General features: G+C 37.0%; 1 protein-coding gene across 1 annotated transcript; it reads right to left on the bottom strand.

Annotated features, from left to right (window-relative positions):
* Positions 1–19062: 19062 nt before the first annotated feature.
* On the bottom strand, positions 19063–29676 carry arrdc3a (arrestin domain containing 3a). The gene is made up of 8 exons (XM_056458382.1): positions 29185–29676; positions 27006–27087; positions 26765–26912; positions 26571–26673; positions 26045–26301; positions 24567–24729; positions 23727–23869; positions 19063–21208 (listed from the first exon to the last, which is right to left on the bottom strand). The coding sequence occupies exons 1-8, from the start codon at positions 29462–29464 to the stop codon at positions 21140–21142; spliced, it is 1245 nt and encodes a 414-aa protein (XP_056314357.1). The 5' UTR covers positions 29465–29676; the 3' UTR covers positions 19063–21139.
* Between the last annotated feature and the right edge of the window lie 36218 nt (positions 29677–65894).

Raw genomic sequence — 65894 nt, 5'->3', positions numbered from 1 at the left:
TGCTCTAGAATAAACTAGTTTGGACGAATACATTCATGCTACAAGTGCAACGCAGTGGGGCAGTAGGTAGTTCTGTCGCCTCACAGCAAGAAGGTCGCTGGTTTGAGCCTCGGCTGGGTCAGTTGGTGTTTCTGTGTGTAGTTTGCATGTTCTTCCTGCGTTCGTGTGGGTTTCCTCCAGATGCTCTGGTTTCCCCCACAGTACAAAGACATGCGATGCAGGTGAATTGGGTAGGCTAAATTGTCCATAGTGTATGTGTGTGTGAATAAATGTGTATGTGTTTCCCAGTGATGGGTTGGTAGTTTATTTTGCTGTGGCGACCCCTTTTTAATAAAGGTACTAAGCCGAAAAGAAAAAGTATGAATAAATGGATGTGCTACAAGAGTTTAGGGCATTATACAATAAAAGGCCCAAAATTAAAAAGTGAATTGACTAAGATTCTAATTGGTAATAATAATACTGTAGAGTCTTGAGGCATCATTTCCTTAAGAGATTGATGACATAATTGTATTTATTTTATTATTTTTGTTTTGTTTTATTTATTGAGCGAACTATGCAACATAACAATATTAACTATTTGAACCATATTTTTAACTAAACATTTCTCCTAAAATTTGGTATTCAATGGATTTTATTGGAGTGGAATTTATTGCAATGGAGTTTTGACCAAAATTAACCTGTCCCATCAAGAATTTAAGCACTGGTATTGTAAATGATCTTCATGGAGCACGTCATTCCTATTAAATGCACAAACTGCCTCATTTTCCCAAATGCTTTGGTGCAAAAAAGAAAAAAAACAACAACTTGAAAATCATGAAAGGTGTGGTGTGTCATTTCTGTGCCACTATCATCACTAAATGGAAAAGCAAAAATAACATATTTCACACTGTTTACAAAAGCAGCTGCAGCAGCACATAGTATGCTTTCACAGTGACATCTCTGATTATTTTTATAACAACCATACAATGTTTATTGAAGTTCCAGAAAGAATTATTACAAACTTGATCATGATAATTTAAATCTGAGACAGAATCTTTTTTTCAGCAAAGAGCCATTTCTGATATTTTTGGCAAAGAGCCATTTTTAAAGAGCCATTGGGGTATATATATACACCTCAATATATAATACTACTATAAATCATACATGTTTGAACAAAACCTTTATTTATGTTCAGGCACAACTCAAAAATAAACAAATAGGAAGCATCACATGTTGAGCAAGTGCATGAATGAATAAAGGACAATTTATTTAAATTCTGGTAAATAAACTCTAATGTTTTTCTGAAAAGCAACATAATTTAAAATAAACAAACATTTTACTATTATAAAAAATTACACAGTTACTTCAAATATTTCTAAATAAAGTATGCAGCAATAATTTTAGCTAGTTTTAAAGAACATATATTATTTTTATATTTATTCTGGCTGGTTTTGAAAAACAAAAATTATATTTGCTATTATTGAGAAAATAAAGGCGAAATAACTTATATTTCTATGGTAACCATGCGCACACGTCTGCACACGTCTGGTAATTAGTGACAGGATTCAATTTTATCCACAGCACCGCACACGTGCATTGGTCGAAACGTCCTTTTATTTTTTTACGTTTTTATTCATTTTGCTGTAAAAAATAAAATTTTTTAAACTGTAAAATATTAATGAAGGGAGACAACTTGGGGGCCACGTATTTTTGGTCAAAGAGCCACGTTCCCTGCAACTGATTTAAGTGATGAGGTAGAACACAACATATTTAATTTAAGTTTTGATTATGGTTTATCTGTTATGTGAATGTGTTTATAGTTCTGAAATACTTACTGTAAAGATGCTTTATAAATTTGCACATTACCTACACTGTAAACATGGCAAAAAGTAGGTGCTTCTACTAGTAGTTCTAGAAACTGCATTGTAAAAAATCCTCCAGAGCAAAAGCCATCAAAAACACAGCTTTAATCAATCCGTCTTCTATCTTGCAATTGTTGATTATGTTGAACAACATGTTGGTCTGGCTTGGTAACCAGTTCCTATAACTAACCAGAGTGCATTTTGACAACAAAACAACATTCAAGAGTTCATACTTAGCTGATGATTGATAATAAAGCATGTTTGGCATGCTGTCCCGGGAGAGAGCCCTGAGCTCAGTATATACTTGAGCCCAAGGCTCCCTCCTGTTTGGAGGGCGAGAGGAGAGTTTGGGCTCAGGTGGGTCTCGAGAACTCCCCTGCTGTGAACTCCTGAGATATATCTGACTAATAGTTGCCTTAGGATGCTATTTGAAGTAGTCAATTTACCTATGGTGCATGTCTTTGAACGGTGGGAGGAAACAGGAGAACCCGGGGAAAACTCGCGTGGAACAAGGGGAGGACATGGAAACTTCGCACAGAAACGCCGACCGGTCCGCAGAGGGCCAAACCAGCAGCGTTCTTGCTGTGAGGCAACAGTGCTACCCACTGGGCCACTGTACCACTCTATCGGAAAAGGGGAGGAGTAGGGGTGGAAGGGGGGATTCTTCAAAACGAAGATGACTGGAGCACAAAGCTCTGGTAATTTATAGTGTGTCAGTGTTCATCCGATTGGTGCAATACGCGGAGTTATTGCGTTACCAGCTGTGTTCAATCATAAGCACGTGATCCTCTCAAAATGAGTTTAGAAATAAACCACACCTAAAAAATGTTTAAAAAATTATTCAATTTGATGTCAGAACCTTAATGTCCATATGACCACACATTGATGGCATTCTGACCACCAAAATAAAACACAAGAAGCATTTTAGTCTTGCATCTGAAAACTTTAACCACAAATTACAGTTATACTGGATTTTGTATCTATACAATGCCTGTAAAGATGCACTTGAAGTGATTATTAATTTATACTTTTATAAGTGTTTTTATGTTTTATGTCCTAATGTTTATTTGTTGTTGTTACTGTGTGAGTTCCTTTGTGTGGCACTGTTGTGAGATGAGGACTCTTGACTGCAAACCAAATCTACCTTCGGGTATAAATAAAGTAACCTAACCGAACCTAACCTAACCTAAACTATCTTGATTTAAAAACAACACTGTAAATAATTGCTGTAAAATCTACAGTATTACTGTCAATGTTGGTTGCCAGTAATACTGTAAAATGTACCAGTGCACTGTAAATTCAAAATTACAATTGAGCTGACGTTTTACAATTACAGTTGTAATTGTTCATTTACAGTGTGCTTATAAATTTCACAGCATTACTGGCATTTTTACAGTATTACTGGCAAAATTTACAAGCACACTGTAAATTTTACAGCATTTTTTTTACAGTGAACATTAAATTGACATCTAACAGAACAGTCCTGTAATCCAGGGGTGTCAAACACAGTTCCTGGAGGGCTGCAGCTCTGCACATTTTAGTTCTAACCCTGCTTCAACACACTTAACCAAGGTCACACTGGACTTTTCTCCCCATAGACTTCCATTCATATGCACGCAAATGTGTCAAACCGGAAACGCAAGCTCTTGCGACAAGTTCGCTGCGTTGAAAAGTTCAAGCTTGGTGAACTCTGACCCTCGAAATCGCATGACATGATTGTGTGAGACCAATCAAAAATCAAAACATGATCTCTCTGTACATAAATGTAAAATATGGACCAATCGCTAACTTGTTTAAATGTCTAATCATTTTTAATCCCGCCCCTTTTCGCAGCGCCGTACTACAGAATTTTGCGTGCACAAACTCTAGTGTGACCGCAGCCCTACCTGTAAGTATCAAACAAGCCTGAAGTACTAAATTAGTTTGATTAGGTGTGTTTAAAGCTAAACCATGCAGAGCTGTGGCCCTCCTGTGCTGTAGTAAATTTTTTATGTTTTTTTTTCTATACCAATGTTAAATGTCAATTTGATATCACTTGGACATTAAGGTTGTCAACTGACATCATTTGCATTTTTGATGTGTTTTTTAACAGACTTTTTGATGTCACTAGTACAGCGCAAAAGCTGCTAGATAATCCCATCCCAAATTTATACAGTAGGTTGAGCCAGCATTGCTATTTGGTGGCCTAAATACCAAATGTTTGATTTGATGGCATGAAATGACTTTTATGGGGCCAGGAATATCCAGCGAGGCGGACAAAAGGAACTGGGTTAGTGGTTCACGTGAGTCACTTCCTCCTAGCAGCACTGACCTCACATTCGCCTTTCTCTGCACTGCCACGGCAGCAAATCAACACCGCTTATCACATACATTCAGAATAAAACATACTGTGCATTTTAACTTTCAACGCTGACATACAAAGGCAGTTTAATGGACTTGTAAATGAGACGGAGGCAGTAAAATGTGAGTGTTTGTGCTTGTGTTCAGACGGTAGTTCTCCAATCTGTCGACTCCTGCACCTGCTGTTTTGCAGCTCAGAGGCGCAGGAGGGGTCAAGGCTCACCATGACTCAGGAACAGAGGAGAAACGGAGGGTATGTGAGTCAGCCTGTTGCCTAAAAAGGAAACCGGCTGGTGCTAGAAGGAGTAGGGCAGAAAATATCACTCCCTTCACCTGCAGAGGGAGAGGGAACTCTACATCTACTAATAAAAGATTGGCCCAGGCCCTATTTGGTGTGGTGTATTCTTAGAGATTGATTAAAATGTTACATAACATGCTCAAGATTTGTTTCATAATGGAGAAGATATATTCAGTTGCATTAACTGTTGATACATTAGGTCAGTGTAAAAGTTTATTTATGCAGTTTTTAAAGATTTATGCATCACTGGGTTGATAAAATGCAAGAACAATGACTGTTTCCAAACTGTTTCCTATCTGCCACTGGTCAGACAAAACATGTCATTTCTTAAAGGGATAGTTCACCTACAAATGAAAATTCTGCCATTGTTCACTAACACTTTACTTGTTCCAAACCTGACTTTTTTCTGTTAAACACAAAATAAGACAGTCCAACACAATCTCACAGAAATTCATAGCTTTTTGATTTAGTTTCTAATTCATATGAATTCTTACGATCTCATTCCAATTGGCTTATCCCCATTGACAATTGGGTTTAGGGGTGGGGATTGGTGCCACGCCTCCTTTTGAAAATCGTACATTTTTGTACGACTGAATTCATTTGAATTTGTCACTAAACTGACAAAATGTAAAATAGTTGTTTCCTCAAAACATAAAGCAGGAAAACTGTAACTATTTACTTGCATAATGTTTGTTTTTTCCTGTCTAATTCAATGGTTACACGTTATCAGTTTTCTTCATTATAAGGATACAAGTTAAAATACATATTTGGAACCACCTTTTGCATAAAAGATACAAGCTATTAAGACACATTGATATTTTTATACTAATTAAAGTACTGTATTTGTTCATTTATTTACTCAATTAGTTTATTTTCATTCATTATATTTTTATTATTAAACTAATGATTTATTAGTCATTAATTCATTTTTTCCCTTCGGCTTAGTCCCTTGTTTGTCAGAATTTGCTACAGCGGAATGAACCGCCAAATATTCCGGCATATTCCGGCAGTGCTAACCACTGAGCTACCATGTCGTGGTTCTTGGTTATAAATCTACAGATTTTTTCAATTATTTGATTTTATTATTAATATAATGGATTATTATTATCATTATGAAGCATTTAGAATCATTTATTATCGTAATTATTTATTATAAACAATTAGTGTATTTTATAATTATTATACCATTTTTATTAACAATTATTTTATTTGGTATTATTTAGATTAAATATTACAATTATTAAGCATAATTAAAAAATATACATTTATACACTTATTTTGATCAAATTTGGTTCAAGATGTATTATTACGTTTTTTTAATACACTTTCTAAAAAAAAAAAATTATAACTTTATTATTGCGGCATAGTGGAGCAGTGGGTAGCGCTGTTGCCTCACAGCAAGATGGTCGCTGGTTCAAGCCTCGGCTGGGTCCGTTGGCATTTCTGTGTGGTTTGCATGTTCTCCCCATGTTCGCGTGAGTTTCCTCTGGGTGCTGGGTGCTGGTTTCCCCCACAAGTCCAAAGACATGCGCTATAGGTGAATTGGTTAAGCTAAATTGTCCATAATGTATGTGTGTGTGAATGAGAGTGTATGGGTGTTTCCCAGTGATGGGTTGCAGCTGGAAGGGCATCTGCTGTGTAAAACATATGCTGGATAAGTTGGTGGGTCATTCCGCTGTCGCGCCTCCTGATTAATAAAGGGACTAAGTCGAAAAGAAAACAAATAAATGAATGAATTTTATTAATTAAACAACTTTATGCTTTCCCTCAACATTCCCATGGGCCACAAACAGTACCTTGTAGCCTCGAACCCCTGTTTAAAATCTCTTTGCAAATTACATTTTATATAAAATTTCTTTCAGTTATGTATACAAAACTTCAATAGTTCTAGATATATTTATATCTACAGGTCAAGAGATGTTACTCTCCACTAAAGCTGCAATGCGTTCTTCTACCAGCTCCACATGCACAAACCTCTGCAGTCGCACACTCGATATAGTGTCGTATTAATCATCCACTGACATAACAGCTGTATATGTGGCACAGTGTGAATTGTCATCCCTTAGTACAGCGCAGTCACAGTCTTCATATGATGAATAATTCACAGCACATGGCCACCCCTGAGCTCTCAATACTGACACTCTGCTGGAGCTCAAATACGAATCTTCAGTGTCACTGAGGGAATAGCTGAGAATAAAGACTGTAGGTGCTGAATGCATTTAAGTAGTAAAGCATAGTTTAAAGTACCACAGCTGTCTGCACATAACAAAATGAACATCACAAAACTATTTTTATTAAGCAGAATTCTCAAAAAGATGCATTAACCTGCTTAAGTTCATAGATGCCATTTTCCTTTTATGAGTAATTTTCTATATGTGATCCATGCTTAATTTCTCAATGACATGCAAGCAAACAACCAAATAAAAGATTTAAAAAAAGGAAAAAAGTAATTGATTTATTTCCTGTCACATGAGGCCTTCAACTTCCTACCCCTAATTCCAGGATGCAAAATGGATGCAAACTCTCCCAAATAAAAGGCAAATTTCATGTTACAATTTTTTTTTCTCTCACAAATGTACAGTATATGCAGAGTTTAGATGCAAAAACCTCTAAAAGCCATCTGATATTTTCTTCTAAAATTAGCATTTTTCTTCGACTCCTGTGAGTAGGTTCAGTAATTTTACTTTTATAGTGACAAATAAGTTATTTACATTGCCTTTAAAGTGAAATAACTGAACATAAACATTAGGAAGCTGACAAAAATGGTCATTTTAGGAGAACATTTCAGACGGCATTTAGAGGTTTTTGCATCTGAACTCTTCATATCAACATAATCATGAGTGTCTCAAACAAATCTTTCAAGAAATCTATAGTTTGTTGTATACTTTGTCAAAAGTTCAAGTGGCAACTATAGTTATAGCTGGAGGGCAAATACCTTGTAAGTACATAAATCATGGGGAATTAGGGTATACTGTGTCAATAAGTTAATAAATCAAGTTTATTGGTTGTGTTTAATATTTTTTGCTTTCATAATACCCCATCTAAATATAACTTAACCATTTAACTCATTTCTTTTCTTTAAAGTAGCCTTTTTCATACACAATTTATCCACAGCCAAATCCTTAGAGGACCAGGTACTTCTCCCACTGGTTTCATGTTCATGAAATTCATGAAATGATCGATAATTTTCAGGGGGTTTATATCAAATGGTTTTCTTATTTTAAACATAATGAATGGATTCATTGATATGAATTGATCTTTTGAAAGCAGTTGTTTTGAGTTAGAATGCCAAATGTTCACCTGCTATTAAAATTTAACATTGAAGAGTTCTTATATATTTGCCCACTGGCAATATTCAAATATGATTTTCTTGTAAAAAATCAATAACATAGATATAATAAATGCAAAACATGTTCATATAGGACGCTATTAACAAAGCTACATGCATGAAACCATTTTGAAAAATTTGGGCACAAATAGGTTAAATTGAGGAGCCTAAAAATTTACAACTTTCTTCTAAGAGTTATTTGATATAAAGTGAATGAACCTGATGCAAGTGCAGGTTATATTGAGTAGCTCCTCCCTTTTTTACTTTGAAGTCTAAAACATCCAAATGATTGTGAGGCTGCATTTCAGATGGGACTTTGGAAAGCTATTATGTTCATAATGGAGGTTCTCGCATCATGGTTATTAGCACATTCAACAGTTCTGCTTTAACCCCCCAGAACCATAAGCTAGGAAAATATAGAAGAGGAGGATTAAATTGGGTTGTATTATAAAGACTCCATGACCTGACTCAACTATCACTGCGCTCGATTAATCAGGGCAACTGCAGACAGGAAGACTTCCCAAAATACATCGTAATTTAACTGTCATTTATACTCTTGTCATGCTAAGCTCAGACTGCAGGATTTTCAATGTAGTCATGTCACAGATGTTTTCACACTGCATGACTATCTGGGGTAGCGTTTTGTCACAGCAGTGTTTACACTGCAAGATGGATCACATTGCATGACTTTACAATAGGAAGAATCTCCGACAACTGTGTCTTAGTCCACAAACTACGTCTCACAACCAAACACATGTGAAAAGTGACATAGAAACAACGCAAGGTTACGTAGAATATCTTTTTTTTTAACTACATAATGAGAAAGAAGCCTTTAGTGGGGTAAAATATGGACTTATTTTGCTCACCTGGCCTTTAAAGGGAAATAGCAATTTCTCCTTGACTTTTTTTTATGTTTGACCCGGTTGTGATATTGCTCAGATGACACATCAAACAGACACGAGTGCTCCTGCTAAATTTCTATCAAGTTTTTTCTCAATTTCTTAGGTCCAAATAGACTGAAAAGAAGCACTTTAAACTTCTCCCCCATCCTCTCACTGGCCTGCAGATACCCATACTAGTGGATACTGCGTTCTCATTGGCTGCAGGTAATTGCCAATATTATTTTCAAACGGAACACATTTCACATGGCATGATTTGAATCGCCGACAGCTCCAGATATTTAGCATGCCAAATATTTAATGGGTATTGGAGACTCATCTGTGATTCTTTCAGATCGCGTCTTTGATAGTTCATACTGTGTGATTGTTACTCATGTGAACGAGCACTGATTTGCCTGTGATTTCAGGAATCTGTCTGAAAACCTGTTGGCGAGTCAAAATCAAGGCTAAAATCAAGTAGTCTGAACTGGACATTAGTCTGTTGGTTTCTCATTATTCGAGATTTATATAATCTTGGATCCAGAACGTATCCAGAGCAGATGGTTGTCATGGTCATCGATGAGCTCAAGACTGATACCTGCAAAGACACCAGTGACCATCAAGTCTCTGCATTGACCCCGCAGGCTTGTCTGAACGGCCTGTGACCTACTGTACTTGGATCTGAAGCTTCTCCATCATACTGTAGATGCTCAGCGTTCTAAAACCCTCTGGCATTTTAGACTGCAGCTCTGCCCCTTTACATTTCACCCCAGCTGAGCCTGGTTTCTCCCAAGGTTTGTTTTCTACTTCCATCAGTTGGTAGAGTTTTGGTTCCTTGGCACTGTTGCTTCTGGCTTGCTTGGTTGGGGCTGATGGAGCTGCTTTTCAGTGGATCAGCCTTCAACAGTGACATTTGTAACAAACAGCTGAATTAAACTGAACTGAACTTCAACAGTGACATTTGTTTTAAACTGAACTAGAAGTACAGCAACATTCTACCATAATTCTCCTGCCTGTGTAATATGAATGGTGCCTCAATCTGAAATTTGTTATGGCTTTTTATTCTCTATTCTTCATCTAGCCACTGTCTCTGCGCTAAAGTGCATCTTACTCACAGCAGCCACCACATATAATAGCATTACTCAGTCTGTCTAACCATTCCAATGCTTTAAAATACAGCATTCAATGTGATTGAAATGACTCTTATACATTTTGTGATCTGTGCTTGCCCTACCTGTCACTAATCAGAGCAAATTGTGACTTTATTTAGCCCAGTGGAAACCACATCTGAATCTGTTATACTCTATGTAGAGCATTCATTCATTCATTTTCTTTTCGGCTTAGTTCTTTTATTAATCCGGGGTCGTCACAGCGGAATGAACTACCAACTTATCCAGCACATGTTTCACGCAGTGGATTTCCTTCCAGCCACAACCTATCTCTGGTAAATGTCCATACACACTCACACTCAAACACTATAGACAATTTACCCCTCCCAATTCACCTGTACTGCATGTCTTTGGACTGTGGGGGAAACCGGAGCACCTGGAGGAAACCCACGCGAACGCATAGAGAACATGCTAACTCCACACGGAAAATGGCCAGACTGGTTCCTGCTGACAGAAAGGCAACAGTAACTAAAATAATCATTCATTACTGAGGAAACTAGAAGAACATTTCTGAATGCACAACACGTCCAACCTTGAGGCGGATGGGCTACAGTAGCAAAGGACCACACCGGGTGCCACTTCTGTCTGTTAAGAACAGGAAACAATTTGCAGGAAGCTACCATTCGCACAGACTCATCAAAATTGGACAATAGAAGATTGGAAAAATGTTGCCTGATCTGATGAGTCTTGATTTCTGCTGCGGCATTTGGATGGTAGGGTCAGAATTTGGCATCAACAACAGGAGAGCATGGTACCATCTTGCTATGTATCGATGGTTCAGGGTGGTGGTGTAATGGTGTGGGGGATATTTTCATTAGTATCAATTGAGCATCGTGTCAACGACACAGCCTACCTGAGTATTGTTGCTGACCATGTCCATCCCATTATGACCATTGTGTACCCATCATCTGATGGCTACTTCCAGCAGGATAACGCACCATGTTATAAAATGTGAATCATCTCAGACTGGTTTCTTGAACATGATAATGAGTTCACTGTACTCAAATGGCCTCTACAGTCACCAGAACTTAATCCAACAGAGCACCTTTGGGATGTGGTTAAACAGGAGATTCACATCTTGGATGTGCAGCCAACAAATCTGCTGCAACTGTGTGATGCTATCATGTCAATATGGACCGAAACCTGTGAGGAATATTTCCAGTACCCTGTTAAATGTATGCCATAAAGGATAAAAGCAGTTCTGAAGGCAAAAGGGTGTCCAACCCAGTATTAGTAAGGTGTACCTAATAAAGGGCCGGTGAGTGTATGATAGGCATGAGTTTTGTCTTTGATTTGGAGCACTCTATATAGAGACCATTAGGTCCCACTTTATATTAGGTGTCCTTAACTAATATGTACTTACAAAGAAATTAATCATTTGTTCTTATTGTGTAAATACATGTATTTACTGTGTACTTATGCTTGATTAAATACCTATATGTAATTACATCTGTAAATAACTTCTGTAATTACATTTGTAAACACACTGTTGACCATCTCTGACACCTTAACCCACCCTTAAACCTACCCAAACCACCAAACCTGTGTATAACCCTACCCCTATCCCAACTCAAGAGCACCACAAATGTTCTCAAATACATTACGAACACAGTAAGTACATTGTATTTATTTTTTGATGCAAGTACATAGTAGTTAAGGACACTTAATATAAAGTGGGACCGAACTTTAAGTTAACATTAACTTTAGGATATTGATGCTAACAAACAAAAACTTTCATTTTGATATCAAGGTGACTGTGAAAACGTGTGTGTGCTTGTGCTTTTACTACTGTTGCACAAAAAGTAACACAGCTTACTAACACAAGAAATGACACTGCACTTAACCATCAGGAACTTGAACCTTTGGCCCTGTGGCTGAAGTGTGGACAGACCTGGAGGTATGCAGCCTATCCTGGGAGCCGCAAACCCAGAGACCTCAACCAGCTTGAGAAATCTCATACTATCAAGTTCTCCCCTGCTTATCCACAGCCGTGCTGCAAAACAACTGAGGCCTCTGACTTGTACGTGTCAATATAGCTGTGAGAGCTCCCGCTGCAGCTGTTCCCTTCACTAGTCCTGTTTGCTTGGTTGCTCTGGTCACAGATGGGTGTGAATGTTTGGATTTATACCGTCGCCTTTATTCTACATTATGACTGACACTTTTGGATGGAAAACTAAGCACTTTTGTGTTTATGCATTAAGTGGTTATTATTGGATTAATGTGTCTCAGCTGAGAAATATATATTTGAAAGTCTTTTTTGTTAGGTGTATGCCCATTTATTATTAAGAGCTAGAGTAAAATAAAATAGCAGCACGGTGGCCCAGTGGTTAGCACTGTCGCCTCACAGCAAGTCACTGGTTCAACTCCAGGCTGGGTCAGTTGGCATTTCTGTGTGGAGTTTGTATGTTCTCCTCGTGTTGATGTGGGTTTCCTCGGGGTGCTCTGGTTTCCCCCACAGTCCAAACACATACGCTATAAGTAAATTGGGTTAGCTATTGTGTATTGGTTGGCCATAGTGTATTTGTGTGTGAATGTGAGAGTGGGTGTTTTTCAGAACTGGTTTACAGCTGGAAGGGAAGCCGCTGCATAAAATGGTTGGTGGTCCATTCTGCTGTGGAGACCGCTGGTGAGTAAAGCAACTAAGCCGAAGGAAAATGAATGAATGAATGAATTAAAATAAAATGATTTTCAACTTCTGAGATTGATTTTATCGAACACCTTCCACTTACCCTTAGTTGCAAAGGAAAAGAAAACAGTTCCCACATGTGTACTGTGCCCGTTACACAACCGTACAATTTATTTGTACAAACAAAAAAAGAGGAAACTAGTCTTCTTTATTTTTCCTGAAGAGGCTCCAGGTCAGTGTCCTCGCCGCTGCTCCAGATGGGAACATTGCAAAGACGCTCAGTCATATTTCCACCACAAAAAGGCCTTTAAAACGGCACAAGACATCAGGGATGTCACTGGTGAAACACAATGGACAGAGATGACAGAGAAGGTGAACAGAACACTGTGTCTGAGTTTACACGTTACTTTACAAGGTGCATTATCATTTCTTTTATTAAAGTGTGACTTTTGCTTTTCAGTTTGTGGGTTGCACAATTGGGGTTGCACAATGAGGGTCCAGGTTTAGGAACTTCCCTTTAATAGAATTGAAAAATCATTTAAAAGATAAGGTTGTGATATCCCACAAATAATCCATCTATACAAAAATAATCAATAGTGAAAACTGAGTGAGACATACATTTGGCTTTGTGCTTAATTGTTTTTTTTCATTCCGCTTGAAACTGTTATTCTTGGTATTTTAAAGTAGAATTAGTCTCAAAAGCATATCTGTGGCCAAAGCTCACAGTTCACAGTTTTTTTTTGTGTTCATATGGATTATTTTCTCTTTGTATTTCCCACCTCACATAGCAAAATTTCTCTGGCCCAGGTCTGGGCCACACAATCAAGCTTTTGCTTGGCCCACATGCTGCAGTGAATCACAGTACATGACTGAACCAAGTTTGGCTTCCATACAAGGGCCAAACATGGACTATATCTGGGCCAAGTCTCAGCCAAGTTAATAACACATAACTGGCCTGAACTGGGCCAGATAGGTGTGTCATGACTGCAATGAGACACAAGCAGGGCCGGCGCGCCCATGGAGGCGACCTAGGCAGCATAAAAGTGAGGGCAGCAAACTAAGAATTCTTTGCAACCTGGAGTAAATTTGCTTCGTGCTTATTTTTTATTCGACATGAAAGTGTTACTCCAGGTATTTTAAAGTAGCATTAGTATCAAAAGCATATCTGTGGCCAAAGCTCTTTTGAGTTCACAGATATTTTGTTCATCCAGATTATTTTCTCTTTGTATTTCCCACTCTACACTGATATTCAATATAGGACTGTAATATTGCTGCAGAAAAGACTCTTTTTGTGATTATTCATGATCTGCTGAAAGTCATTTGTTAATGCTAATAAGCTTGTTTTATCCAGTGGATGAATTCTGGGGAGAGGTGGTATGGTGGGTCGGTGGTTAGCACAATAGCCACACAGCAAGAAAGTCCAGGTTTGAGCCAGGATGCCTTTCTGGTCGTGTCCCAAAAGGCACACTCTGAACTTGACTTCCATGGTGTCCATGATGTCATGTAGTTCAAACCTTAGACCTTTGATGCAAGGCAGCACTAGAGTCAAGTTTTTACATTGTTTGAGTCTACTAAAGTGTAGTAACGAATGTATTATAGTTTATTATATTTTTTTTCAGTTTTGCTTTCTGGTAATTTTAGTTTTTTTTAATTGAAATATAAAATGAAAATAAAACCTTTTTTTTAAAATACGTTTTTCATTTAATTTTTCATTTTCATCATTCAATACGTGTTTTATTGAAAAACAAAAATCAAATAATGGCTCTTTTTTGTTTTTCAATACCGGTTTCTAAAAGAAACCTGAATGACCAAAAGATACACAGACTTATACTCTCTATATATGATAATATGATATTAAGCACCCTAAAACCAAGCTATAGGCACATGTTCATTTCCTTCTAGAAGTTTTATCTGGACTGTGAGCGTGAGCCTCCTGGTAAGAACGCACGGCAGAAGGATTTAGCGGTTATGGAAAAGCTGAGACCAATGTAGCGTCAGCTTGGACTAAATCAGCAGCTGCCTTTGCTTGTAATCCAGCTCTCTTTTTGTTGGGGCCCAGGGTCAGTGTCATACAAAGAACCTGACCTGCACAAGTTAATGTAGTAGAGGCCTAGCAGGACAGAAGTGCCGGGTCAGAGCTGACTCAACACAGAGCCTGCAAGCAGCACTCAATTGTTGACTATGAAAACTGAAGACAATACTGATCTAGACTTACGTAACACCCACGAGCTGCGACCCGCTTCAATGAGTGAAGATCTACCTTTCATTTCCCGGCCTCATGCTGTCCTCTTTTTCACTAGGCAAAATGAGCATTGTTAGGGTTTTTATGTTTCAGCATGAAAGTTGCTGATAGGATATTGAACATCTTGAACTCTCAGAACAGTTAATAACTGTTTTATTATGACAGACATATAATAATTTAAAGGGATAGTTCTTTCATCACTTACTTGTTTCAAACCTTCATGGCATTCTTTCTTATATTAAACACAAAAGAAGATATTTAGAAAAATGTTGAAAACCTGTAAACACTGATTCCCATAGTGTTTGAAGTTTTTTTTTTTTTTTTCCCAAGATGGAAGTCAATGATTTTACTTTACATTTTGGGGCAAACTATCCCTTTAAGTTTATTTTATGTTCTGATAGCTATCTAAAACTAAAAATATTAAGCGGTAACACCTCAAAAAACAACTTACAAATTAGAAAAATGTTCTATGCATTAAAGTTTAGTTAACACGAAATAAAAATGAAAGATGCTTCTAAACCACCTTAGTTAATTTTTTTTATTTAAAAATATTTCCTAATATTTAAATATTTGCTAATATGTTATAGTCAAAGGATGCATCTGTAGTTAAATATCAATAAACAGTAGAAATTTAATAAGCTAATGATAACTGAGAATTCAAATTACAATAAAATTGTGTCATTCATCACTTATTCCTGTTAGTTTAAATAAATTAGTAATGTTAACAGTTTTTGTAAACAATAAAACTGAATTTATATTATTTCACAACTTTATTAGTATTTTATTATTTATTAAAGCAACAAAAGGTTCATGTTAAAAGCTGGACTCTCAGCAGTGAACATTAAACCACACTAAACGAAATAAACTGAACTGAAGTTAAACTCTGAAAACTGGACTGACACTGTTTCAGTTTACTTTAATATACAATCTTCTATGCGAGGCTGCTTTGACACAATCTACATTGTAAAAGCGCTATAGAAACAAAGGTGGATTGAATTGAAAAGCTCAAGTACTGTTTAACAAAAGCAGAAAAAAAGAGAGATGGAGAGAGTGTGTTTCTATTGCTGACCCCTCAGGCTCAGTCCGGTGCTTGCAAGCCTACACCCTAGAATGCAATCAATAACCATGACACATCAGTGACGCAACAACAATGGATTTTCTAAATAAGTCACGACTAAGTTGCAAATCAATAATCACTTTGTGTCCAAAATGAACATGTAACCTCACGCTTCACCTCAGGCACATTCAAAAATACTATATATACTGACTGTTATATAAAGATAGGAGACAGTTTTTTACAGCATTGCTTAGATCTGTCCAAAGGACTTTCTTATATTTTGGCCAGTTTTAGCACACCTCAGTTGATGTGCCAGTGTTTTCAACCGAGTTTGCCAGACAAAGTTTATGACCTCACTTGACCCCAAGGTCACTTCTTGACCTCAGTGTCACCCAATAAGCTGAGGTCAGAAGGTTAGCCCCTATAAACCAAGCTGGCGTCTTGGAGTCCAACACCTTAAAGAGGTTTCAACCTTATCTGCATCTTAAATCAGAAGAGCAAAGAGCTAAATGTGGAGGGGAAACGTTTTTTTTTTAATTAAACAATTTATTTATATTTATAGATGATGGTCTTAATTAGATGACAGATTATTGGAAATATTATTAATGAGGTTGCATTACAATGAATGTTGCATTTGAGTATATGGATGAATCTACACTCTAAAAAATGATATGATCAATATTAGTCATGACAGCATATGTTTTAGTTCATTGTAACTTATTAAATTAAAGTTAATCATGTTATAACTTAATTTTATAAGTTACGCAAGCTGTTTTATACTGTGGCTAAGAGAGCTTAACTTGCTGTAATTTAAGAAAACCTGTGTAATTACAAAAAACACCAGCAAATTAAGAAAATATTTGCATCACAACGCATACACATAAAAAAAGTGATGCTTTTATTTACAACACTATGGAAATGTTTCAAGGGGACCCAAAAACGTGATGCTATTTAGGTTATGGTTATTTAGGCTAATAAATACTAAAGACATGGGAATCAGGATATTAAAATAAGTGAAGTTTATTTATAAACTATTTTCGAGAGGATCACGTGCTTATGATTGCTTGCGGCTGGTCCCGAATTATCCAATTTATGATTCACCAATCAGACGATTCCTAAGCCACTATAAATACTCTGAGTTCCATATCACAGCCATCTTTGTTTTGAAGAATCTCCACTTCCACCCCTACTTCTCCTCCTTTCATAGATGGGTGGCACAGTGGCCCAGTGGTTAGCACTGTTGCCTCACAGCAAGAACATCACTGGTTCTAGTCCTTACCAAGCCAGCGGACATTTCTTTACACGTTCTCCCCATGCTCACGTGGGTTCCCCCGGGTTACTCGGCTTCCACCATCCAAAAATATGCAACTTAAGTTAATTGACTAATCCAAATCGACACCATAGACATGCTTCTACAAGTAGTTATCTCTTAAGAGCAATCACTGTCTGTTCATTAGCAGAGGAGTTCTCGAGATCTACCTGAGCTCAAACTCCACTGTTGCCTTGCAAACGGGAGGCAGCCCCAGGCTGGAGGATCTTATGAGCTCAGGGCTCTCTCCCTGGACAACAAGCTTTATAATCAGTCATCAGCTAAGTGTGAACTCTTGAAACAAACAAAAAACTCACCTTTCCAAGATCACCTACAACTTCACTGAGCAATAGTCGCGGCGTCCGTCACGTTTTTAAGTCCCCTTGAAACATTTCCATTGCGTTCCGTTGTTTTTGCATTGTGAGAAAATGCAGTGTTTATTGATTGTTTGCGTTTGTGAAAATGCAACACATTTTTGGAAATGTGTTTGCATTGTGATGATTTGTAGCAAGTGTGCTGTCAAACGGATGAAGATCTTTTCTTAATTTGCTGATGTTTTTTTGTAATTGCATGTGCTTTCTTAAATTGCAGCACATTATGCTTTCTGGAACATCCTAGGTTGGACTCAGGGGGTTGTTTCAGCTTAAAAATTTAAGGCAACCAAGGATTTTTTTTTTAACAGTGTAGAAGTGCTGGTAGATTTTGAGTCTCCATGATAACCCTTCTATTATATTAAAAATATAAATTGAATAATGATTACATTATTAAATAATTGTTTTTAAATAATATTAGGCGTTAGGGCATTACAGTGGCGCAGTGAATAGTACGATTGCCTCACAGCAAGAAGATCGCTGGTTCGAGCCTCGGCTCGGCTTTGCATTTCTGTGTGGAGTTTGCATGTTCTCCCTGTGTTAGCGTGGGTTTTCTCAGGGTGCTCATCTGCTGTGTAAACATGTGCTGGATAAGTTGGCAGTTCATTCCGCTGTGGTGAGCCCTGATTAATAAAGAGACTAAGCTGAAAATGAATGAATGAATGTTTTGCCCTTTTCATCCTCTGAGCCACACAGGGCATAACAAGTAGTAACCAGGAGGAATATTGCTACATAATATATTTATATCATTAAATGTGCATACAAATGCACTATAAATCCTGTGAGGACGACTACAAACAAGACTCAGCAGTGACCTTAAAATTTAAGACAGGTTGGTTGTTGGATTCTGACTCCTATAGTGTAAACACAGGGACGGCCTGTGGGGGCGCTGTTGCTAGATAGTGACTAGCAAGAAAGTAATTTTAAACTTGTCCATACAGTTGAAGTCAGAATTATTAGCCCCACTGAATTATTAGCCCCCTGTTTATTTTTTCCCTCAGTTTCTGTTTAACGAAGATATTTTTTTTTCAACACATTTCTAAACATAATAGTTTTAATAATAACTAATAACTGATATTTTATCTTTGCCATGATGACTGTAAATAATATTTGACTAGATATTTTTCCAAGATACAGCTATACAGCTTTAAAAGTGACACTTAAAGGCTTAACTAGGTTAATTAGGTTAACTAGGCAGGTTAGGGTAATTAGGCAAGTTATTGTATAATGATGGTTCTGTAGACTATCGAGAATAAAAAAAGTAGCTTACAGGGACTAATAATATTGACCTTAAAATTGTTTAAAAATTAAGAACTGCTTTTATTCTACTCGAAATAAAACCAATAAGACTTTCTCCAGAAGAAAAAATATATTCAGAAATACTGTGAAAATTTCCTTTCAAAGGGGTTTTAATAATTCTGATTTCAACTATATGTATACCATTAAAGAGGTCTTTAGGTTTAAAAATGTGCGGCACTAATATCATCATTGTGAAGTGAAATCTACTCTAAATAAAGCACAACACAAGTTATGGATTTTTTTTTTTTTTGTTTATTTCCAAGTAAGAACCAAGACAAAAAACGAAAACCATTTTGAACACATATTTCAGTCATTATTTAATGTTCATAACGATCGCTGAAATTAAATCACAATGAAATAAGACCAATTATACAACTGAGACCAAATAAACTTGGAAAATATTGCACTTAAATTCTAAAACAAACCATATTTCACTATGGTGTTTCCTGACAGAGTCAAGAGGTTAGCTTTAACACTGGACTACACGGAAGGCCAAGCGTTAGACTATAGTGTTATTGACCAACCACAAAAAGAAGCACTTTCCTTTTTGTGTTGAAGCTTATTCTTTCTTTAGTGGCCAATTGTGTTTCAACTATAACACAACAGAAGATTCATTTCTTCAGTCCTTTTTTCTCGGAGGTGTGCTACAGCTATTGTTCCCATAATAATGGTGATGAGAAGATCTATATTAGATTGTTTGTGTGGAAAACAAACACTGAATGCCCAACGGTATTCATCAGAACCCATAACTAAAAACTAAAACTCTTTTTTTATTAAAGTGTCATAATCAATGCTTGCTTTAAAAGGACTTTTTGGTTTTCCCTTTTTGTCCTTTTGAACTAAACAGTAACTCTAGGAGCAAAAGACGACAGGACAATGATTGGTGAGAATAACGTAAATGATAAATCATGTTAAGATCAGTTCTCCATCAAGGCCACTAACGAAATGCTGAATCATTAGTCTATGTATACTACAAATCTAAACACTACTTATCTACATTGGGAAATGTATAAATGCCAAACTTTCTCCAGACCTCATCCAGACATAGTAAAAAAAAAGTGCTTAATGAAGGCCAAGAATTTTCAGAGCCTAACTACATATAGTCAAATGAGTTTTTAAAACAAATGTACAACTCATTTCAACTTCGAGATCCAGAGTCCTCTTTTTTTGCTTGCCTTTTTAAGCATTTGTGCCTTCATCTGAGTCATTTCTGGCTTCACTGGTCTGAAGAAACATTTAAGCTAATGCAAGTCTGCCAGTGTAGCAGGACAAAAAGGGAATGTTAGAAGTCTTTGAAAGCTGCCTTCTCTATCTTTGTGCATATCTCCTGTCTTTGAATCAGTTTGTCAATATGGAATCTGATTTTCCTTCTATAGTTCCTTCCTTGAACTGAAACAGTGCAACTGAAACGTAATCTACACACTTTTTTTTTTTAGTTTTTGTTTTCACCATTTGGCAAGTGAGAAGATCACCTGAGACTGAGTGCTTATTTTTCAGGCAGTGCAATCTCCAAGCCTGCACTGCTAAACGCTACACAGAAAGGCAACAGACTCTCCAGGCAGCCTGCCTGAACCCCACCCTGTTTTATCTCTCTGTTCCGATCGCGCACATGAGCGGCAAGAACAGAGTGTTGCTTTTCCACTAAACAACATGTGCAACAAATTTAACACCAAGCAAACCATGTTTGGCTTAAAGGCATTCTACATTTAGAACCCAAAATAAAAGTCCATGTGAACAGGAGAACGGAAAACAAAAGCCACACTCATGTTGGCCAGGCAACATCGCAAGAGCTTTCAGACAGCAAGAGCAGATTATCAATGATCAATGAAAACTACAGAGCTTAAACCAGATCAGTGCATTACATCAGTCTGTTTTTTTTCCTCGAAATCCATCCGCTGTTTGCAAGTTGTGCAGCTCAAGCAAAACTTCTTATAGGCTCACTCCAAGAGGCTGAAAACAACAAAACAATCAGTGATTTTCAAACTCAAGCGAGGAAACTTGTGCAAAAAGAAGTCCAAAACTATAGATGATGCGTTTCTCTCGGCTGTTCTGCCAATGGCTGCTTTTTCTTGCATTTCTCTTCAGATCTCGGACAAGATCTGCGTGTTCTTTGTCAACCTTTACTGGATAGTGTGAGAAAAATCGACTACTTGACAAAGCTCCGCAAGGACAGTCCGACAGGGCGTGTACCATCCACGGGGGCTGAATCTCTGGATCGGGTAAATTGCCAGTGACTTCCTGCGCCTTTATTTCTGGATTTTCCCATAGAGGTTTGTTTTCTCTCAGTGGTGACAGCAGAGCGAGCAATCGCTGTCATCGGGAGATAAACAAAAGTGAAAGATCCTAAAGTCCAACTGCTTTGGACTCATGCCATGCATTTTTCAGCGTGATGGGCAGGTGTCGAGCCTCTGCTCCGCAGTTGATGTGGCTTGATCTGGATGTGGATCAATCTGATAGAAAGGGAAACAGTGAAACAGTGGCTGTGAGATGAATGCATATCAACACTGCTGCTCCCTGTTCAAAATAACAATAATTTTATACCCTGTTCATAGTGTGTATTTATATGCCTTTTCGTTTATCTGATCACAAGTAGGTAATGCAAAGTACAGGTGTACAGGTGAATGGGGTGTGAATGTTACAAAGTAGAATGATCTCTTACCAGACTCAATGGGCTCTGTTTTAATGATCTAGGTGCAAAATCTAAAGCGCATGGCGCAAAAGCATTAAGAATGTGTCCGAATCCACTTTTGCCATTTTAAGGATGGAAAAATACGGTTTGCAGAGCAGCACGTAATCTAAAAGGGGTTGTGCCCATTCTCTTAATAGGTTATGGGTGTTTTGAGCATAACGTACATTAAACCAATCAGAGTCTTATCTACCATTCCCTTTAAGAACCAGTTGTGTCGCACCATGGCGCATTTGCTATTTACATTGCAGACTTTGTTAGTGGAAAAACTGAACGCTTCACTAGCGAGAAAACAGTTAAACAGACCATCTGCCGTGAGGATAAAGAACGAGCCTCCTCGATTCGGCCTCTTTACTTTCTCTTTACTTTACTCGATTACTTTCGTGGATAAGGAAACTGTGTGTTGTATGCATCCTACTGAAGACATCCATTAGCCTACATATTTAATTAAGCACAAAGATTTGTTTCAAAACTATTTCTAAATTCAGTTCTAATTTCCAGCAAACAAATAAGTGAACAATGTTATTGAAGTGTGGTCAAAAAATTAAGTTATATCCAAACACATGTCCTATTCTTATGCCCCATATGGTGATGCAGACGTCTCCAAAACCAGACAAACTTAACTTGTTTAATTAAAACAAATATAAATATGCATATAATAAATATTACTGATAATAAGAATAACAACATTATAATAAAAATTCAAATTGTCATGAATAAACTGAAAAAAGCCCCACGCACATGAAGGTATGGAGGCAGTGGTTTTTATATCTATCTACACAATAGTAATTTTTGTAACATTTCAATCCTTTTTTTATCATATGTAAAGATATTTGTGTATTGCTGTACAACCTTTGTGTGTTAAGTGTTTGAACCTGCATATGCGTATAACTAACAAGCTCTGCGCTGGGCTTCAGACCAGCTTTTACTTGGTCAACAGCGCAGCCCATTTCAGTTTCTCAGAATAGCAACGCACCGACAATCCGCCTTAACACACCTCAATTACAGACCAGAAAACCCATGAGTCCACAAAGTAGCGCAAACTGATTTGCTATTTAAACAACGTGGTCCAAAACATGAAAATTATAGTCTGAAAATAGCAACAAATTGCACCAAACACATCCTGAAATAGACAAACACCTCGTGTGAATTGTAATTTGGTCAATTTGGCTGCATTTGCACTGCAGATCTTGATGGTCAATTCCAATTTTGTGACTGTCTCCGATTTTTTTGATGACCTGCTTACATCATCTTTTAAAAGTAACTCGTATCCGATCGTCTGCATTTACACAGCACACGGCAAAGGCGCATTGACCAGGAAGAGAAAAAAAAAAAAAGCGGGTGCTGACTAACAGCTGATAATTAAAGAGCGCTCTTTTCTCTATTCCTGTGTGTAATCTGTTCACAGCTTTTGACAAGCTGTTTTACTATAGTTTATGACAGAAAGGTTCTCATTTGGCCATCTTCTTTTGATATATAGGCTTTTTTTTTTAAACCTATAGGCATCTTAATTTAATGTCCATGGCATGATTTATGCACGTGATGTATGCACTAGTTTTATATTAGCTTATATTGGTTACGTGGCGGACATTGCGCTCTCTCGTTCTCGTTAACATGCTTAAATGCCTGTGCTATATGACAATATAAAAGCTTGTTTAAGTCCTCATGTATGGGATTTAAGATTTGCAACTCTGCTGAAGTCTGTTCTGAAATGAAAGCATCAGACTTGATGTCATTCGCTATGGTTTTTAATGATGCGCAACTCGCAGACAGGTGAAAATCGGATCTACCTGCTTACACTGCATTGGATAAATTTCCACATACGAACAAGGCCTGAATCTGATTTGAGTAAATCAGAATCCATGTGATTTGTTCCTGTTTACATGTACATGGGCCATATCCCATCTGTGCTACATTGGAGAGAAAAAAAAAATAAATAAATAAATAAAAAAAAAAAATTATATATATATATATATATATATATATATATATATATATATATATATATATATATATATATATATATAAAATAGTAATAATAAAAATAATATATATATATATATATATATATATATATATATATATATATATATATATATATATATAAATAAAAGAATAAATAAATAATAATAATAATAAAAATAATAATAATAATATGGAATTGGGTCACTTGAACAGTGCAGTGTAAATGCAGCCTTAGTGATCAGATCAACAAAAAAAAAAACATCTTAATACAGGTTGCAAACATGGCTTTAGCTGCCAAAACTACACTCAAAGCTTACCTCAGAGTAGGGTGGGGGAGGGCGGAAGCGGAACTCCTGGATGTAGGCGAAGAGCGGGCCATCAAAGTTCTCCCGCCCTGGCGAAACTTCCAGACAGCTCTGCCTCTGCTCTTCTGTGACCACCTCTGCATAGGCTGGAGGAGCTGAAGACAGTACAAACCAATGTTAATGCTGTTGTCATGCCAACCACGTCTATTCTCTGCACTCAACTACCCCTACTGCTGTTTTATTCAATGAAAGAGAGAGAGGGGCTATTTCTATTTGGCTATTTCATGGCAAAAACTGATCAAATTTATAAACATTTGACAAATTATACTTTCCTATAATAATAAAAAAAGATTTTTAACAATAAAAAGACAACAAATAATATGTAAAACAATATAAAAAACTAAAACCATATTCTAGAATTTACCTTTGATAATTCTACACTTTTTGAAGGATTCACATTTAAAAATAATTCATTAAAAGGCTCAGATAAAAAATAAATAAATAATAAAAAAAATAAAAATAAAATAAAAGTCTGATAATCTTAAAAATAGGGCACTGCATGATTTATTTACAGGAACACCAAGCAACAAGTTAAAAGAGCAGTCCATAATCTTAGCCTGTGATCTAAGAAGCATCTCATCAGTATATAAATATATATATATATATATATATATATATATATATATATATATATATATATATATATATATATATATATATATATATATATATATATATATATATATATATATATATATATATATATTATACTATACATCTCATATAGTATATGCAGAATCATTCTTCACACATCCCTCAAAAAAAAACATGTGGATGAAAGATGTTGCTTACCTTCAGGCCTTTCTGGGAGGGGCATGCCTAACCAGCTCATGGTCATGCTGCACTGGCTGCTCACAGAAGATGTACGGCTGCCAAAGGGGTGGAGAGGAATGGTGCCAATCACCAGGGGCAGGTTTAAAGACAGGTTCATGGCTCCTGGGATATCAACATACACCTGTAGATTAAAACATTGAGATATTAGGTTAATCATTTTAATAGGTGAATGTTAATTTGTAAATACAACATATATTGTGCAGTAATATGAAAAACTATGGTATGTTAAATATTGCATCCACACTAAAATCTCAGAGAACAGAAAACTTTAATGCATTTTAGGTATTCATTTACAAAACAACAGGCTTAAAAAAATAAATCTGAAACGTTTAAAAGTGCAAGTCTGTTAAAAAAATAAATAAAAAAAAAATAATAATAATAATAATAATTATAATAATAATTATTAATATATAATAATATAATATATATATTACTGGTATTTTATATGTGTAAACTAAAAACAAATTGATGATGTTGCTATAGGCAGTATATAGGCAGTCTATAGGGATACACAAGCACTCGACATAAAAAAAGCAATGTTGAAATGTAGCATGGTATTTCTTTATAAAGTGACATTGCCAACTACTGGATGATTGTGGATTGCTTTGAAAATATTGATGTCAGTACACGAAAAAAATTGTGAAAGAAAAACATGTACATTTTTTAATACATCACTGTACTTCTACACTTAGTATAGAACTGTACCCATATTTAAACGTAAAGTGTGTTTTTTTTCTTCAGAAACTGATAAGATGTAAAAATACAATGAGATTTGAGACTTCTAGGTATACACTTTGAGTTTTTGAAGTGTTGAAAATGAACATAGCTCATAAAAACACGTAGACAAAGTATTCACACTTGTAACAGACTTATAATTTGGATGATAATCAATGTCATGACATGAGTTAATTCAGTCATCTAAGAATACAAGGATCCTGTCTAATGGAGTAGGGACGACCTTTTCACTGTGGCAGAGAATTTCCAATCAATTCTGAAGAACAGCTGCTGCCAAAAGGTACGAAACTAAATAATTTGTTGGCTTCTCAGCATCCTCAGTCTATCAACAAGTTGAGTGATGAACTGAAACCGTAAACTCTAGTGTTCAAATATTAAAGACAGCATCGAGGGTCCTGACCATTACACTAGTAAAGCGGGAACAGATTGGTTTGTGGGGTTAATAGGTCATTAGCACTCAATGACCTGAATTTCATTAGATATTCTAAGCTGATCTTCTTATCAGTATGTTCGGGTAGAACTTGGCATAATCTCATTATCATTCATAGTACTTCATGTGTGGAGGAGCCCTTCAAGGAACTGTTCTTTCAGCTGTTTGAAACGGATTAGGAAAAAATATCTGAAATCTGTGTTTTATGTTATAAAAAAAGATAAGGAATGGTACAAACTGAACCAACAGTTTAAAAAAGCACAAGGCTTACCATAAGTGAATACTCCACTCTTATGATACTGCAGTCCAGGATGGAGGGCGATACAGGGGGAATCTTCAGCATCTTTCCATTCCATGTCTCCGTCTTGCCAGAAGAAAGAGACTCTCCTCGGATGTTGGCCACCAATTGCTTGATCTCCTTCATCTTCCCTTTGGCAAAGAAGGTCTGTGTTTGGTAAATGGCGGCCTTTGGCACAACCATACGCGAGGAACAGTTTTCAATTTCAGCGAAGATCTGAATGGACTCTCCTGTGAGAAGACAAAATGTATTGTTATAGGTACCATAAACAATAAAGGGATATAAAAGCTGTAATCAGTCCAATTTAACCATGCCTCTTGGTCATATTTTTTCATAAAAGCAGAATAACAACACTGTAACTTCAATTAATAGATTTTACAAATGTTTCAATCAGTTAAATCGAATAAAAAAAAAATATATATATCTAAACAACAGTTATTAGAAATAGTATGATGTAAAATACTGAAATACTGAAAATGTAAATTATTAGGAGGCTTACCTGGAGTATAACCCTTTCGTTCAATTTTGGCACTTAAGGAAATTGGACCTGAGGTGCAAAACCAGCAGCATAGAGTCTTTTCTTTAGTTCCTGCCTGGGGAGACTGTGAAAGTAGAATAACATCAGTTTAGAATACGAAATAATGGTTCTTCTCCGATGCTGAATAAAGGGATGCAAATGATGCAAACGCTCACCAGCAGAAGAGGAGTGTTGATGTCGATGTGTTCAAAGACAGTGAACTCTTTCTTGGTCTTCATGGGCAGAAGCCACGGCCTGTGCAACTCAGCCTTTACCCAGTAGCGCACACTGCCGTGCTTTCCTTCGAATGAGGTAGCCAGAGGTCTGCATGTGCACAGCACAAAGAAATATTTCATTAAGCATTACGGCATACAGTACGGGTGAATAAATGATAGGTCTGGTGCCACATCTACTCACGTTTGTGGAAGCTCAAAGCTGAATGCATACTCATGTCTTCCTGAATGAATAGTGGTGAGTCCCTCCTCGGAGTTATCATCATCTGAAACAGAAGAGAATAATATTCCAAATATACCTTACCTGCCAAAGCATTGATCATCTTCTTGTTTATTACATGATTGAATTTATTCAAAGAGCATAATTGTATTTCAAAAACATGTATAAACCAAGTTGTTTGATTCTCATAAACCCTCAACAACCATACCCATGAATTATGAACATGTATAATCAATGTGTCAAATGTGTTTATTCTGAAAGGGAGAGAAAATACTCATAAGCGCCACTGCAGTTCATAAAAAGGTAAATGTGAAACAAAATAACTATTTTAAATCGACTATTTGTTTGTGTAACACTGAAAAGCAACGGTGGCTTTCTTTTCGCCAGCTCAGCACTGTATTCAGCTTAGCAGAGACACGGTAAACAAGTAGGGAGCTGTCAATCAAGGGCAGACTCGAGCAAGAGAAGACCGGCCTAAACCGGAGCCCGCTGCTTCACTGTGCCGGCGCGCTCATTACGTATTCAGTGTACGGTAACGCGCGCGCGCGCACAGGGCCAGCCGGGACAAGCCTCCCATTGAATGTACGCGTGTGCTGCGGCGTGGAGTATTTTTCTCCCATTCAGCAAAAACACGTGAGGTAAAATATGACAGAAAAACACACCAGCAATCACAAACGACAAAAAACGACCAGTTTCCAAAACAAATTCACCTTTATTGGAACCAAAACATTCATACAGAAGCAGTAAGTGACAATTAGACATTATTAGACATTATTTCGATTCGAATTATACAGGGAGTTAATTTCTTTGAAATTACAGTAAGCATGCAACTAACAAAATCATAACATGCACTATTTGATTTGTATACAGAGTTTCAACAGGCAAACATTGAAATGTTTCTCCATCTCAGGCTAAGGATTATGGCAAACTTGTACAATTTGTATTTATTAAAACCACGTTTGTCCCATTTGTTATTTCGTAACGTGTGTTGAAGTCCTGTTTGGTGCCAGCGGTACAAAGTGGAACAAAGCGGTGGTTGCAAGTTGTGTGGGAACAAACGACCAATGAATTGCCTGGTGATTAATATTCATAAATCATGTACAGATGCAAAAACTGTGGAATGCGATGCGTCTCTTTGAGTTGCTGTTGTTGTCGTTTTGTTTGGAGTGACTTAAAAGGCCAGATCAAACATATAGAAACTTTGAATCAGTTATTACAACCAGGTCGTGAGTTATATGAATGCAAACAAAGTCACAACCTAATGAATATGCAAATAAGTATTTACAGGGATAGATCGTGAAGGTATCGGACGTTCGTTTTGGATTTTAGAATTGCACCGGCCAACTCCACGAAAGAACAGTAATGCAGATATGTTGTCGGCTTTACTGATGAATGTTTGACTAAAGATTTCAATTTAGCCACAGAATAAGTGCACGGTTGCATACTACAGCTACTGGTGCAAAGTTGCTGCTGTTTTCCCCACTTTCCGCAAAAGCATGATGTCATAGAAGACACGTTGAGCTCCTCCGCCAATCAGAGAAGAGGACGACTAGACACTGCATCAAAACAGGATTGAACCGCTTCTAACAATGGGTGGAAACTTAAGACATTAAACCGAATTATCTGCCATTACTCCTTTTTACTACATTTATTTTATAACATTGTTCTCCTAGAATCAACATGTAGCGTTAGAGCACCGAATGAGAATATCGTTTTTAATAAGACTGTAGCACAAGGCGAGCAAACTGACCATTCATTCAAGCAGCTGACACCTGAAAGAATGCTGATGTGTTGTTTAGAGTAGAAAATAGATATGCTGGATATCACGCATTTGGGAGATCTAAACGGAAAATGATCTATGCCAGATCATTATTGTGAACGAATGCGTATAAACACATATATTGGGTGGTTTTAATTTGACGAACTAAGTCCAACACATTACTGCATAATTACAGTATTCAAAAAAGAACTGAAATATATAAATGTCTGCACACAATAGTGTCTACAGGTTCACCAGTCAACAAGTACTGTGCAGCATCCAAAGAAGCCTATGACATGTCATCCTGGACCACTGAGCATCCCACCAGTACTTTCATATCTGCTCTTTTCTGAACAAATCTACATGTTTGATCGGCATGCTTACCTCTTTCATGGCCAATTAGGATGTCTCTATGATTGAGATATTCCACTTCTTCTGTGTAATTTTGAGTGTAGGCAGTGCTGGATCCAGCATTTCGTGATTCTGTCCAACGAACTTTAGCGAATCCTTTTGCGTTTATTTTAAGTGACTTCACCCGAATCTCTCCGGTGACTTCGATAATAACTCTTCCTGAGACTGAGTCCCCACTCGAGAAAACAGGGACATTGCTGTCATTAAGACAGTCGTAGCTTACAATGAAGCTTTTTACCTTTCCTAGCACCATGGTGACAAGAAAAGAAAATGTACAAAGTTCCGTAGACAAAACAAGAAAAAACAAAAATCACACGGAAAAGTCTATGAAAATAATCTCTTATGAAAAAAAGCAAGAGTTAACACTGGATAGTGTCATTGAGATGCGAGAGCTGAATAACAGCAAAAGATGCTGTTATCACGTCCCGGCGAAGGCTTGATGGTCTGCAATGAAAGACGGGGAAATTCTCCCTACCGGCTCACTTTAAGCGCTGCTCTTGTGAAAAACAAGTTAGTGCGCATGCGCGAAGCTACAATCCGTCCCCCTTCTTCCGCTTTTTGTGCAGTTCTTTGACCGGGGGACTCAGGACAAATAACAAGCGAACAGCTGAGTAGTGTATTAAAAGAATACGTGGAAGTCTAGACGTTATTCACAAGTTTTAGCTTCGTATTATCATTTGAACTCTTTGTATAAAGTTACATGCATTTGTTACATTTATTTTCATGCATCAAATTGTGCTTCGCTTTCTCAGTGAGGGAATAACACACAATGAACATTAAATACAAACCTTAGGCAATTTATTGCTATGAGGATTCAAGTAATATAATTATTTTTTGTATATAACATTTTACTTATTGCACTTAAACATACTTAGAGGTTAATGACCAAATGATTTGTATATTTGACTACTTGTTAAATAAATACACAAATAAATAGAATAAATAAAAAATGCTAATGTAATTTGAACTGATTATGTATTTATTTATTTTTACGAGAATGTACGTAAGATTATGAATACACTAAATCAACTCACTTTTACTTCCTTTTCGGTATATGCAGAAGCGGATTCTGCTGTGTACAGTACGTGCTGGTACAAGTTGTACAAACCGATGCGCCACTCAGCGGCTACAGAAACTCCTGCGCCCGCATGTTTTTCTTCAGCAGCGTTTGCGTGTGAACGAGTTAAGGTGGATTGTGCTGCCCTCTGGAGTTTCATAGTGGACAGTACTTCGAAAAATAGTTCCCCTCAGAAGTTAAAGGTTTGTATAGGATAATTTTTAAAATGATATTATGCCAGATTACAGCGCACAGGTTACAGGGCATATGGTTTCTTAAGAAATTGTGATATTTGTGTAGTTGTCCTTCACTAATATCTAATATTGGCATATGTGAGTAAAGACGGCTGTAGAAAAGTGTTCGTTTTTAAACTATTATGTATTGCCATCAAAAACATCAATATATCAAAAGGTTATATCCATCCATCCATCCATCCATCCATCCATCCATCCATCTATCCATCTATCCATCTATCCATCTATCTATCTATCTATCTATCTATCTATCTATCTATCTATCTATCTATCTTGTGTGTGCACTTCATTGAAATAACAACACAGATTTTAAAAATATCATTTAAAACCAGTGGAAAGCAACATTGAATGGTCAGGAGAGAGAAGTAAACTAGGGCTGGACTGATTTGTCAGAAGCTCTGTTGACATTCAGGAACTTTCTTTTATGTGCAGTCATTTCGGGGAAGTAATCTTTGTTTGAATTTGCATTTACCCAAAGCGAAAACGAAACGAAACCAGTCTTTTATTCGTTACACAGAGGTCTTTTACCATATTCAGTTGGCAAACAAGTTCAATCATTTCTTTTAGATTCCACTTAATTGCCTCAAGCAAAGTTCTTTGACATTATTTAAAGATATTACGACTACTGTGTTTAGTATATCTCTGTGGATGAGCATTTACAACAACGTAATCATGACAGCTTCTTTATTTGTTCAGATGCTTTTGTGCCGTTTACAGGTGAGCCACTACCCGTGTGACTCCTTGTGTTTCTAGAAAAGTGTGCTGCATACATAAGACGTTTAGCCTGAGGTCTGTGGGTACTTGGTGGGATATCTAGGCTGGGACTAACAGTAATATCTTAAGCCTACACTGTTAACCTTTGCTGTAGATTATGCAGTAAATAACTATAAAATAGCCAGTGTTTTGCTGTAATTAAAGGAAACAGTATTTTACTGTAAAACTATTATTTTGTATCAAATTTTGCAGTGCATAAAATAAATATCAGTAAGTTATTTTAAGTACACATTACAGGTAGTAACTGTGAGAATTACTGTTCAACAATTACTGTCAACTCTGATGCTTTATGTTGCTATTTATACAGAAGTGCATTTATTTTAACCCTTTGATGCACAAGCCATGAAAACCCCGTCTAATGCACAACATGTGTCTGAAAACAACTCATTTTCATTTCCAATGTTATTTCCCTCTTCCCTGGGCATTTTTTGGTTTTATCTTTTGAAAGCATTTTAAGCTTTGAGCACACCTCCCTAGGTGAGAGCAGTGCATGTCGGACAGTTCATCAAGAACCTACTGCTGGATCTCATCAAACTATAGTTGTTAAATGTGATATTTAATTCATCTTGTCTATATCTAAAGACCAGAGATGTATAAAGTACTAGAGACCCAGACTTAATTAAAAGTATAAGTGCTCTATCAAAAAGTGACTTGAGTAGAAGTTGAAGTACTAAAGTATTCAACATTTTTTGTACTTATAGTATTGCAAGTAGTTTATTTCGAAATTTACTACTAAAGTACTGAAAGTAAAAGTACAAGTATTGTGTAATGTAGTTATTAAAGAAAGCAGTCAAAAGACATCATATTGTTTTGTTTATTTTAAATATCTTTTTTGGGGGCAAGTGATTAAGCAGAACGAAAAGAAACATGGTTTACGATACTGTTTTTCTCTTGCGCTTGAACCACAGATCTGACAGATTATAACAGCTTTAACACACACCTTTCAAAGTTGTGTGTCACAAAAACACTCCGTAATCCACTCAAAACGCTATTGAACCCATTTTTGGAACGCCAATTACCAGTTGTAAACACTGTAAACTGAATTTCTAAACATTCTACCAGAAGACTCTGGTCATTATGGCGCCCTCCATGCAGCAGCCAAGAAAAAGGTCTATAATTGTAACGAGTAGGGGTGTGAATTTACACTGGTCTCACGGTTCGGTTATGATTTTCATGCCATCGATTTGGTTCAATTCGTTATCTCAGTGCATTGACGATGCTTTCCATACATAATTAGATTTTTTCTTCAATGTATAGCCTATATACAGTACATGTAACAAATAAATACATATATTTTGTTGCTTAATAATGCTTTAAGCGTTATATGATATTTAATATATCTGGATATCCATTTAGAAGAGATGCATTATATCACCTCTCTAATTAAAGGCACCTGATGCAGTTAATCAAGTCCTTCAGGCCTAATTGAATACTTAAAAGATGTGTTGGACACATGCTTGGAGTGAGAATACTTTTTTGCTTAAATTAGTTTTGTGCTAAAGAAACATATCTGATTGTCATCAATCATCCAAGGGCAAACATTTTTGTTTCACATATTATGCTTTTAAAATAATCTTTTTATAGATCAAGAATCCTGAAAAGCATGAAGTTTATTTTAAATGATTTATATCTTGGGCAAAAAATCCATACATTGGAATATCCATATGCTGGATAAGTTGGTGGTTCATTACGCTGTGGCGACCTCTGATTAATAAAGGGACTAAGCCAAAAAGAAAATGAATGAATGAATGTTTGACTGTTTTAATTAAATATAGTTGTCTTGGTCAGAAGAGACATTACCATACAAACCTAAATCCTATGAAACAGTAGTGTATGTTTCAGATTTTGCTTACTATTCCTATTGTAATTCGGAGAGGTTGTCTGACAGGAGGATCCCTTCATCTCACCAAAATGTTCAGCAGACCATCAGCATACACCAATCTGAATTTTTCACAAAGCCAAAAATATATATGTTATATATTTCCAGGTTCATGAGAGTGACTAAATCAGATTTAAAATGTGTTATATATATATAATTAAGTCAATTGTACCACTGCTAAAATGACAGAATAGAAATGTGCAATTTTATAATACAAACTAGGGATGCTTTTCTCAACCAACAACCACCACTCGCTATCAGAATATTAACCGTTAATCGATCAGATAAATGGTCATTTATTTAAAAAAAAAAAAAAAAAATTTAAATATAATAATATAAAATAATTTTTTTCATTGACATGTCTATTTTGTGTCTGACACATTTAATATTTATTTATTTTAAGATATGTAAACAACAGCATACAGAATTAATAACAGCACCTGGATACATCGACAAATGTTCATGCACAGCAGCGTTTTCAACATGAAGAAACAGTATGTTTGCACACATCGAGTTTACATTCATATGTGAAAGTTTTAGGTGCATATGCAATGATCGAGTTTATGTATGTGCTTGTGTGTATAGGTGTGTTTGCATGCTGCGAGTTTATATGTATGTGCGTGTTTATGTGGGTGTTTATGCGAGTATGGAGTTTATATGTATGTGCGTGTTAATGTGGTGCATCAAGTTTATATGTATATGCGCAAATTTCATATATGTTGTTTTGAACATCCAATAGTATAGGTGTATATGTGAGTAATTTATAAGTGTATATGCACGTGTTTTATGTATGTGTTGATAAGTGATGTTTGATTTAAATCCTACATGTCGTCTCTTATAATTATGTGGACTTTATGTATGACATTCAATCGTACTAAATATATATATATTTTTTTCAGAAAGTAAAACTACACATAATTTCCTGTAAGGGTTGGGTTTAAAGATACGATTTGGGGTTAGAGCAATCGAAAGTACAGTTTGTACAGTATAAAAACAATTGAAACCTGTCCCCACAATTCACAAAAAATGTGTGTGTGTGTGTGAGAGAGAGAGAGAGAGAGAGAGAGAGAGAGAGAGAGAGTGCGTATGTGAGTGAACATCATCAGTGAAGGGATTTTTTGGTAAAAGGGCCTGATGATGTGAGTTCTTGTACCATAGAAACTATTGACATCCATCAAATATCTACAAAAAACAAACAAACAATCAAATATCAATTTCTTAGAATTGTGCTAATGCTGGTACACAAGTATTTGCCATTTTACGAGGTAATCATCTTTGAAAGTTGTGATATCCACACATAAGTTCTAAAAATTTATTATATTTACTCCAAAAATTATGTCCAAAAAATATGCTTACCTTGCAAATTTTTACCAAAAACAGTTCTCATGATGTCAGGACTGATTTCCTTGTTTTTGATTTCAATGTAGAAGCAATGTTGTGACGAGTGCTTTCAGGTTTAGTTAAGTTAGGTACTCCTCTCAATAAGATATGGTCAGTCAAAATATGGTCAACCATTTGGTCGAGCAGGCAGTTAAAGGAATAATATGTAAATATTAATGTATTTATAGATTTTAATAAAAATCTTGTGTTGTGAAGAAAAAATCTAATTATGTATGGAAAGCATTGTCAATGCTTAGATATCGAATTGAACTGAATCAATGGCATGATGATCGTAACCGAACCAAACCGTGAGACCAGTGTAGATTCACACCCCTACTCGTTACAATTATAGACCTTTTTCTTGGCTGCTGCATGGAGGGCGCCATAGTGACCAGCGCCTTCTGGTAGAATGTTTAGAACTTCCGTTTACAGCGTTTACAACCAGTAATTTGCGATTCGAAAATGGGGTTCAATAGCATTTTGAGTGGATTACGGAGTGTTTTTGTGACACACAACTTTGAAAGGTGTGTGTTAAAGCTGTTATAATCTGTCAGATCTGTGGTTCAAGCACGAGACAAAAACAGTATTGTAAGCCATGTTTCTTTTCGTTCTGCTTAATCACATGCCCCAAAAAAGCCCTTCCACTTAAGTATGGTGTTTAAAGAGCACTTCCACTCAAGTCACTTTTTAATAGAGCACTTGTACTTTTACTTAAGTCTTGGTCTCTAGTACTTTATACATCTCTGGTCCACGTTTACCAAAACTTGTTTGGGTCTGTAATTTCTTAGCATTTTCATATATATTCGGAAGGGTGCCATTGTTTTAAATGATGAAACAGGTTTGTGGTGTTGCCTGTTTTTGATAAGTCATGTGAACAGTTTGCTCTGTCACTTTGGTCTGTTTTGTGATGGATTTCAAAAAACTAAGTAGCTCCAGACTTGTGACGTTTCTTGTCAAAAATGTCTCTGACCTTATTTGTATTTGTACAATATTTTCTTACTCCTCCAAGTGCAACTGACACAAAATGGCTCTAAATTAATATGTGCGGTATCCAGAAGTGCAGGATGCAAAATGCCTGTGCAGTGTTACGCATAGTGCATAAACATTAGAGCAATTATCTAACTGTCTTTATCGTTTTATCAAAAAAATATAAATATAACAATATTAATGCTGAAACGTAACGGTGGGCTTAACAAACCACCTGTAGAAAACACTTATTCATCTCAATGACATATTAACCGACACAAACTGTCACAAGACCAGACATAGAGGATCCAATTGCAAGCATTTAATGAAAAAAAAAAAAAAAATGTATCTAAGGATACCCCTGGATGTACCCGAGACAAAGAAATGTTCAAAACAAAAGAGCCCACTGGCCACAATGAGGACATCAACCGGTGAACAGACTGTGAAGAATTCAGAGGAACAACAGACAGGAACAAGGACAAACATGGACTGATAACCAGCAGTAACCACAGACTGAAATATATAGTCAGTTAAACAGGGATCAGCTGGAGGATGATTAGTTCAGCTGATAAGTCAGCTGGTTCAAAAGCCCGCCGTCAACACAAAATGGTAAACAAGCACACACCCTCGCACACGACAACACACAAAGCATGACACATAACATACAGAAAGAACACACAAACCATCAACCGTGACAAACACTGCATTTATGAAGTGTGCTTCACACAGATGAGTGGGCTTGACACACCACATGTAGAAACATTATCTCTCTCTCTCTCTCTCTCTCTCTCTCTCTCTCTCTCTCTCTCTCTCTCTCTCAAAAAAAAAAAAAAAAACTCCAGCACTCTTACTAGCACTACATTATCTGAGCACAAACAAGTATTGCTCCTTCTTGATGAATCGCTAAATGCCTCCTCAACTGTAAGTCACTTTGGACAAAAAGCGTCTGCTAAACGTAAATGTGTGCAGGCAGTAAATTATCAATTCATGAATGTCTCTGAAAGTTATGTTGTTATTATAACTTACATTATGTTAAATATAAATATCTCAGCTTTTTTTATCTGCACAGACTTGATTTCAGGCGGGCTGATAAAGATTTCTGCACCCTCGACTCCCAGAAATCCTGTATAGTTAAACCAATTGGAGAGTAACTGAGGATCTGCTAAAGTTTTTCCAGAGAAGTTTGCCAAATGCTGTCTGTGCCTGTGCTTGGCAGGATGTTAGAGGCTGAAACTAATGTCCTCCTTGATGTTTCTCAATCCTTCGGTTGATTTGAAATGACTTTGACCATTTTGAAATAGACGCTGTGAGCAGCTTTGTTTGGAAGGTCTCATCCTGTGCATGTCCCTTTCTAGATACTTGTTGACCCTCTTCTTCAGGGTCTTTGTTCTATCACTGCTATAGTGTATCCCTTTCTCCCAGGATTCTCCTGTATTTTACAATTATATCTCACTATCATGCCTTAAAGGTAGTTTCCTGTATTTCTCCTGTATTTTTAATCTTTCTCTGAAAGCTGGCAATAAACATCAAAGAGCCAATCCTCCCTATACCCAACCCATACCGCCAAACCACCAGGGTACACCCCTTGTTTTTAAATGTGAATCTGTTCTGTGCTTTTATTTTATTTAGACATGAAAACACTTTGAAATAAATATAAAAACTGCGGGTTTCCCTTCCTTTCCATTACAGGCACTGTTGCCCCTCCAATGCAATCCTCAAAACAGTCAGTTCATGTTGCGGTGCGCGACTGTCAGACATGCTTCATAGATGCTGTTTCCCAAACAGATTCTGTAGATGTGTTTTTTTTTATTATTTTTTTTTTTAGGAGGCTCTCACCTTTATTTGGAAAGGACAGTAGAGATTGGGCACAGAGAGAGGGGAAGGATCGGCAAAGCACCTCGAGCCAGCAATCGAACTCGGGTCACCGTGAGCACAGTTGGTGCTATATGTCGGCACACTTAACCACTAGGCTACCGCTGGGTTTTGCATGTGTGTTTGAACAGACATTTACACATAATAATAATACTTACAAAATTACACACAATTTATTAAACAGTCAATCCTGTGTACTACCCTATGTGACACAAACCCACAACCTTGTGACCATTATATAAAGGTTTTTGACATGGACAGCAGTCTCTGTACCCCTTTCTGAATGGAATGATACAATATTTTGTATTTCTACATAAACATCCTCACTCATCTTTGCAAAACAAAGATGTGTCTCTTACTAAGGCTTTAGCTAGTATAAATTAATCCTTTGTGCACCATTCTCCTGTGCATTGCCATTTCATCGCCGTTAATTAAAGCTTTTCCAGAACAGTAGTGTTTTAGAATTTTGTGAAACTCTTTACCCTTTGATTATTTGTCATATCGAAACAGAACTCCTTCACTTGCTCACTAACTGCATACCTTGTTGTAAAGAGTGGCATTTCTCTGTACAAAAGAAATTTGTTCACAATTTGCTGAGCCACTCACTTTGTTCCATGCACTAGGTTCAACAGACCCCCGTTTGCATTTTCAAAGACAAATGCTGAATGAGCCCAGAGTGACCCCCACAATTTCACTGATTTTGCTAGGTGAGTTACAAGTGTGGGCGATACGGTGGCGCAGCAGGTAGTGCTGTCGCCTCACAGCAAGAAAGTCGCTGGTTTCCTCCGGGTGCTCCGGTTTCCCCCACAAGTCCAAAGACATGCGGTACAGGTGAATTTGGTAGGCTAAATTGTCCGTAGTGTATGTGTGTGAATGAGAATGTATGAGTGTTTCCCACTGATGGGTTGCAGCTGGGAGGGCATCCGCTGCGTAAAACATATGCTGGATAAGTTGGTGGTTCATTCCGCTGTAGCGAAGATGAATTAAATATCACGTTTAACAACTAGTGAGATGAGATCCAGCGGTTTATCCTTGATGACTGTCTGACCTGCACTGTCACCTGCGTAGGTGTGCTCGAAGCACCTGCTGTCTGCCTGGGGCTCAGACCTCCGCATTCACTGCAGCGCATGCCAGTGTATGTGTGGTCACGTCGTGTTTTTTTAGTGGTGCAGTGTGGATGGAAATCTTTTCAGAAATGCTAGGTGAAACACCAGTGTGGACGTAGATCATTTTCATTCTAAACGCCATTTTAAAACTAAAACGTATTAGTGTAAACCGGGCCTTAATGTTCTTAATCCTGTTTTCTAGTACCCTCATAGCGTTGGGACTCCCTGTGTAGTAGGTTTGATCACTGTCATTCAAAAGAAGCTCTGTGAGCTGTCTAGTGACACCAAGACAGCATGCATGTAGTCTGAAACAAAGCCCCATACTATGTCAAATTACAGCATGTTTATGAATGGTGATGGACCTTTCAGTGGTACCAGTGTACTTCCCTAGTTTCTCTACTAAAGTGCCAGGATGTAAACAGAAGCCACACCCATAGTATCCATTAAACTGTGTGGTGTTTTGCACGGCTGGTCTTGCCCTGTCAACACAACAACATATTGATCTTCTTCTTCACGTATGAGTGGGCGCAGCTATTTGAATCTCTTTGGCCCAAGACTTCCGGTCTTATTCATTTCTATTCATTTTTAGATGTTAAAAACAACTTGTTCTGCTGCTTGATGTTGCAAACTGGTATTTTCTTATTATATTATTCTGCTTTGTCTGTATAGTCATCGACACACCTCTTTGTAGAGCATGCAGTTTGATCATTTTCTGCCATTTATCATTCCTTGTCATGTCTCCCATAGGCAACTGAATCGGAAGTTCTAAAACAATTGCAAAAACGAGCGCACTTCCGCATTTTAGAATAAGGTCAGTACAAATAATTTTGTTGTGGACAAATTGTCCACATTTTCTTCAAGACACACCTTTGGATGCCAGTGTTTTGGCCTGATCAACAAAGGGCCTGAGGAAAATAGACATAACTGGCTCTTGAGTACCAAATTTAAGACCTGCAAGCACTACATTCTGATATCTCATTTTGGGAGGAAATGCCTTTTTGATGTCAGAGGAGAATGGCCAGAATGATTCAATCTAATAGAAATGGCAAAAGTAACTCAAATAACCACTCGTTACAACCGAGGTCTGCAGAAGAGCATCTCTGAACACACAACATGTCCAACCTTGAGGCAGATGGGCTACAGCAGCAGAAGACCACATAGGGTGCCACTCCTGTCAGCTAAGAACAGGAAACTGAGACTACAATTCACACAGGCTCACCAAAACTGAACAGAAGATTGGAGAAACGTTGCCTGGTCTGATGAGTCTCGATTTCTGCTGAGACATTCGGATGGTAGGGTCAGAATTCGGCATCAACAACATGAAAGCATGGATCAATTCTGCCTTGTATCAACGGTTCAGGCAGGTGGTGGTGGTGGTGTAATGGTGTGGGGGATATTTACTTGGCACACTTTGAGCCCATTAGTAGCAATTGAGCATCTTGTCAACGCCACAACCTATATGAATATTGTTGCTGACCATGTCCATCCCTTCATGACCACAGTGTACCCATCTTCTGATGGCTAATTCTAGCAGGATAACATGCCATGTCATAAAGTGCGAATAATCTCATACTGTTTTTTTTTAACAAGACAATGAGTTCACTGTACACAAATGGCCTCCACAGTCACCAAATCTCAATCCAATAGAGCACCTTTGGGATGTGGTGGAAATCTGCAGCAACTACATGATGCTATCATAACAATATGGACCAAAATCTCTGAGGAATATTTCCAGTACCATGTTGAACCTATGTTACAAAGAATTAAGGCAGTTCTGAAGGTCAAAGGGGGCCCAACCTAGTACTAGAAAGGTGTACCTTGAGTGGCCGGTGAGTGTATGTCTGATATGACATGCTTGTTCTGTGGCCTTTGGTGGCCTTATGCTGTTTTGAATCTGGGGAGTTTCAATTAGTGTTCTAATTTGAGGTGCAATTGATATGTTGTAAGTTTGCACTGCTCAAGGAACTGTTTTCAAACGGGGAACTACAGATTGCACACTGTGCAATGTTTTTGTTGTGTATGTCTTCTTGTGTGCCAATGTATACTTTACAGGTTTTGCAGTAAAAGTGGAACTCCACAATGTCTGAGTTGTGCAATGTCTGAGTTAATTGCATTTAAACCACCATTGGGAATTAAAACAGCCATTTAAGGACAATAAAACACAAAGTTAAGGCATGAACCTTAATTCAAAATCAATATATATCTTTTTTCAATAACAATGACACGATATATATATATATATATATGTTTTAAATGCAGCTATTTTGACATGAATTAGTGATTAGTGTTGAACAGTAAAAATGCAAGCAGGACATGCTGGTATTTCACATTTTTATATTTTAAAAGTACCATAGGCACCATTACAGTTTAAGCCAAATTATCACTGAAACATCATCACTCTATCCCCAACAGCAACTGTTTTAAAAGAGAAGTTGAAATAGCATGTTATTGCTTGGTCGTTAACTTTCTATTAGGGATCTAATAATGTGTTCAATCCAGACGCAGCTGAAGCATCAAGCGTAAGTGATCTACGTTTTAAGTCAATACAAAGACACGAATAGACATCCTGTAGTGCTATTTGCATGAATAAGGCGATGAATTGAGCAAAGTAGGCGATGTGAATTGAGCGTTTTGCGCATTTGGAAAATTTTTATTTTAGTTGACATTCGCACCTTGTTAATCAATTAGGAGCTTGCTCTCATAGGGCCATGATTATGACGTAGCGCCTATTGTTGGTGTCCTCAGGGAAAATCAAACCTACCAACACTGGAAAACAGCTCACCAAACTGGGATCTGCTCAGTCTGAAGCGCTGCTGAGAGTTTCCATCATTCAAGTAATTTCTGGAGGAGTTAAAGAACTCATAGAGCTGGGTGCACCTCTGAAAGTGGACTCGGACACAAAAAAGTCCACACTGCTTTCAGCCTTCCTAAAGCACAGCTAATCCCTCAATAAAATCCACATTAGCCATTTAGCAATGAAGTTAGAGTCACCGGGCAGACAGAAGCCCTGCCTATGACGCAAAACCACGTCTAACATGAAGTGAATTTCACGAGCAAATGAAGCAAATTTAAATGTGTGAATGAAGCAAGTAAACTCAAAATGTTCACGTGTCTATTTACATGCGTGAATAAATTGCACAGTTTGCATGTAAATAGACAACGCGGACATTTTGAGCTTACTTGCTTTGTTTGCGCATTAAATTCACTTAATTCGCTTGTGAAATTCACTTCACAATAGACGCAGATTTACGTGAATAAATTGTGCAATTTGCAAGCTGCATCAGGTGTTAACAACACAATAACGGGTCACAGAAGTTACTGAAAGCATCTTCAGATGCAAAATTACTAATTAAATAATACTTAGTAAATAATTACTAACAATTACTAGCTAGTGAAAGAGTCTGTTTTAATATGACGAATAATCAAAGAGTAAAGAGTTTCACCCCGGATACATGCAAGGCATGTTGTTTTAACTTCTTTTGGACTGAAGACATTTAATAGCTGCTGACTGTTGTTCTAATGCTTGGAAGATTAAAGAGGATTATTAAAATAACACCGGATGGATTTATCACAAAGAAGAAAGTCATATACACCGTAAATGCCTTGAGGGTGAGTAAATCATTAAGTAATTTGAATTTCTGGGTGAACTAACCCTTTTAATGACTTTATAGTATGTATACACAACTATACACAAACAACTACAGACAGGATGGACAAAGGCTATTTATGTTTATATAACTTTCTTGGGTGTTCTACTTTTGTCACTGCACAGCACTGCTTAAGATCACACATCGTGAAATGGCATTAATCTTTGTTCACAATGAGTTTGTCAATTTTCTATCTAGATTTAGATATGGCTACTGAGAACGCACGTTTCTTAATGCGCAGTATTGCAATTTGTCACCTGCAGTCACGTGCTCTACTGTGGCTGCAAAGGCTGCCTTTTCATTAAAGAAAAAAACATTTCTGTGCTTTACGCAATAGCCACCAGGTGGCGCAAGAAACAACTGCTTTTCCATTGACTTAGTTGTCTTGCAAGTGCAGTATTTGTGTGCGAGAGCTTTCGATTCAGCTCCCTCGATGCCTCGAGCGGCTTAGTTTCTTTATTTATTTTGAAGATAATGTATAAATATTTGTATTCACATATGAATACAACAGAAAGACATAAAACTTTGCAAATTACATGTTCATTTTTGAGGGCTCAATGCAATTTCATAGATCATAGATTATTCATAGATAAAATAGCCTAAACAATATTGAAATAATTTAAAGATGCACAAATATCGGATATAATGATTAAACAAACAAAAGCTATAGCGATTTAGCAATATACATTTTAATATAAATGAATTTAACCGTTTTAAGCCAATTTGAACTTTCATTTTACAAAGTCCTATCTGAAAAAAAGATTTTAGTTATTTTCTAAAAAAAAAAAACAATAAACAACTGAGTTTATTGTAATTTTATTAATTTTAAATAAATATTATTTTTAAAGTATTTGGATACAAAAGGATATTAATCAAATCGTGCAAAAAGAGCTTTTTATTTTACAGATTGGGAAAACTGCAGGTAAAAATGACATCAAACAAGTGTTTATGTTTTTTATAACAATAATATAAATAATAATATTTTTAAACTCCTCCGTTGTTTATTGGTTCTTTAGAAAACATAAAAAAAAATCTGATTTGTAAAATGAATGTTTAAAATGGCTTAAAACTGTTTCATTTGTATTGTATATACCTAAATTGTTATAGATTTTGTTTGCTTTATATTAGTCTGTTTAACTTGTTTTTATTATATCCGATATTCGTAATTCTTTAACGGATTTCAGTAGCCTATAGCTTATTTTATCTAGATGTATGACACTACAAAAGTGGACACGTAATTTGTAAAGTTTTATGTTTTTCTGTTGTATTCATATAGCCTATTGTATTATCTCCAAAAAAGAAAAAAAGAATCCGCTCGTGGTAACAACAGCAGAAACAGAGTTTCTCTAGTTTTAATTTATAACTATAAGTGAAGTTTATTTATAAAGTAATTTCGAGAGGATCACGTGCTTATGATTGCTTGCAGCCGGCCCTGCATTATTCAATCTATGATTCACCAATCAGACGATTCCTAAGCCACTATAAATACCCTAAGTTCCATATCACAGCCATTTTTTTAATCCCCCCTTCCACCCCTACTCCTTCTCCTTTCCTAGTGGTTAGCACTGTTGCCCCACAGCAAGAACGTCACTGGTTCTAGTCCTTACCAAGCCAGCCGACGTTTCTGTGCGGAGTTTACCCCGTGCTCACGTGGGTTTCCCCAGGTTCCACGGTTTGCTCCTATGCACCGTCCTAAAACATGCAACTTAAGTTAATTGACTAATCCAAATCGGCACCATAGACATGCTCCTAGTATAAGTAGTTATCTCTTAAGAGGAATCACTGTTGAGAGCAATTTGTTCATTTGCTACTACAGCAGGGGAGTTCTCGAGATCTACCTGAGCTCAAACTTCCCTCTCGCCTTGCAAACGGGATGGAGCCCCGGACTTGAGGATCTTATGAGCTCAGGGCTCTTGTAACGCCACGCCAGCAGGGGGAGCACTCGCCCGACTACTGACTCAGCTCCGCTCCCTCTGCAGTCACTTCCTGTTTGTGTAGTATTTTAGTGAGAGCTAAGGCCATGCTTGTTTGCGAAGTATTGCCAGCCTACCTGCACTACCAAGCGGTTTCCAAGAGACTTTCATGATTGCCTGCCCTTGTATGACTCTGCCTGTCTTGATCAAGTACGTTATCTGTCTTTGCCCTCTTGCTCTGGTTTGGACTGTTTGTTGTTATACTGAACCTCTGCCTGCACTCTCCCTACGTCGTCTGGCTTTGCCCCTGTGTTTGTTGACTGGACTGGACTGCTTATGTGTTGCCGACTTTCCATCTGTTTACTCACTGATGTCTCTGCCTAAACCCTTTAATAAAACTTCTGCATATGGATTCTAATACTGTCTTAGACCCCACGTTACAGCTCTCTCCCGGAACAGCATGCCAAACAAGCTTTATTATCAATCATCAGCTAAGTGTAAACTCTTGAAGTGACTTTTCTTTGCTGCATCCTCTGTGTTTCAATAACACATAATAATCTTTACACCACATTAAAGGCACAGCAGCCAGTAATTTTCATTTGCCAAGAGTTGTTGTCAAGTTTAAATAGTGTGTTTTGATGCATGTGTGTGCGGCTGGGTTTCTTTTTTTATTTAGGAGATAATCCAAAAATTTGATTACAACAGGAAAAACAAAAAACTTTACAAATTGCATGTCCACTTTTGTAGGCTCAGCACAATAGTGCCATATCTTGATAAAATAGCCAAGCTATATTGAAATTATTTAAATAAATACAAATATTGGATATATAATAAAATCATATTAAATAAATAAACCAATATAAAACAAACAAAAGCTATAACAATTTAGGTATATACATGATGAAGGCAATTATTTGCTGAAATGCATAAGTGCAGTTTTAATGGAATACCCATGCATGGTCATTATTCTGAATCTCTTTTAGGGTCTTAAACAATTAGTTATGCAAAGATCAGTATTGATGTTTTTAATGATTAAAATTACATCCAATTATACATTACATTATAAATATTTTTGAGGAAAAATTCAATTTGAAAACATGAAAAAAATACAATTATTAAAATATATAATTCAATAAATGTATTAACTTTATATATTTTAAATTGTGTATTTTAGTATTAATACATTTAAATTAGTGTTATATGGTGTCTTGGCCTTATCATGAGCTGAGGGTACAATTTTGTTCCTATAGGGGAAATTCTACCTATATAGGTGCCAGATTGGTCCTTTAGGGTACAAAATAGTACCCTCTCTGTACCTTTTTATCTGACAGTGTAGGAGTTGTATTATCGAACGCATTCGTACATCTCTAATAAGGTATTCTTTGATTTGTTTGTCCGAGCGGACACACACACACACACACACAGACGGTATATTCTATCCCCTTTCTCTAACCCTATCCATAATAGAATCCTCAAATGAATTGTTTTTTTTTTACATAACACACAAACACACAATATGAATTATATTATATTGTTAATTCACGTTATGCAATTTATACTGTTGAAAATAAATGCTTATTGTATGTATACCCTATCCCTGCCCCTAAACACAACCCTCACAGTAAACTAGTGGCAAATTTTGAATGTCAAAAGACCCTATTAAGAAATTTACGTGTTACTACTACATGTTAATACGCGGCTGTCAATCAGTTCGTGGGCAAGGAAATCGCACTACTATGTCATGTTGCGGTGGGCCTTAAAATGGGAGGAATTTGGATCCTATTTTAACGTCAGGAAATGAAAAAAATTCTATCACTCCAACATGACTGTGGACACACTATTCCTATACAAAGTTATACAAAGGTTCAGCATGTATTTTTAAGGCTTGTTTGTGTTTATAAGCAAAGCAATGTGTGCTCATGCTTCAATTGTTGAAAATCATGTTATTTGTTCAAAAATCTTACTTTGATTATATACTGCTACTCAGCTAACATGAAAATGACTGTCATATTTCCTAGTTCGTCCAAAAGCCCGCCCTCAAGAGGCTCTGATTGATCAGCTAACATAATGTGCTGTGATTTGTGGATCAGCTCCACATCATCAGGAAGTGTCACACCCCTATATGCACGTAATTTTGCATTGTGTAAACACTGTCAGTCAGAGTAGCTGTTAGCCATATTAGTTTTAGCCTGAATCAGACAGAAAATGACATCTTTCATATATATTTAGAATACGCATGTGTAAAGCATTCACATATCTTTTGCGAGTTTGTTATTTGAGATGTGAAATGCAGGGCAAGCTGGCGTATAGAGAGAGACTGCAGTGCTGCTAAAGATTATGGGTGTTAACAGCCATTTCATGGATAAATATGAATTTGTAGCTAAATTGTTAACAGTGCCAAACGGCATTTCCCGTTGCTTATATCCTTGTTTATGTCCTTGCCACAACATACCGAGAACGCTAGAAACTGTACATGTAATAGATCAATTTTAACAAATATAAACACAGCTTGTGGCTCACAATACACAGCTTTGTCTAATATGGTTTGAGCTATTTGTAGCCAAATCCAGCACTCTACTGGGAGAGATTCTGGAAGCTGTCCTTTGTCAAATTCTAGCCATATATGTTTTATAATTCTCTAAAACATAATTAACATTAAACAGTAAGCACTTCTCTCTTTGTGTTGTGTCCTTTGGAAGCCCAAATACAGAAACAGAAGAAGCTCTGTGGAAAAGCAGCATTTGGTATAACATTACAGTGCTTCTGGACACGACCCTTCGCTGCGCGGGGTGTATGTTCATGGTGAATGTGCGTAACCTGAAGGGTTTATAATCTCACTAACCTGGACGTATGTTTTTGTAGTCCCCAAACGTTGTTCACTTTGCTAAGCTAACTGTCTAAGCTAGCCAATGTCTCCCTTTCGATTGAACTTTGAGCATATTACATTCAGAGATGTTGTTTATGTTCACACAGCTACATTACCATCAACTAAAGTTTAAAATATGATAGCAGACCACCCCTTTAATTACATTTCAACATTAGATTTTTTCTTAAAATAAGCCGGGACCATCATCACAGTCCTGTATTAAGCCAAGGACATCTTTGAGCAAGAATCGTTTATTTTGTTTTTGATTTTATATGCATCAAAGAAACAAGCTGTTCCCTTGTAAGCCTGTGGTGTGTGTTCTATACACAGAGTCTGTGATGTTTAGTCCGCTTCACTCAAGTTTTTCATTAGCTTGCTCTCTGAACGCCCTCAGGCAAGCTGCATCCAAGAGCTCCTTTATGAGAGACCATAACAATGACAGAAAAAAACTAGATTGGCTCAGAAACCTCTAGGCCTGCTTCATTTCTGAGATCCAAGTGCTGACCTATTCAGTCAGGGATGAGAAAAGATAAATAAACAAACAAGCTGACTGAAAGCTACTTTTGGGGCCCAGAAAGCAAAACGCATTGGTCTTATTAGCCCTTGACAAACCAGTTCATTAGTCGAACAAGAGAAGCATCAGATTCCATTAAAATGTGCACATCCTGTTAGAGGCATTCAAGCTTTATTTGCAGAGCGAGCAGTGAAGATGTGATGCTGTGTGCAGGGCTCATAAACCTTTTTAAATGGTGCTGTGGATATTTAGAAACAAATGATTATATTTTATTATATTATATTATACTTATTGGTGTCACCACAGCGGAATGAACCGCCAAACTGTCCAGCATATGTTTTACGCAGCGGATGCCCCTCCAGCTGCAATCCAACACTGAGAAACACCCACATACTTCCACATTCACACACACGGCCAATTCAGCCTATTCAATTCACCTATTCCGCATGTTTTTGGACTGTGGGGGAAACCGGAACACCCAGAGGAAACCCACACGAACACGGGGAGAACAACTCTACACAGAAATGCCAACTGACCCAGCCAGGGCTCGAACCAGTGACCTTCTTGCTGTGAGGCGATCGTGCACTGTGCTACCATGACACCTATATTATATTATATTATATTATATTATATTATATTATATTATATTATATTATATTATATTATATTATATTATATTATATTATATTATTCATTCATTCATTTTCTTTTCGGCTTAGTCCCTTTATTAATCCGAGGTCGCCACAGCGGAATGAACTTATCCAGCACATTTTTACACAGCGGATGCCCTTCCAGCCGCAACACATCTCTGGGAAACATCCACACACACTCATTCATTCACACATACACTCATACACTACGGAAAATTTAGCACACCCAATTCACCTGTACCGCATGTCTTTGGACTGTGCGGGAAACCGCAGCACCCAGAGGAAACCCACACGATTATATTATATTATATTATATTATTAAAAATATATATATTATTTTAATAAAATTCATTAAAGAATTATCAGAAATTAGTTTGATTTTTAGAAGCAAGTGTTTAAAAAACACCAATAACTCAAATTTCATATATTTTATTTGCCAATTTTATATTTTCATCACTAAATCTGCCCCTGCTGATGAAAGTAAGTTTTAGTAACTATATTTTAGAAATGTGATTAAAAATTGGAAAGAAATGACCTTATAGCATGTGTTTTTTTACATTTTACATACATTTTATAGGCTTAATTATTTTCAACCACACAGCCAAGTACTGTGTGACATTTAAGGTTTAGGTATGTTTACAGTTAATAGTTTTCAGTTGGCACCTCATATTCATGAAATACTTGACTGATTTTAAGCAATCTAACACATAAAAAATGAAGTTAATGGTTCAGTGACCTTAAGTCACGTAAAATAGGCCATATAGGAAATGAAAATAAGTGACATAAGCATAAAATTGTGTTTGCGTTGCCCTCGTTTGGCTAAACTCGGTATTACAGCAGCTGCAATCCAGAACCTCTATAAGGGTACAGGCTTGTGTCTGGTATGTGTGGCCCTGATGCAGGTTGGCTAACAAATGAGACATGTATTCATTCATTCATTTTCTTTTTGGCTTAGCCCCTTTATTGATCAGGGGTCACCACAGCAGAATGAACCACCAACTTATCCAGCATATATTTTAAGGAGCGGATGCCCTTCCATACATTCTCACATATTTTGATTTCAAATAATAAATCTGGTTCCAAATGAGTTTTTTCAGAAAATAGTGTCTTTTATTTTTCAACTGAGTTAGCTAAACTGGACAACAGAGAGCTTGTGAATATTAACGTGCCTTTGATTTATATTCCAGCACATGTTCAGAATAAGCTGCAAAGTGGGCCAGTCAACATCCAGAATGCAGGATTTTTGTGTTCAGAAAAATCTTGATAATCAGACTTCCTTTTTCTTGCTGCCTACAACAATGTGGCAAAAACCAACACCAAAACCCTGCTGAGTACTAGCAGCCAAAACTTCATCTTGGTGATTCAGGCCTGCTAGCTTAGCAATGTCATAATTTCAACTACATGTTCTGATATTTGCAGTTATAGAGATTTGTGCTTTTTGTTTCAAGTCACTTTCTTAGGGAACACTGAGAAATAAAATATGTAATTTTTTTTTTTTTTTTGAACACAGCAAAATAAATGGTCAAGCATTGAGAGGGGTTGGGATACAGATCTGGTGCTGTGCAATCTGAGCTGCATGCAATGCTTTTTAATGCGCTCACCTAACCCTACCCCTCACAGTGACATCACTAGCTCCATTGAGTGCATTGTGTCTGACATTGCATCACTGAGATATGCAGTCTCAGTTTGCATCATCAAGGCTGAATCCAGATACTGTTGCAAGCATTAAAACATTGAAGATAGTTTTGGGTGAACTATGTCATCATTTGCTCATCTTTCCTTTTCCCAAAACTGTTTGAGTTTCTTTCTTCTGTTGAACACAAGAGAACATATTCTTATTAATTACTGTAATACATAATTACTGTAAGTATCCCCAATGATGATTAAGTTTAGGGGTGGGGTTGGGTGCCATGCCTCTTTTTAAAAATCGTACACTTTTTTACAACTGAACTCATATGAATTAGCCACTAAACTGACAAAACGTAAAATAGTTATGTTTCCTTGTGAGATCAGGTTGGAGAATCAGCACATAAGCTCGTAAAAGATGTGTACCTGCAAAAGACATTGTTCAGTCTGAAATGAGTGAGTGAGTGAGTGAGTGAGTGAGTGAGTGAGTGAGTGTGTGAGTGAGTTGGGGTAGTGTGTGTGGGGATGTTTTCTGTCTGATGGATGAATATAGCCTGGATACCCATTCATTTCCTATGGCGGTCACTTTTGACCGGGAACATCACTGGTGTAACAAGGTTGATTAAAACACTCAAAATTCAACGAAAGAGGTCATCATGACTTTTATATGTTCAAATGCATAGTGTGGAGGATATCATAAGGTCTTGAGGCAATCAGATGTAAAACACAATATTTATGAGTGATTTAAGTTGTAAATCGGTCAGATTTGACCCGAACATGACAGGAAGGATATATATATATATATATATATATATATATATATATATATATATATATATATATATATATATTTATATATATATATATATTTTTTTTATTTATTTATTTTTTTATTTTTTTTATATATAAAGCAATGTTTTCTAGTTATTTTTAGATATTAATTAAAAATTAGAAAATTACTCATGGTAACTATATTTACCTTCAGCCCAGTGTTAATTTTGTTCACGAAAAATTTTCGTCATAATTTTTGTGACAAACAAGTTTCTACCATCGAAAACGAGACAATGTTGACGAAGTGATGATGATGACTACAACTGTAATAAAAATACACTGGCATTTTCATCAGTATATTATTTTTTTATGCATACTAATAAAAACGAGATGAGAATGTGATTGGTGGACAATCAGGGCATCTTCTGTCCATTCGATATCCGTTTTCAAACAAAAAAGGAAAACTAAGAAAACATCCGTTTTTCAGTTTTTCTTTTGCTCACAAAAAAAAAAAAGAAAAAAAGAGATTTTGGCTCTATTTTCATTTTTTTTAAGTTTATGGTAGGAAAACGTATAAACAATTTAAAATTCATTTTACACATGTAGTCGATGCTGAAATGCCCTTTTCCTGCTTGTGACATCACCCTCCAAATAATAGTCCTATATATATATATTTATGTATATATATATATATATATATATATATATATATATATATATATATATATATATATATATATATATATATATATATATATATTCTTTCATTCATTCATTCATTTTCTTTTCGACTTAGTCCCTTTATTAATCCGGGGTCGCCACAGCGGAATAAACCGCCAACTTCTCCAGCACATGTTTTACGCAGCGGATGCCCTTCCAGCTGCAACCCATCTCTGGGAAATATAGATATATAATTAAAATAGAAGAAAATAAAATAAAAACAAATGGTACCCTTTGTTATAGCCCCAGGGCCCAATGTGTTTTTATTCTGGTCCTGCTAATGACAACTATTAAAAAAACACTTAATTAAACACTATTAATTATTATTATTATTATTATTATTATTATTATTATTATTATTATTATTATTATTATTATTATTATTATTTAGGCCTTGCTCGGAAGCAATCATGCAAACCAGGTTCTGCTCGAAAATGGCTATATTTGCTCAACATCAGGTTCACAGCAGTAAGACGTTTGGCAGCAAACTATGACCCTATTTTAAAGACAAATGTGTAACAATATTGCTAATTTACATTTTTATTTAATTTGTGCATAAGCAATGAATGTAAGCCTGCTAACTGATAAAATGATAGAATATGTAAACTTGGTTAATTTATATATATATATATATATATATATATATATATATATATATATATATATATATATATATATATATATATTATAAAATAAATTAAATAATAATAATTAAAAGCCTGGGTGCTGATCGCAGAGGACTATTATTTTGAGGGTGATGTCACAAGCTCAGATTTGATTGAACAATCAGAGGAAAAAGGAAGTTTCAGCACCGCCTACATGTGTATAATGAATTTTAACGTCTTTTATCCATTTTCCTATCCTAAACCAAAACATTTAAATAGAGCCAAAATCTTGTTTTTTCCCCTGTTTTTTTATGAGTGAAAGAAAAACGGAAAAACATCAGTTTTCTTAGTTTTCCTTTTTCTTTTGTCTGAAATCGGATATGGACTGGACAGAAGATAGCCTGATTGTAGACTTTTTTAAAAAAAATATCAAATCAGAATTAATCTTGATGTGTAATGCATGACACACACACACACTTGAAAAGTAACTGATCCACAGTAGATGCAGGATGCGATTACATCATCAGTAGAGTAGATTTACTCGACTAAAATCTTATGAAATTTAGTTGACTAAAACTAAAATGATTCAGAAGACTAAAATTTGACTAAAACTAAAATGGAATTTTAGTCAAAAGATCAAGACTATAACTTAATCAAAATTTGCTGTCAAAATTAACACTGCTTCAGCCCACTAACCTCAATCAAGTTTGGTTTTTGGCCCTTTATAAGAAAACGTTTGGGCACCCCTGATGTAAAGAATAATTTAGCTTCTCTCCAGCAGGGGTCCCTCTTGTCACAGCAACAAAGGCAGGTTAGTCAACCAAACAGAAGGTAAGGCTAATTCAGCTCTCCTGATAGAGACTGAACGCCTTTTCCTTTATGTGACGTACTGATATATTCCCACTGAAGCCATAGACAGTCAGACTACAGCAATAAAAGTGACGGGACAGCAATTTTATGAATATTTTATTGCAAAGGACAATGACAATGTTTTCCCCAACACACCTATAACCAAATCTCAGTAGAACTTAGGTTACAAAGATATAGTTATCTAAAATGGCACATTCCATTAACGCCACAGAAGAGACTAGCTACAGTAGCTAACTAGGGAAAAGTATCTCTGACAGGCCTTAATTAAATGTGAAGTTTTAGCCTTTGTTTCACCTCATTATGGATATACAATAATACATACACTGTCAGCCATGACACGTGCTGAATATTTAAAGATTTCCACTATCTGTTTTCTTTCCTCTCTCTGCCTGAGCATCTTTTTTCAGCTTTATCTTCCATCCCTGCTTGCAAATTTAAAACGGCTTTTCAATTACCCAATCTATAGATTCGACTGCGCCAGAAATCAGCCTTACAAATCAATGCCGTTTGGATTCGAATGTAATGTGTTTCCACGCGTAACATGCACATGCACATGCACGACTGTGTCCTTGTTTTGTAGGAACAAGAAACGACAGAAAGAAAATTCCAGAGTCCCAAGACACTAGACGATTCCCTCAGCTGGGCCCCTGCACTCATAAATAAAGGTAATTCTAGAAGTGCTTAATTAAAATACATAAATCTTGTTTACAGTTTTCAGCCACAAGAATCATTTCAGTGGGCTCTGAATGGCTCAGACTGAAATGACGCCCACCTCTTTCAGTAAATCTCCCTGGGAAATTCTCAAAGTGTTAGTGTTGCGCTTGTGCTGAATCGTGTGTCTTGAATTTGGGACCCTGAGGGGTGATTTATTGATTTAATTAAGCCGATATGGCAAAGGTGCCTGACATTGACTTAGCTCCAATGCCAAGCGATGAAACCAATCAATCCACCACCTCTGAAATCACTGGAACATTTCCCCGGACATCACTGCCAGTTAAACAGAAGCTCTTGTGTCAGTTGGATGTAACAGCTCTCTGTTAATGTTGTAGAATCAAACTGAACGCACTTGCACTCGAGGGACATCTTTGATAATTAAATAAATTCTGGCTTCTATTTCAGAAAAATGCAGAACTTCGGCTAAAACCAAAGTCTTTTTCAAGGAAAATCTGTTCACTTGGCGGCCATTTAGAGAGTGCCTCCAGGCAGCTATTTCAGGCATGCAAGACCATGTCCTGCCTACATGAGTAGGGAAATCCTGAAATCTCAAACAGCTTTGTTGCCACATTCACATGTAAACATAGCATTTTATTTGAACCCTTATGTACTGTTAGGGATGTTTTCATCCAATCTGGAATTTTAAGTCTTAATATGGCCATAATTTTCTCTGTGTTTCAGCTAGCAGAATAGTTTTGGTGACAAATCTTATTTTTACACCTATTTTGGAAAAATTCTTTGAATTTTTTTTTTTTTTTAACTCAATGATACACTCTGGACAAATTGTCCATCCACTAAATAAAACTGCTGTAAACTCCACACAGAAACGCCAACTGACCCAGCTGAGGCTCGAACCAGCGACCTTCAGAAAGAGCTTTAGAAGAATCAGAAAGAGCTTTATTGCCAGGTATGTTCACACATACGAGGAATTTGTTTTCGTGACAGAGCTTTTACAGTGCAACAGGATAACAGAGACAGGATAAAAAACAGATAATAAATATATTTTAAAAAAAATAGAAGTAAGTAGTGAGTGCAAATATACAGATTGACAAGTGTATGTACGTGTTTATTACTATATACAACGTTATATGAGCAGCTGTTATGTGCAAATTGGCATGTAAAGTGTGTTGTTAAATAAGTGTATATGTGTATAAAAGTGTATGGCAAGTAGTGATGTTGGTTCCACAATTATTATCATCAAGTGTTCATGAGATGGATTGCCTGAGGGAAGAAACTGTTTCTGTGTCAGGCTGTTCTGGTGCGCAGTGCTCTGTAGCGTCGACCAGAATGTAAAAGTTCAAAGAGGCAGTGTGCTGGGTGTGAGGGGTCCAGAGTGATTTTGGCAGCCATTCTGCTCGCTCTGGATAGGTACAGTTCTTGGGGAGTAGGAAGGGTTGTACCAGTGATTCACTCAGCAGTCCAAACTATTCGACGTAGTCTTTGGAGGTCGTATTTAGTAGCTGAGCTAAACCAGACAGTTATTGATGTGCAGATGACTGATTCAATGATGGAGGTGTAGAACTGTTTCAGCAGCTCCTTTGGGAGGTTAAACTTCCTCAGCTGACGAAGAAAGTACAGCCTCTGTTGAGCTTTTTTGACAATGGAGTCAATGTGAGTGTCCGACTTCAGGTCCTGAGAGATGGTGGTGCCCAGGAACCTGAATGACTCCACTGCTGCCACAATGCTGTCCATGATGCTCAGTAGGGGGAGAGCAGGGGGTTTCCACTATTATCTCCACTGTTTTGAGCGTGTTGAGCTCCAGGTTGTTGTTTTTTTCCCAGCTTCACCAGCTGCTGCCTGTCCGTTAGGAAGCTGTTGATCCACTGACAGACAGAGGTGGGCACAGAGAGCTGAGTTAATTTGGGCAGGAGAAGTTTTGGGATGATAGTGTTAAACGCCGAACTGAAGTCAACAAACAAGATCCTCACATAGGTCCCTGGTCTGTCTAGGTGTTGCAGAACATAATGCAGTCCCATATTTACTGCATCATCCACAGACCTGTTTGCTCTGTAGGCAAACTGAAGAGAGTCCAGTGAGGGTTCAGTGATGTCCTTCAGGTGGGCCAGCATCAGTTTTTCAAAGGACTTCATGACCACAGATGTTAGTGCCACTGGTCTGTAGTCATTTAGTCCTGTAAGTTTGGGTTTCTTTGGGATGGGGATGATGGTGGAGCATTTGAGGCAGGCGGGCACTTCACACAGCTCCAGTGATCTGTTGAAGATCAGGGTGAAGATGAGGGCCAGTTGGTCAGAACTGGATTTTAAACAGGCTGGTGTTATAAAATCTGGGCCTGGTGCTTTTTTCCTCTTCTGTTTCCGGAAGACCTGGCGCACCTCCTCTTCACTGAACTGAAGTGCAGGTATGGGGGAGGCGGGGGCTGGTGGAGGTGTTAATGGTGGCGTGAAGAGCAGTTCAGAGTGGGTTTGGGGGTTTTCTCAAACCGACAGTAAAACTCATTCAGGTCGTTTGCAAGTCGTTCATTGTCTACAGTGGTGGGGGATGGTGTCTTGTAGTTTGTGATGTTTTTCAGACTTTTCCACACAGATGCTGAGTCGCTGGAAGAGAACTAACTCCTTAGTTTCTCAGAATAGTTCCTTTTTGCGACTCTGATCTCCTTTTCCAGTGTGTATTTGGCCTGCTTATACAAGGCCATATCCCCATTCCTGTAGGCAACCTCCTTGGCCTGACGTAGCTGTCTGAGTTTTACAGTGAACCATGGTTTGTCATTGTTGTATGTGAGTTGAGTCCTGGTAGGAATGCACACGTCTTCACAGAAACTGATATAAGATGTTACAGTCTCTGTGAGCTTATCCAGATCGATTGCAGGCTTGTAGATCCTGCTCTGTTTCGTTAGTCCATCTTTTCACAGATCTTAATACAGGCTTGGCTGTTTTCAGTTTCTGCCTGTAGGTTGGAATGAGATGAATCAAACAATGGTCAGAGTGTCCCAAAGCTGCTCGTTGGACGGAGCGGTATGCATCCTTTATTGTGGTGTAGCAGTGATCCAATATATTACTGTCTCTTGTGGGACATGTAACATGCTGTCTATATTTTTGCAGTTCATGGGATAGTTTTGCATTGTTAAAATCCCTGAGAAGGATTAAAACAGAGTCCGGGTGTTGTTGCTCTATCATGTGATCTGATCAGCTAGTTTCTGTATTGCCAGGTTCGCGTTCGCGTGCGCGAAGAATGTAAACACTGATGAGGATGAACGAGCAGAACTCGCGCGGGGAGTAAAAAGGCTTACAGTTAATAAACAGTGCTTTGAGATCTGGACAGCACATCTTTTTAAAAACTGTTACATCTGTACACCACGCTTTGAAAAGCTGTTAGCCCGGTAGATGAAGCGCGTTGTCCGGTATGGTGTCGTTCAGCCAGGTTTCCGTGAAACACAGAGCAGCTGAATGCAGAAAATCCCTGTTTGTCTGAGAGAGCAGAATGAGTTCGTCTATTTTGTTGGGTAGAGAGCGGAGATTTGCCAGATGGATGCTAGGCAACGCAGTCCGAAATCCGTGCTGTCTGAGTTTCACAAGCGTCTTTTCCTCGTCGGCGCGCTTGAAAGCGTTTGAGTAGCACTGCGGCTCCGCCGACTACAATGTCCAACAGAACATCAGATAAATCCAGATATGGAAAAATATTTGGTGGTGTATGTGCCCGAATGTACAACAATTAGTCTCTGGTGAAACTAATTGTAGGAATGTGACTCGAGACAGGACAAACTAACAAAAACACAAACACTACTGCAGAGCATGACACGGAGGCGGCCATCGTCATCGGCGCCATCTTGGATCCGATGGATTCTTGCTGATGAATTCTTGCTGCCATCTTGGATTCTTGCAGTGAGGCGACAGCACTACCTACTGCGCCACTGCGTCGCCTGTACAGAATTTAGTGGAATCTATATATTTTTTCAAGAATCACAGTATTAAACATGATTAATATATACAACCCAGGCTTATTCTGAAAACGTACCTCTATATACATTTCTGGAGACCGTGAAATATGTCCCAGGAGCTACTTTTTTTTGCACTTTTTGCTTTCGCAAATCAATGAGAGGCTGCTGTGTATGCTTTTTGAGATCTCAAATTTCACTTTTTTTCCGCAAAAATCTTGGGTCCATGTGGGTTGCAATAGTTCTTTTGCAGTATTTGTGATGATTGGGATGCAACAGATGATTCATCAGTTAAATCCACCTTCTTACACTTTTTCAACTCAATGTCAAGCTACTATTTGTTGCTCTTACAACTGTGATCGACGACAAGACTTTTGTCAGGAAGTGTAAATATATAAATAAAATATATTGGAAGAACATTTTGTTTTCCATTGCTCTAGGTTAAGCGGTTAAACAACCAAAAGTTCAATCATTTACAGCTGGCCATTTTCAAATCTGTGCCTAGCAATTCTATTTAGCAAGAAACACTCGTGGACACACAGCTTAAAAAAATGTCCTTGCAAGCCACCATGCAACTATTCACTACTTTTTTCTATGCACACATGCAACAAAGTTTAAGCAGAGGCTTTTCACCATCTGGCAGGTGAAGGTAAAGGTTTAAAGTCCATTTATATTTCGAAAGGCAAGTCTCAAGATTCACTCACTTCACGGTTTCATGAAAGATTTCCAATTTCCTTTGCCTCCCCTATGACTCACCATCAGATTGTGGGAGGAAACTGCATTAATGAATACAATAGATGATATGTTATTTTGCCAGTAGCTTCACAATGGTCATTTCTTTAATTTGAGTTATTTCTACGTCATTAGGCATGCATAATGTGATTAATAGCTTACAACAGAAGCTCTAACCCAGGAACTGATGAGCCATTGTGTGCAAATCAGAAACTAAACACCCACACACAGACACGCAAACACTTTCCCAAAGCTGAGGGGTTTTTAACCATGCAGAGAGAGAGAGATATGCTGATCTCTATCTCTCTCTCAATGCCCCTCCACTTCTTTCTGCTCTTATGCTACAGTCAGTGAACAGCTTGTGATTGATTGATATTAAATGAAGTTTCCTTTTGAATTTGCAGAGTTCATGCAGTGTGTTTCGTGCCATTAGCAACATTCAGAAAGATGAATAGAGTGCATTACCAAACCCCTAACATTCATTTATTACTCCTATATCGAAGTCGCTGCAGCTTTTACACTAAAACATTGTGGATTGTGATAGGCCTGGGATCTTTTCTCATAATCTTTTAAGCAATTTTTCATATTGAGCATATTATATGATGCAGAAAATCAAAAATGAATAAAATCGATGAACTTGGATTTGACTTTTCCTCTGACAGAGATATTCTGCCTTTCGTATTTAGGGGAGATTATCAGTTTGTGTTACCTCTTGTATAAGCATATCAGTTTATAACATAGTTGTTCAAAGGACATGATTTAGAATAATCTTAATGAGATATACTGGGGGGGGGGAAAGCTGAGAACCATTTCTACTGGGGCTATAACCAATATTTCTTAATGCTTTCTCAAACAAAAACTGAACAAAACAACATGCGATTTATCCACTTTTAAGGACAGGAAATAGCTTGGCACTAAAATTGTTAAAGGGTTCACTTACTGAATGGTAATTTCTGAGTAAAGTGGTGTGGCTCGAACCCAAAATAGAGCTCATCAGTGAGCGCTAAACATTGAAGGTGACAGTACAAGACCTCAGTCCGTCTTAGCACTTAGAAAACCCTTTTAAGAGTCCATTTAGCCCATAATTTCCTCATGTAACAAGGCTGTTATGTTATGGGCTGGAAAGAAAGACAAGAGAAGCTCATATCATAACAAGAAATGTATTTTTAGGTGGATACTTTCTATAATATGAGATTCGTATACATCCAGAGAAATGGATTTAAAGCTGAAGTAATGAAGATGGGCTTGAAGAAGTGGTCTGTTTGGAGGGTGAAAAGTAGTGGCCATCAGAGAAGTAAAACTTGACTTAATGTATACATTTCATTTTTCTTTGGCTTAGTCTTTATATTTATCTGGGGTTGCCGCAGCAGAATGAACCACCAATTATCCAGCATATGTTTTACACAGCGAATGCCCTACCAGCTGCAATCCAGTACTGGAAAACACCCATTCACACATACACTACGGCCAATTTAGTTTATTCAATTCACCTATAGTGCTTTTGGACTGTGGGGGAAATCAGAGCACCCGGAGGAAACCCACCCAAACATGAGGAGAACATGCAAACTCCACACAGAAATGCCAGCTGACCCAGCTGGGTCTCGAACAAGCGACCTTCATGCTGTGAGACGACAGTGCTAACCACTTAGCCACCGCGTCACTCTAAATGTATACAGATACACCATAAAAACTTAGGTATCTAGTGCTTTGGGTTTTAGAAATGCGCATTATAGATAAAATTTATTATTACAATTATTATTATTACTCTCCAGTTGAAGTATTATATACATCTTACTAAGTTTACTTATTAGTAAAACTATGAAATATAAAAGTAAATATAATTTAGCTTTTTTTATAATTTACTTTAAAATATATATATAAAAGTAAAAAGTAATGACCAATAAATGCTTATTTGTCAATTTTTTCATACTTAATAAATGGTTGTGATAATTTAAAGATAATTCAAGCATGCAGACAAGTAAAACTATAGAGAAATATTCCAAATTGATTTTTTTGAGCTTTTTATACAAACAAAATAATTATATTTTGAGATCAATGGTGCTAGCAGTGACAATGTTGGGGGTTTAATTCCCAGGATAAGCAAAAACTGACAAGTCACACTGGATAAAAGTGTCTGCCAAATTAATGGTAAAGTAAAGTAAGGGAAAGAAAGAAAGAAACAAAGAAAGAAAGAAAGATTTGGGTAACTGTCTTCAGAAACATATTTTGTTGTGCTGGTTGAAAGTCTCTTCACATTCCAATGGTAATGATTAAAGTAAATGATCTAAATGTATTTGTAGAAGTCTATCTATTAGCCCAATGACGAAACTAACAGCATGGTCGACTGTTAAATGTATGTACGCCTATTTATTAGAATTTATTCATATTTGTTTTTCAGCTCCAAATTAAATCTGACTCCAATTTTAAGTGACCATCAAATTTAGACTGCATTTCTAATTGTAAGAACAGATGACATTCTTTTTTTTATGACTCAATTTAGGGTTTTGATTTATATCTAATCCCATACTCTTCAGTTATACGATCATTAGGGACCAAACACCTCTTAGAGTTCCACGCCCCAGGATTGAGTTACTTCTCACAGACATTATCTCGACACGCTGAAGTTAATCAGAGGATGCAGGGTAACTAATACTCAAATAGTCGGGTTGCCTCCTACTCACTCATACTAAAAGAGTAGTTAATTTAGTCATTTCCATAAAACATACTTGTTAATATCAGTGATTAAATGATTAAAAGATCTTCATGCTGTCGTGCCACTCTGCTCTGTACAGTCAAATGTGTCTTTAAAAACGCTATAATCATGTCACAAACATAATGGAAGCCCAGACTCCACTTAATCTACTGGATACAATGAATTTCAGGAGAATTCAGAGTTAATCAAAACTTAACACTTTATTTTCCAGATGAAAGTGTATCATGCCAATTACAGAATCAAAGAATAAAAAGCCAATTGAGAAATATACAACATCAATTACTCAAAGATAAATCCAAGAGTTATAAATGTATAAAGTATGTTGCAGCATTTAAGTCTCTGATGCAAAGCTCAGAGGCTCATAGACTGCAACAGGGCATCCTGGCTACAAGATCCCAATGACATCTTTGCACCTTTCCCTTTAAATACTCAACTCAGGACAAACAGCCATTAATTCAAAACAACAAAAGCTTCACAAAGACCCTTGGCTGGTAGTGAGTTGGAGGTGTGAACCATTTGCTCTGTGGTAGAGCATCTGGCAAAGATTTTATCAAAGCCGAAAACCAGATCAACATAAACAAGTGAAACTGTGAAATATTACAGTGAAATTAAAACCATTCCAATTTACCAATCACACAGAGGCACACAGAGGCATTTAAAAAGATACCAAACATGAATATAGAAGAGACAAGATACACTACATAAAAAACTTGGACATTTTGTGTGGAAACGTGAGTGATCTGCTCTGGTGGAGAAGGTAAAATAAAGGTCAGGAATTGGGGCTCAGGATGATTTGAATGGAACAGTTGAACAGCTGGTTTCCTGATCTTCTTCTCAGATCAGAATGCTTATTGTTTTAGTGCCCTACATATCTCGTGGTCTCACTTTGTAGAATTTTCAAAACAGTTCTCAGGGTTTGATATTATGGAACCCTACATATTTATATGTATTATATATATTCTGAGTGAGGCACAAGACTAAAAAATGTTTGTCCAATCAAAATTACAATTACCATAATTCTGATAAATAGCCCAAACTGTCTGTCAACAAATGTAGATCTTTTATATTCACAACACTTTGGTTCATTTTTGAACAATGACAACCTGTGACGCGGTCCCTATGTTTACCATGCTACTTTGAATATTCAGTCTGAAATTGCATGTAAGTGTGGTTTAGTAAGTGTAATTACTGCACCCCTCCGGCCAACTACTAAGCATATAGTAGTCACTTTAGGACAAAGCACATGAGAGAGTGAGACCAGCGATCCTTGCATACATGAAATATTGTGCATTGTGACAAGTTTTACTTGCTACACAACTGAAAACATGCTAGATATTAGTTTTTCATTGGAATTGTAGTATTATAAAGTACTATAAAGTTTTCTAACTGGCGAATGACATGATCTAGTGGGTTGTCTACTGTCATCTTCAAGGTGTGTGTTCATGATTTCAGGAGGCAGGGGAGGGGCCATGTTTTCAAAGCTATTGTAATGGTTAGCATTTTGGCAGATCACTAAAGTAGGCCTATATGTTACTTAAAAAACAAGTAAAAATGTCTTTCAAAGAAAGAAAGAAACAAAAAACCTTACAAACATCAAAATAAACAACCGTTATCATGTGTGGCTGTTTTGAAATTATTTGAAGATATCAGGGAGAGATCAATAATGTTGTAAAGTTTTCTAACTGGCGAATGACATGATCCAGTGGGTTGTCTACTATCATCTTTTAAGGTGCGTGTTCGGAATTTCAGGAGGCGTAGCTTTGGACGACAGGGGATGGATTGTGTTTTACAAGCTATAGGGTATAGAAGCATGCTAATAGGACTTTTAATTTGCCACTAACCTGGGTTAAGCGCTTCCGGTTAACTGTTTGCAATTGCAAAATCAGCGTGTTTAAGGTCTGTTTCCTTTAAAAATCAGCGATCTCCACTGGCTGAGTGATATCCAATATAAAGTGGGTCTCAAATTGTATAAGAAGCACTGCATTAACTTACATTTTTCCCCACCATGTCTTCATAATATGATCATTTATTTTACCCCAGTATATTCAATGGATCTAGCCTGCTGATTCTGACAGGCGCGTGCTAGTAAACGGCTTTTTGTCTCGTTTTACGCTTGAGCAGCTGAATGCCTAAGTCTGTTTAACTGATTTGAATTATTTGAATTATTTGAATTACATTACAACATCGATGCTGTAAATGGAATCGTATAAAATGGAAAAAACTCCGGTCACCGGAAGTTTATCTGTATGTAAACAACACTAGCTCGGCATATACCCTATTATGCTAACGGTTAGCATTTTGGCAGATCACCTACTGCACCTTTAAACACTATTATTGACATTTAGTAAAGTAAATAATTCCTAAAGTAGGCCCATATGGTACTTAAAAAGTCTTATGTAAAAGTAAAAATGTCTTCCAACAAAAAGAAACCTTTAAACAAACAAACAAGAAAACCTTACAAATACCAATTAGAACAACTGTTATCGTGTGGTTGTTTTAAAATTATTTGGAGGTACCAGGGAGAGATCATTGGAGTTTTAATAACAATGTATGCTAAATCATACTGCAATTATTTATTAGATCAATAACAATGAATATTCTCTCACAGATCAGAGATGTACCATGAAACCAGTTGAAAACAATCACTTTTTTGCACTTTTGTTTGGTGCAGCTGATGGCAAAGTAATCACTTTCCCCTTAAAGAAGAAGCTATGAAAATATAACTCAAAAGGCCCGAGGGAGAAAAATGAACCACAAATAACCTTTAGATTTAGCGAAACATGAGAATGATCTAAGAATCTGAGACACAGGCGTTAATCTTGTGACTTTCAGCCGCAGTGGTGCGTATACTTTGTAAAACTGATTCGCGATGAAAGAAGAAATGCACTGTTGAGCTCACAGCAAGGAAGAGAACACTATGGTACATTTGTGTGATTCCATATCAAGGGCGAGGGAGGTGATAAACAAACTTTGATGTTGTGCTGAACAGCAGTGCGCATCATCTTCCCTGAGTTGGCGCTCAGGTATAAGCAGTCAGCACTTCAGTTTTCACATTGTGCTGCACACGCACACACAAAAACCCTCCTCCTCTTCAGTTCTTTTCCTCTGAGACGGAGTACAGAAGACCAGGCCGATAAAGGGGAGGTGCTGGAAATACAGAGATCAAGATGCCCTGATGACACCAGTGATAATGCATCTGATTGAACAAGAACATTCTGTGCAGGACAATGGAACACTCAACACTACAAACTTTTGTTTGGCAGTGAACTAAAAAGCTACAAATAATATAGAGAATCTAGTTGTTAATTAATAGATAGTTTTGGTTATTATTATTTATTCCTTGGCATTAACCAATGCTGTTCACATATATGATGAAATGAGATCTATGGCTACCTTTTTTAGTTAGCTTGCCCTTGTCGTTTTCAAAATAAGAGTCCCATATACATAGTATGTTAAAACAAGCTTAGATAAGTAGTGTATGAGTGCATGTGTGAATGTGTATGGGTGTTTCCCAGTACTGGGTTGTAAGGGCATCTGCTGCATAAAACATATACTGTAATAGTTGGCAGTTCATATATATATATATATATATATATATATATATATATATATATATATATATATATATATATATATATATATATATATATTTATTTATTTATTTATATATATTTATATAAAGCAAATCCTTCTTTAAACTCAAAACCAAAAAGCTTCCTAATAACATAAATATAATATTGTAGTAGTTACACATATAAAAACAACAGAACAATTGAGTTTTTGTATGGAATTCAGTTTTAATCTATTTTTAAGTATTTTTTATTTTCAGAAAGATGAGTGTCCACCTTTTCTTCAGACAGCACAGATCTGCTTGATTTGACTGTCACCTGCCATTTTAGTGGATCTGAAAGCAGGAATTATCTGACTGAAATGGGCTTATGAAGGAATAATGTAACGGGGCTCTATTGCATTTAACATTTTCTTAAAACCTGAAATTTCCACTACCGATTAAGGTCTCTCATATCTACAGCTATAAATGTACCGATCGCCACAGTGATTTGTTTTGTCCTGTTTGAATCTGTTGGAATTGCCAGTCTGAATGCTGTTCCAGTTACTGATTCCATGATGTCAGTGTAAATGAGTTGATATGCTCAAATATTACTGCTAAAATGGGGGCGTTTGCACGCGACGTATCTGAAGAGCGGCAGGGGTGAGTTGTGCCCAACGTACCTGAAGAGCTGGGAGGGATGCGGTGGAGAGGGGTGTGCGACGTATTTAAGGCCCGGGGGGAGAGACGGAAGATTATCATTCATTTGCGGGCATCCGGGAGTCTCTATGCATTTGCGAGAGACTCCCGAAACTTCCGGGAGACTTGGGATGTCTGGGATTACATTAACGTTACTAGCCATTTTGCGAGCTAGTATAGCGCGTGCCTGACTGGAGTAGTGTTTGGAGGTGGGCGGGTGTGGTGATATGTAAACAGGTTATTAAGATTGGCTGTTTTGTGTCGGGGTCCAGGGTTGCTGGGGCAATGGGGGCGGAGCCAGCACGAGCAGGCTGACACAGAAGGCAGCAAGATTGCTAATGAGCGCATGCTTTAATAAAGTGATATTCTGAGTTCAAAAGCGATGTTCTATTGTTTAACATGATAGCGGGGAAGGCAGCATGTTGTCTGCCACATCATTTATGATGCCATGTTGAGAGTTGCTGCACTAAAAACATTATATTTGTACTTATTCTCTTTTGTCTTTTAAGATGTTAGTCTGAATCGGATCGTTCGGTTTGTAATGCATACCGAACCCGAAAGTCGCGGTTCAATACAAATACGCGTTTTGTTACAAGGCAGGATGGATGCATGCTTTCATGTTGTTGATGCCAAATTCTGACTCTACCATTCGAATGTCGCAGCAGACATCGAGACTCATCAGACCAGGCAATGTTTTTCCAATCTTCTTTTGTCCAATTTTGGAGAGCCTGTGTTATGCCTCAAGGTTAGATGTGTTGTGCAATCAGAGATGCTCTTCTGCATACCTCGGTTGTAACTAGTGATTATTTGAGTTACTGCTGCCTTTCTATCAACTCTGGCCATTCTCCTCTGACCTCTGGCATCAACAAGGCATTTGCACCAACAGAACTGCCACTCCCTGGATATTTTCTCTTTT

This window comes from Danio aesculapii, chromosome 5 (assembly GCF_903798145.1).
Source record: "Danio aesculapii chromosome 5, fDanAes4.1, whole genome shotgun sequence".
NCBI classification, from domain to species: Eukaryota; Metazoa; Chordata; class Actinopteri; order Cypriniformes; family Danionidae; genus Danio; species Danio aesculapii.
Note: the sequence above shows the minus strand (reverse complement) of the source record. Positions and strands in the feature narration are given on the sequence as shown.

Coding starts and splice junctions, on each gene's coding strand:
- arrdc3a (XM_056458382.1), bottom strand. CDS start 29,464: ATGGTGCTAGGAAAGGTAAAAAGCTTCATTGTAAGCTACGACTGTCTT. Junction 27,088..29,184: donor CCTAATTGGCCATGAAAGAG/GTAAGCATGCCG, acceptor CTTCTGTTTCAG/ATGATGATAACTCCGAGGAG. Junction 26,674..26,764: donor TCAACACTCCTCTTCTGCTG/GTGAGCGTTTGC, acceptor CTACTTTCACAG/TCTCCCCAGGCAGGAACTAA.